This window comes from Lissotriton vulgaris, chromosome 12 (assembly GCF_964263255.1).
Source record: "Lissotriton vulgaris chromosome 12, aLisVul1.2, whole genome shotgun sequence".
NCBI classification, from domain to species: domain Eukaryota; kingdom Metazoa; phylum Chordata; class Amphibia; order Caudata; family Salamandridae; genus Lissotriton; species Lissotriton vulgaris.
Genome location: NC_141700.1, coordinates 509149719 through 509221807, shown reverse-complemented (window position 1 = coordinate 509221807; position 72089 = coordinate 509149719).

Below are 72089 nucleotides of genomic sequence, written 5' to 3'. Positions count from 1 at the left end.
ATTTGTACGATTTGAGGGCCTGGCGGGGATATCCATTAACTGGTCGAAGTCAGTGGCCTTCCCCCTGACGGAGAGCACTGAACGCCCTGCCCCTGACTACCCCCTCAGATGGGAGACGGAAGCTGTCAAGTATTTGGGCATCTGGATCAGCCGGGACGTGCAGGAGTTGTGGTCGTTGAATTTCGGTAGGGCGGTAGACTGGTTGGAAGGGAAGGTCGAGGTCTGGAATAGACTACCGCTGTCCCTGGTCGCGAGAATTGCACTAGCTAAAATGGTGGTCCTCCCCAAATTCTTGTACTTGTTCGTCAACGTACCGCTGCCTATGACAGCGCACTTCCACGCCCGTGTCCGCTCACTGCTGCTTAAACTGGTGTGGGCTGGAGGTCAAGCCAGAGTCTCCTGGGACCTACTTACGCTTCCGCTCCGTCAGGGGGGCCTGGGTGCCCCAGATTTGAAGCTCTATTCACTCTGTGCGCAAGCTCAGTTCCTGCATTTCTGGGCATACCCTACCCCTTACCAGCCACATGTGGCGGTGGAACTAGCCGTGGTCGCCCCCTTGCCATTACGAGTGGCGCTGTATGGAAAAGTTACATGCCTGTCGCGTGAGGTAGACACAGTGGAAATGGTCCGCTGGTCCTGGCGCGAACTTCAGAGGCGAGCTGGTCTCTCCCTGCTTTATGCGCCAGCTATCCCCCTGAGGGGCAACCCGATGCTGCCTTGTCTGACAGCAAGAGGAGACGTCCCCACTATTCTTGGAAATCGGCTTCTCACCTTCGCTGACTTATATCCAGATGGCACTTTTTTCGAGATGCCTGCTGATGAGGTCGTCCAGCCCTGCACATTTACTGACAATTTGCTATATCATTCCCTTAGGGAGTCTTGCAAGAAGATAGGGCCGTGCTTCCCGGAGGAACCCTGCACACTTGCCGCCCTCCAAAACTTGCTTTCACGGCCTTCCCCCAAAAAGCTGGTGTCCAGATTATATAATTGCATGCAGGAACAGGCCCCGGTGACAGTAGCCACGGCCAAAACCGCTTGGGCTACGGACCTGGGGGACGAGCTGCCGGACGACGCATGGGAGTATTGCTGTACGCAACTCACAGCCCTATCCCCAAATTATCGTCTGCGGCTCATCCACTTCAAATTCTTACACAGATATTACCGCACTCCGACATTACTACACCGAATGGGCATCCGTGAGGATGCCTCTTGCTGGAGATGTGGAGGCGACGATGCGTCCTTTATCCATATGGCCTGGAACTGCCCCAAGTTGAGTACATACTGGTCAGAGGTCTTCACGGCCATTAATCAAATCACACGAAGGAATGACTCGCCGTCCCCACTGCTGGGTCTGCTGGGGTATGTTAAGGACACTGAGCCCTGCGACAGGAAACTGCATGCATTACTCCTTTTATATGCCAAGCGACAGATCGCACTTCACTGGGGCAGACCGACCCCCCCCTCTCTTGAGAGCTGGATCAGAGACGTGACTTACGGCCACACGCAACTGACACACTATTGGGAGACCATGCCCACCGCTTCCAGACCCACTGACATATGGGGCCCGTTTATACAGTGGACCACAGAACGCACGAGCTCAGACACCCCAGGTACCTCACGGGCTACGAGTATTTCAGACGACATGGGCTGAAGGTGCGCGATGCGTAAGTTAATTATTGTGGTCCCGCAGTCCCGCGCTAACACTGTCAAGCCCTGCCCGGACGCACGCTATGCGATTGCTGCCCACACTGACCCGGATTGTGTTCCTGGCCCCCCACGCCCCACTGGCACTCCTGTGCCCTATTCTTTAACCCTCCCCCCCTCCCCCCCCCCCACCCACCCGCCCTTCGCCTATACGTGAACAGACCAGATGACTTTACACTCCCGCCCTGATTATGACTGGCCCTTTATCTGAATGACCTGTGGCAGACCCATGGGCCCTTTTTGTGGACTGAAATGTTGTGTGGATGCTTTTTACATGTACTTGCACCTCTGTTTGATGTTTTTGGTTTGGCTAGTTGGGGGGGTCTGTTGGGAGAAAAATGGTGCTGACAGACACATCCTTTTCATAGACCGCTATAGCAAGTGGTTGACCGCTGCTTACTTAGGGGCGGCTTCATTGATTTTCAATATCTTTCAATTGTCAGCGGCACTGTGCGAAAAGTAAGACCGTTTACTTGCTGAAGTTGAACTGCACACGCTCAAGATCTTATTGTATTTCATGTTTACCTCTGTATGTTTCACCCGGCTGGGTGATGGCCTCTAGTCTGTTTCTCAGAAATCTCTGTATGACCTTCCTGATAGCGGCCTGCCTCCGGGTTGTTGGCGTGACGCAGTGTGCATCTTCTTTCATTTGTACACAATAAATGTCTTACAAAAAAAAAAAAAAAAAAAAAAAAAAGAACCTTCTACCTGAGGCTGACCAAAACCAACCAAGCGGTCGAAGTCATCAGTATTTGCATTGTCTTCTTGCAATACTGGAGAAATAGCAACATAACTAGTTTCATCCTCAATTTGTAAAAGGAGAAAGTGCTGGAACTGCAGTGGCTATAAGCAGCGTTTCTTGTGCTGATCGACATCGGGGCGGCATCTTATCAACGTGCACCATGAATGGGGTCTACGTCGTCGACCGGCGTCGTGGTGGCATCAAGACCACCTCATCCAACACCATTGACGTCACAAGGAGAAGCCGCACAGGGCTGGGTCCTGCCGTCATAATGACTCCAGGTACAGAGCCGAAGTCCTTGACTGGCGCTGAGGGAGAACCCGCCGGCATGCTCCCGAAGAAAGTCCTGTCAACCGCCTTGGGGCATATCAAATTCTGCACTCAAGTCTAGAAGGATCAATGCTGCTTAACCTCCTTTATCTGCAATTTGATATGAATGTTTAAACTAGGAGAGCATTTGTGATACAAACACCGAGACTCTGGGTCATCAACCCCTCTTCGCATTTTTCTGCCATCAGGGATAAAAGCATCTTTGAGAAATTAACCTTTACTTTTTCAGAGACAAACTAACTAGTACCGCTGTGAAATGCTGGAGGCAGCACGATGTCGGATCCACTGTGAGCCATGTTAAGTGGGCTTGCTTTAAACTGCATTTTCTGGTAAGGGGTAGTTGGAACTATAGCAAAGAGAGTGGGATTCCCAAAATGGATGATCCTAAACTGGTGATCACCGGATTCATTGGCTGCATAGGATGAGATGGCATTTTGAATAGCATCAACCAGCTTTTACATTTAGTGAGGCTGGTTATCACCAGATCCTGGACAAAGGCTGCTGGTCCATCACTGGAAATACAGTAGCTGAAACCTTGGGGTGGAGCGGTAATAGTGACACAGTGACTCTTGGCCAGCCTTATAGATCACAAGGGCACATTTCTACAGCCTGATTCTCGTTTATTTTTTAGGGTGCCTGAAAAGAGCAAATAAACTTGTCCTTCAAGATTGAAGGCCCTGAAATTCTTTCATTAACTGCTTGATCATTTCCTCTTCCTCATTTGAAATAATAGCAGCCGGAGGCTTTGGCCGTTTCTTGGACAATGTTTCTGCTATAATCTCTCACTGATTGGAGGCTTCTTCTGCCTTTTGTTAGAAGGGGGTGTGAAGGTAGTCAGAAAAGAGAATTGTGTTATGGCAGGATGCCATTCATGCTGTCTTTTTCTGCTGTGGACCCACAATTACCACAGTAGAAATATGCAAAATAGATAAATATGCAATTTTACGTTCATCTCTTTACCCAGTTATTTTGAATCTCAAATGAGATTTATCCTGCCCAACTTGAAATCACTTACTTGCATGTCTTTTTATCTATATAGTGTAATGTTGAAAAGTTATGGCTCAGTGCTGTAAAACCATTCTTTTTTGGGCCTGTTTTCTCGTCTTTAACTAGAAACAGTTATTACCCTTAATAGCAATTTAAAAACTATGTTTATAGTAAATGTCTAATTTCATTAGAAAGCAATTTCTTGAGTGTGCCTACCTAAAAAAAGTAATACTTTGACATAGTTATGGATATTAGAGAATAAACCATTGTAGATATTTTACTGTTTTAAAATGTACAAGCCAATACCCGATCTGAAATTGAAAATACAATTTTGTATTGACTTCATAAACATCGGTGTCGCCTTGTTGCCAGTGTTTAATTGCGTGTGATAGTTTGTATGACATCTGTATGTATGTAGGGTGAGCCGGACTGGGTCGGAAGTCTGAATATGGGTAATTAATCATGGGTGCTAGTATGTCGAGCTCTGCTAAGTTTTAGTGGTTTGAAAGTGGGTGCACAAGTCCTCTGAGGACTGCCACATACAATTAGCTCTTGAACTGTATTCGGTGCTTCCTGTGTTAACACTGGATATTAGATAGTCAAGTTAACCAGTCAATGGAACTTTGAGACTAGTTTGTCACTATAAACATTTGGGGTAGGATATCCTTGAGTTAGGAGTTTTGTAGTGGGATGGTGATGTTGCATGCTTATATTGCCATTGATAATCTAAAACTAAGGGCAGACATGTTATAGAACCCAGGATTGTTCACCAATCACTGACAAGCACCAGACATCTAAAAAATTAGAAATCTGTGAGTTCCTGAGAGTTTGATAACTTAACTCCCCATAGACCCCAATGGTATTTGCATTATAATACCATACCACAGAGGCGCCATAAATTGATTTGCGGTTATATCTCATTCCCAGGGAGCGATAAGGTCTTCTGTGTTTTCTAGAGCTTTCTACTTCTAACTGTTCTTCCTGTTGCCGTTATAAATAAAGATCTACACTCTTTAAAGGTGCAGTTCCAACAGGACAGTGACCTTTACGAGGGTTGTTAACTTGTGCCACACTAGAACAGAGATTAAAATCCTCACTTTTTTGAGGAAGTCTTCACAGCTTTACCATTCTACTATTAGAGAGCCAAAATCAAACAATGCAGGAGTACTCTGAGGCATCAGCAGCTACTCAAAAGAGCTGCCCAGCAACGAATATTGGGCTGAGCACCTACAGAAAAGGCCAAACACATGGTTACTGGCCTTGCATTGTTTTTTCCTAAATTTTCTCCATCATATTAGCTAGCGAGATTCAATAGGTACTTGGGCCCTTAACCCTTTCGCGGCTGCGTGAATTTCACCGCAGTGCGGGCGGAGCTAGGGGCGAGCGCAGTGCTGCGGTGCTCATGACAGAACCACGCAGCCATGAGTCATGGGCGGCGTCCGCTCATGACAGCGTGGTTCCGTCATGACCCCGCCCGCTCATTAATTTGCCGGCACAGGCGGGTAATTAATGCCACGTGGGCGGAGTAGCAGCCGCATGACGGAACCACGCCGTAATGAGCACACGCCGCCCGTGATTCATGACGGCGTGGTTCAGTCATAAGCACGCAACGGGTTAATAATTATTTTTTTCTTGCAAAAATAAGTAAAGAACTTGGGAATCATCCGTTGAGCGTAGCGTTGGGGCACTTTATCAATTTATACAAAAAAAATTCTGAATGTCATTCTTTCTCAAAAACCTCTAATAATTTTTTTTTGTATCCTAATTTAAAAATGGATCTTTAGTGTCATAGAAAATGTTATATACATTGTATATTAAATTATGTTGTTTGTTAACAAATCCATACAATCTAATAGTAACCTAAAGGAAAGACTTGTCATTCCCTAGAATTTTATTAGCCGCATATAAAATGAAAATGGACCAAAGGTTTTTAAACTGCGTTAAAGGATTAGCTATCAGAAAAGGGACATACACATTTTGTCTAGGCCAGATGTCTCCAACAAGTAGCGCATGAGCTACTAGTAGCTCTCCAGCTACCCGGGAGTAGCTCTGCTGGTTGCAGACCAGCATTCTAACATAAAAAGGTTTTGTGTGATTTAATTATATGTATAGCAAATTTGAAACGCATGTATTCAAGACAAAAAACATGTGTATTTTCAAAACTCATAAGCTGATGTTTGGGAAAAATTATTGCATTTTCAAAACAAATTTAGAGTTATTATATGAGTTGGAGAGATGTATCACTCCTATTATTACCTTGGTGTTAAGGGGATTGCATATTTGGCTTTTAAGCATTAACCACGTACAGTAATTTCAAATAGCCAAAATCTGTTTTTACATTCCTGCTGGAAACCCTGCCTGATGCATTCATGTGATCACTGCTGACAATTTTGGATTTGGTGGTCACAATCACATCACTAAATTAGTAGATCAGGTTGATTTTCAATGAGCATAAGTAGCTCTTATTACAGAAAAGGTTGGAGACCTACACCAACTAAAACAAGGATTGGCATAGCCATTAGGTCTCGCTTTTGGGACCTTATAAGTATTTAGTTATGCAGCACAATATACTTGGTGCAACAACATCAACTGTTGCATGGCTAAACACTTATAAGGTCCCAAAGGCGAGACACCTATTGGCTATACCAATGCTCCTTTACATAGTGTTGCTGGGAGGCATAGTGCGGACAACACAAAACCTTAAATATGGGAAATGTCCCAATTAGGTGGCATGACAGAGGTTATGAAACTGTAGTTTGAAATGCAGACTAGTGTATTATTTTATGATCCATTGGATTGAATAAGTTCTGTCCTTAAAATTGGCGAAATTATGAAATAGGGCAACCAAGAATTATAATCAGTTGTAAGTGGGAGTTTGTTTGTGGCAGTTAGTAAGTGAGTGCTTCTCGCCCTGCCTACCTGACCCCCCTCTCTTCTTCATTAAGCATGACATCACTTGCGCGGCCGCATCACTTTCACAGCCGCGCGGCCAATGCTTGTTCTTTGTAGCCACCGTATGTCTTTGTGTTGTGTGTGTTTGCACCTTTGTTGTGCATATATATATATATATATATAAAGTAGGCATGTGCCTGTGTCTGTCTGTATGCTCCCAAGTCTCTGTTGTACGTACTTCTAACTTGTGTTCACTGTGTCTCATACTGCTGCCCTTGTGTGTAGTGTGAGTGTGATACATAATACATGGTAATGTGCCTGCAGTGTGAGCCCCTGTGAATTGTGCTGCATGAGCATCTGTACTGCTTGTACTTTGCGTGTCTGTGGTGGGTGCGTGCTTGTGTTTGTCTCATGTTCAGATGTCTGGAGTATATGTAATGTGTGTTCTGAGCCAAAGTTGAGTGTGTGCTTTTCTCTTCTCTTGTGGCCGTCCACGACATGGGTCACTGCTCAAGATAGAGCTGCACGTCAGGATTTTTCTGTATAAAGAACCATGGCCAGAGGTTCTATTGCAGAGCAGCTTATTGCCAGCCATCTTAGCTCCACTGCGTCAGTGTTGCAGAAGGACTGTGAAGGCCATTCAGGGAATGAGTTCCTCCTCTGCAGCTACACTCAGTACAGAACAGAGGCATGCGTGTTCACTCCTCGAGTTACTGCATTCTGCTGGCAATTTATCTAGCAAACGCTTCATCTTTTTTTTTTATTTATCATGCTGCATTATATATCTGTATGTGAAATATGAGATTAGACACACTTGCTAAAACCACTGCTGTGCTAAATTATCACTGTGTCTTTCAAATCCCCACTGAGCCCTATCCACCGTGAGCCTGGGCTGAGATTAATGCGCAATGAGAAGAGTACAAGGTGCTGTTTTATTATGCACAGCATTGTGTAACACTCAACTGCTGACTAGTGTCTGTGTACATTGTGCCATTCACACACAGAGAAGTCGCAGGTATGTTTCCATTTATTTTTTCACCAGCGGTCTGCAGATTATATCAGAAGAAAGGTGTGTTTATATTAACAAATACACATGCCTCAAAGTATTCACATTCTAAATATTTGTTTTCGATGACTATGTTCATAAAAAAAGACAATTCTTATTCATTTCTTTATTCATATATTAGCTGCAGATTACTTGAGTTGTACATGTGGGTGTCCTTTACATCTTGGACATGTTAGGCTGCCCAGGATTCCCACTAGCTTTACAATGAGTCTATAGATGTGGTATTACTGGTGGTTTAACTGTGAGCTTTCGTTCAGACACCTCAATACTTTTTCTAATTGGTTGTCTGATTTTTAGTTGCAGTATATTAATGTGATCCATGTTTTAGACTTTTGGACTGGATATTTTCATCTAATGTATTCCGTAGGAAAAGTACAAATCTGCCTGATAGAAAATTGAGATATATTTTATGCACACACATTTTCTGAACTACCGTCAGATTTTGGGATTTTACAAATTCTGTGCAGATTTTTTCACCACATACGAATGTCAAACTCTGCTTGCTCTTTCCTAGTGAAAGATAGCATGCCAAAACACCAGAAAGGAAAAGGCAATGGTTGGAGTCAAGAAAGAGTTTTAGCAGAAGTCTATATCAAGATAGGTAGGTTAGTCGCCTCCGAATACATGCAGTTGCACAGTGGCTGCCAAGACTGGTTATCTCTGGTGCATGCTGGTAAATGTAGTAATCTTTCCTATCCCTCTGGGTAAATGTTGCATTGTAAAAATATTCATTCATTCACCATCCACACAGTACGAACTTCACTCTCAGGCAGAGCACATATATTACGATCACAGAACAGCCACTGAGCGAACGGCAGCAGTGCCAACTTAACAGCACCAAGATCACACAGCAATGGGAGTGATAAAAGGCAGACGGAAGGGGAAAAGATAAACACGATCAAGGGCAGGGGTCGGGGTGGCAGATTAGAGAAGAAACAGGCGGGGCAGAGGGGTTAAAGGGAAGAGAAGCAACACAGATAGGGGAGATGGCCTGAAAACACTATTAGTAATAATGTGAGTGCCTAATTTAATGTGTTGGGGGAGAGCTGTATGTCTCCGTGAGGGACAACAAAATAAATTGTAGAAAAAAAGAATCCAAGTTTTCAGGGCCTTAAGTAAATGCTTAAACTAATAAGAACAGGGATACAAGATAAAAATAAAACTGACGAAAACAGAGGGGGAGAAGGGAGCGGGGAGTGCGAGCAGAGGAGCCTCATTACAGCAATAAAAACACAGATGGCAGCTGAGCTTGTGAACGCAAGCTGGAGGCCAGCAAAAGCCTCTGGTGGCCCTTTTAAAAGCCACTTAGTAAATGTCTCGAAGAGACAGCGCAGCATGCGCTGTCTCAGGCGAGACCTATAAATAGGTAAATGAATGGCTCCACGTGTGGTGAAAAATGATTTATTCCTCTAACAAGAGAGATTTGGGAACCAACCAGTGCCTTCGGTTGAAATCCTTATTTTCTATTGAAAAATACATCAAGGACGCTTACTTGCCTTGAATGTCCAGAAAGGACCACTGGGTTACGCATGTAAGGGGCCAAGCTATCTATGAGTGTGTATGGACACATTTTTAAAAGAGGTAAAGATATTTAAAAAAAAAAAAATTTGAGAGATTTATTTTATTTTCACCTGGTATAAAGTTACAAAAACATTCAAATATTATTTCAAATTAAGCAAGTTCATCATGTACATACATAATCACGTTTCATATTATAAATTAACAATACTAAACAAACGATAGAGAAAAAATTCAGAAGAAAAAAAATCAGATATAAATGTCAATTCAATTCGATTCTAATTTCCCCCAGATTCTCTCATATTTCTGCAGCGATTTGACACCTCTAAGTTCTGCTAACGTGCATTCCATAGTTTTAACTTCATTAACCAAATACCACCATTCCAAGGCGTTGGGTGGGTTAGGGTTGATCCAGGCCCTAGCTAAAGTTAGTTTAGCACAGGAAAATAAAATGGATAACAATACGGAGTGTGGTTGATTTGTAGTATGTAGACCTAGTATTACCATAGGGGCTGTTATTGGTGTACTGGAAACATTTTTTATAGCTAAAATTTTCCCCACTTCTTCCCAGAACTTCCCAAGTTTTGGGCATGTAAACAGCATATGTACAAGATCTGCTGCGTATTCATCACATTTTGGGCATATGGTTTTCTCTCCCAAGGTGTTATTTGGAGTCCATTTAGAAATCTTTTCTGGGGTATAGTATAACATATATATAGTTCTGTATTGCTGTAGTCGTAGGCTAGAAGATCTAACATGATAATGAATATTAGTGTACGATTTGCTTATTTGTTTTCCTGTTATGTTAGTTCCCAGTTTTAAGTTCCATTTATTAGCTAATACTTCGTTATCGTCCGTTCTTAAGTCTATAAAGAACTTATATGCCAAACTGATTATTGATTTCTCCTTTTTAGAGTTTAAGATATCCCAAATACCCCCGCTCGACAAGATTTTAATTCTATTCTTCCGCACTAGAAAGCCGTATATTTGCCTATATTTAAACTCATGTGTGTCAAACAGTCCGTATATTTGTTTTAAGGTGCGAAAATCCATTATGCCTTGAGAAGTATATAAGTCCCCTAGTACCGCAATTCCTTTCGATTGCCACCTTCGAGATTCCCCATCACTGAATATGCTAGGTAGGCCAGGATTATCCCATAGGATTAATTGGGTGTGAAATATGGTGCTTTTACAGTGGGTAAGTATATCTTTCCATATTTTTACTATATCCCGTGCGGTCTTAAATTTAACCCTTTTGTAGAAGTTGGGGTCTGTAATGCGAAGTAAAAATTGTTTGGAATCTCCTTTTAGTAATAAATGGTGGTAGAAAAGCAAATCCTCTGTATCTAATAAGGATCTAATACGCCTTATAAATGAGGCCCAGAAGTAGAGTTTCAGATCGGGAAAATTAAGGCCGCCGGATCCGATTTGATTTTTTAACATCTTTAGCGATCTCCTAGCCTTCTTATATCCCCAGATAAAGTTACAGAAGACGCTATCTAGTTGTTTGAAAAAAAGCCTATTTTGTGCCAAAGGGATTGATCTAAATAAATGTAAGTATCTGGGTATAATTTTCATTTTTATTAGATTTATTCTACCGATTAAATTTAATGGAAGTCGGTGCCATTTTTTTAAATTCGAAGTGGTAGTTTTCATTAGTTTATTATAATTAATCTTATTTAACTCTTTAATATTTGAGGTGATTTGTACTCCAAGATAGGTCGCGGTCTTACAAACTTCAAGCATTGGTTGGGGGGAACAAAATTAGCTATTTGAGTTTTATGAGTGTTTAGTTTATAGCCAGATACATTGCCAAATTTGGATGCTTCCAGATTGATTGCTCTCAGAGAGTCAGTGACTTCAGTCGAATAAATAGCGATGTCATCCGCATATGCAGTTATTTTTAAGCTCTGCCTGCTGGTTTTAAAGGATATTATTTTTGGTTGATTATCCAATGCCTTTAAAAACGGTTCTAGTGATAAGGCAAATAATAAAGGTGATAAGGGGCACCCTTGACGTGTGCCTCTCCTGATTGAAAAATAATTTGACGTAAGACCACCATAACTAGTGTATGCGGATGGATTGTCATAAAGTGCCCAAATCCCATTTAAAAAGTTTCCGCCGAACCCCATATGTCCCATAGATAGTCCCACCCCACCCGATCAAATGCTTTTTCAGCATCAAGCATTATCAGTGCTAAGGGAGTAGACTCTACCTCTGCTATGTCGAAAGCTGTTATTGCAGTGTTTACATGGGCGGATGTGTCCCTCCCCGTTACAAACCCGTGTTGTTGCGTGCTTACTATTTTAGGCATTAGTGGTGCAAGTCTTCTTGCTAAGCATTTTGCGAAAATCTTAGCGTCAGCATTAATTAAGGAGATAGGTCTGTATGAGCCCATCTCCTCTTTAGGTTTACCCTTTTTGTGAAAAAAAACAATTTTCGCTTTATTCCAAGAGTGTGGAGCGGACCCTGTTCTGCTTATATGAGTGACTACTTCTAGAAGAAGGGGTGTTAGCTCTTCCAGGCATGATTTATACAATTCCAAAGGAATAGTATCCTCCCCAGCGGCTTTACCTAATGGTAGTGCTTTTATGGCTTCTTTTAGTTCTTCTCTAGTTATTTCTAAAGCCAGATTTTCTGCTTCATATGTTGTTATTTTATTCGTTGGATTTTCTTTTAGATAATTATCAATTGTATTGCCATTAGGCGTATTCTCCGGTGTATACAAAATTTCATAATATTTGGCGAATTGTTGTATTATATTATCTGTCTGATTATATCTCTTATTATCGACCCCTATAATTTGTGAAATCGTTAAATGCTAAAATTTTCCCAATTTTGTCACCCCCCTCATATTGTGTAAATTTGTATTTGTGAATCTGTGCACTCCTTTTTTTTAATAAAAGGGGAAAAAAAAATATTTTCAACCTGGTAGAAAGACTCGAGGAGAGATTTATGTTTGCAAAGTACTTTTTTTTATATTTGGGAGAACACAACATTATGCTGATAATAGGTATCATTGATTATACTTACTATTTTAAAGATGCAAAGTATTAGATGTTTGGCATGGAACGTCTCAAGGTTAAACAATAAGCGTAAGAGACATTTAGTCGCTGAAGAACTAAGTTTATATAATCCCCATCTAGTATTTCTATCAGAAACTCATATCATAGATAGTGATAAGAAGCTGCTGAATCAACTGGGCTTCGAGATGATTATCAACTCAGCAGCTGCCTCTCATATTAGAGGGGTGGCTATATTAAAAGACAAAAGATTCAAGGTAGAAATAACTAGGACGCAATCTGATAAATGGGGGAGGTGGGCAATCACTCAAGTCTGTCATAACAAGGTGAAGCTTGTAGCATGTGTTGTATATGGACCAAACAGAGAAGATCCTAGAGTATTTGACAATTAAATATAGCCCTATTAGACTGGGAAGGAGAAGTTATAATTATGGGTGATTTTAATTGCATCATGAATTGTCAGACGGATACAACACGCCCAGGTAATTATATTCGAATGCCTAAAACCAGAACATCTATCTTAAATTTATGTAAGCTACATAATGTTAGAGATGTTTGGAGTTCACTATATCCAAACACCCCAGGCTATACATACTACTCTGCTCCTCACAAACTATGTTCACGTTTAGACATGACTTTAATATCAGACTCGCTGATGAGATCCACAACAACAATGGTCACATACCCACGTATTACATCTGATCACAACCCTATTATGGTTGAACTAACTACCTCTCAAAAACGCAATCCTCCTAGAGCTTTTACGTTTCCAAGGAATTTAATATCAAATATGATTTTCATCACACAACTGAAACAACATATTATAGAATTTCTGATCTTTAATAGAAACACTGCCTCATGCCTAACAGTATGGGACACATGTAAAGCCAGTATCAGAGGGTTTACACAGACTTTTGTCCTAAAACAAAATCAAGAAAGACGCAAATGTAATTTAACCCTGATTTCGGATATTGCCGCAGAAGAGACAAAACTAGTAGAGGCTTTAAGAGGAAATCTGTCAACTCTGGCTATTAATACAAACCTTAGTCAGCTAAAATGTAAGACCAAAGCAACTTTATTGGTAAAGATATTTAAATTAACAAATGCTGCTTTGCAATGTGCTATTTTACTTTTACTTTGTGTTTACTACACTGAATTTCATTGTAACTTTTATACAGTTAAAAAAATTAACAATTACGAGTGTTCTGTTTAAACTAATGATGCCCAAACTGGCACAGATAAATCTAAACACATACAAAGAGAAAGCATACCTATAAGTAATTTTACAGGCCTCACAGCATAAAGGCTAAGCTGGGAACTAAAATGCACTCACTTTCAGTAACGATCTTACTGGTGGATACTCTATACACCTGCAGACTCCTCACCTTTTCAGTATCTCCAGGTGGACTGGATTTAGAAACTTTTCAATAGCTTTCCTGCGCCAGTAGGTGACACTCCCTCATCTCGGCATTGGTTGCAGAACAGATGTTATGTCACTAGAGCCATATAGTGGCACAACTGTGCCCTTAGGTCAGTTCCTTCTCCATTTTTTACCGAGCCCTAAGAGACAGAGGTGAATAAAGCTTAGATCAATCAAGATAATGAAATGTTAAATTACTAAAGTGAAACCTTATTTATTACCAGATGCATATGAACATCCTTGAGAACTGGGAGAAGTGCGGGATTAGTGAGGTGGATAGTGTATCCACCTCAAAGATCCTCACCAAAGGCAAGTAACATTTTCTGCTGAAAGGTTTCTTTCATCTGCAGATTCCTCAGCGTTTGAATAGATGCCACAGCTATATCCCCCCACAGGTTTTGGGCCTGAAGGATTGGTGGGACCAAACAATCCAGCAGCTCAGAATGCACGAATGGCTATCCCTTTCTGCTTCAAATCTAAGCAGTAATGCTGCTGGGACAGAAAAGGTAAGACGTTTATCCCTGCCCGGATTGCCCAACTGCACTGTTTTCTGGATCCCTAATGATGAACACAGATTCTTTTTTAACACAATCTTTATTGCATTTAAGGAATTCACATCTCTGATATCCCTTTCAGAATAGCACAATAGGCAATGCATTACAGAAAAGTCATTGCAGATGAGAAAAGTCACATACGCATTTAGCAAGCTTCTGTTCAGGAAAACCACTGCCACAGGATTATCCTGCACTAGCTCTACCCTCTCGCCCCCAAACCAACTAGTCAAAGTCACCCATCTGAGAGTCCTAGTGCAATAGATCAAAATCAAGAATCCTGTGTGGAAGCGCTGGTAAGCGGCTGCAATGTCTGCATAGTAATAGAGGAGTACCAGGCTATAACTGGGGCTCCGCAGGTAGGGGTCGATAAGCATGTCAGCCGGTGGTGTGTAAAAGATAGGTGCCCTACGCAGATAGACCAATAATGTGAGAGGACGTAAGAAGGGAATTAGATTGGGCAAGATACTATTGCATGTATAGCTACAGCAACATGCATATTACTCCTCTTCAGAGGCCTTGTCTTGTACCTTGAACCTTTCTAGAAGGGCGTCCCATTCGTATGGGATTGGTCTTCTAAGAAACCCTCATTGTTCCTCCAGCCGTATTGCTCCACTCTCTGCCTGTCCCCAGTGTATGACCTCCTCCCACCAGAGAATCAGTTGTGGAGCACTCTGGAATTTCCAGCATTTGGTTATTAGCCACTTTACCAGTGAGTTTGTCAGATCAATAAAGCGTAATGCCACTTGGAGCTCCTTGGTTTAGGATATAGTCCTAATGGACAGCGTGCTGGGGTATCCCATGATGAGTTGCCAGTCAGAGCTGTTAATGCTGTGGAGGTCTCTGCCCAACAAGCAGACAGTGATGGGCATGACCATAGCATGTGCAAGAGATTGGCATCTACGGTAAGGCAGCAAGGACAAGTGGAAGAGGCAGACAGAAAAATATGGCTAACTATGTGGAGTTAGGTACGTTCTGTGTAGAATGGAGAATTAGATGAATTTAAATCTCAAGTTATGAGAGATGTTTGCGGGATACGCTCAGAGTAGCCCAATCCTCCTCTGAAAGCTCACAGGGTAGATTTTTTCCCCATTTAGCTCTTATGGAAGAGAGTGATATTAGGAGATGGGATCGAAACATGTGGTATAGCCAGCGTTCTAGGTGTATGCCATGTGTAACGCCTGAATTGGTACATGCATCTCTAATCCTCTCCCTGAGGGAGCCCAATATCGTCACATATACTGAGTAATACTTGTGTGTGCAAGAAAGAGGTCTTCAATCAGCCCATGTGTGTGCACAAAATCCCAGCGTGGCAGTAATACGCCATCTTGGAACAAGGATCCTTCTGTCACTACCCCTCCTGCTCCAAAGGGCCCAGCATGTGTGTTGTTAGTGGACGTGGGAGGCCACATAGGGATATATTTGATGTGTATGGAAACATGGAGCCTGTGTATTTCTTTGGCATCTTCCAATATGCCAGGGCTATGCAAAATAGGAGGGAGCCCGTTGGCATCACCATTGCGCCCAGGGAAATTTGTCGATAGAGATAACCCTGTCCGATCCTTTCAGCCATACATCCGATATCCATCAGATTCTGACCAGCCAGCCAGTAAGAGAGCCACTGTAACTGCCCAACCAGGCAGTATGCTTTAAAATCAGGGTCTCCCAGCCCACCCCCATTAATCGGTAACAGTAAGATCACAAGGCTTACTCTACAACGCCCCTTTTCCCCAAGCGAGTTCAACAGTCTGAACACCCATGCCAGCACCACCATCTGTAGATTAACAAAATGATACAGCAGACACGGTAGCATGACCATCTTTGCCAGCACCAGGCGCCCGGCCACTGATAGAGATAATGTAACCCAGAACGCAATCTGGGAGTGCAACGAGTGACCGTGTGGAAAAGGGTGTCCTCAAGCAGTTCCTTCATCTCTCTATGCCTTTGGATACCTAAATACCGGAACGTATGTGTAGCCACCAGTATAGAGGTGGAAACAAGTGGCAGAGTGGGTTCTGTGTATGTATCAGTGAAGGAAAACACAACGACTTATCTGCGTTTACCTGCAACCCTGACGATGCCCCAAATTCGGTCAGTAGCTGGGCTGTCCAAGCCAGGCTCCCTTGGAGGATTTTAAGGTATAGGATCATGTCGTTAGCTAATAGCGACACAGAATGGATCGTGCGGCTGATGAGGAACTCCCAGTCAACAGCCTCCTGTCATAGTGCGAGCACAAACAGGAACGTTGAAAAGGGGCAGCCCTGTCGTGTCCCTTGCAAAATTTGGCATGTATCAGAAATACAAGGCCCTATATAAGCACTGGCCATGGGTGCTGAATATAATCATTTCACTCATCTAATATATGCCTAGGGGATTGCGAATTTGGTCAATGCTCCTATCACGTAGTTCCAACCTAGGGGTCGATTAGGATCGCGGACGGACTTGCGTCCGTCCGCGACCCCAGAGCAGGAGGGAACCTCCGCATGGCATGCGGAGTTCCCTCCTGTGCAATTAGGATGTGACCGCCACCCTGGCGGTCACATCCTCTATTTTTAACATTGCCGCGGGTGCAGCTTCAAGCTGCACCCGCGGCAATGTTAAAAATGCACGCATTGCATTTGCATGCAGAAAGAGGCAGGCACCGCGCGGTGCCTGCCGCTTTCTGCATGCAAATGCAGGGGGGTACCATAGGTACCCCCCATGTGCACCCCCCACCCCCCCTTCACCTAGGGGGCCCGCAACGGGCCCCCGCAGTGAAGTTCCGTATGCTTTTCCACGGCGGAAAACCCGCTGCGGAAAAGCATAACTCACTGGCCATCCTAATATGGTGGACGGTGTCTGTAAGACACCGTCACCATATTAGAGCTTTTCCGCCGCGGTTGTAATCCGACCGCGGCGGAAAAGCTGCGGACGGAAACCAGGACCCACCAGCCATCCTAATTTGGCGGTGGGTCTTTGGTCAGTCCGCTGCGGTTTTTCCGCATCCTCGGGGCCGGCGGTGGCTTCCGCCGGCCCCGAGGATGCGGAAAAACCGCAATCGTAATGACCCCCCTAGTGTGCCAAAAGCCTGGCGAATATCCAGGGACACAAAGTTCCCAAACTAGTACTGCCCTAAAGCAGCATCCATTTGTCGGAACAAACAACGGACATTGAGGGAGGGAGGTACTACGTCGGGGAATGAAGCCACATTGATCCGTGTGTAATAACCCCTGAAGCAGCAGGAATATTTTGCTTAAAATGTTATACTCGGTATTTAATAAAGATAGGGCTCTCTATGAAGTAAGATCTGTGCGTGACTTGCCAGGCTTCAGCAGTGAGGTCACCAACGCCTCCCTATTGGTAGGCGGGAGGGATTCGTTCTCAAGCGAGGCATTACATAATTCTTTTTCTAATTGAGGCACTAATCATGTAACATACCTACAGTAAAATTTGACTGGGATGCAACCGGACCCCGGTGTTTTATTGCGGGCTAGCTCTTTTACCCGTTGCTGCCGTCGGCCAACGGCCGACGTGGCCCCGCCCACCTTTTAGAACGTCCGCACTGTGCTGAAATAACGGGCGCAGTTAAGGCGGTAATCACTCCTCGTATCTCGCCTGCTGAAATAGAGGCACCGAGGGGCTCCTGATCAGCAGCTGGTACTCTTGGCAGTGCCGTGTGTCACAAAAAGGCGGCGAATTTCCATAGAACCAGAGGCGCCAGAGTAGTGTACAGTAGTGTGTAAGAGTCATGGCAATCCGCGTTAATGTCTAGTTGTGCTGGGGCAATCGCGTGGGTCAGCGTATTTATTGAGAGAATGGGTGTGGATGAGGGATCCAATTGGATTAGATGGGCCAGAGGTGCGCCTGATGTATCTGCATCAGTATGTATCTTTTTGATGTAGGCCTTTTAGTCTACGACACGGTGCGTTCAAGGAGTTCAGCATGGGTTACTCTAGCATCTTGTAGCCTATCACATGGCTCTGTGTCATTAGCTGCAGCCCCCTCCAGTGACCCCTGCTTGTTCTCCAATTGCATTAGTTCCCACACCACCTTGCTACTATTACTCCAACAGCTGTGCCCCTGATCACCACCTCAAAGGCTTCCCAATCTACTGGTGGAGAGGCGTGTTTGGATTTTCTGAGAAATGAGTTCCAATGCAAGTAGCTAGTGTGTCCCTGAATAACGCATCCTCGAGCACAGCAGGCTGTAGGTGCCAGGTGGGGATTGGGGCTGGAACTCAGCCCCATGACAGTGCCATTTCCAATGGGCTGTGGTCGCACATCGTCTTTCCCAAATAAGTGGCATGTGTGACGTCCGCTGGGGGTGCGAAGAGCAAAGAAACCTGTCATGGGCGGAATGTAACTGATGGGGGTAAGAACAGAATGAATATTCTCTCATAACCCAATTGTGGCTACGCCATACATCGGAAAGATCCCATCCATCTAAGCACTGTCACAATGCTTTTGCCTGCCAAATGAGGGCAGTTCCAGGCAAATGGGGGTGAGAACGATCTAGTGTCATGTCTAAAACTGCCTTAAAATCCCCTCGGAGCACCCACAGGTACAATGACCAATCCGCTAATACTGTCGACAAGCGCGCCAGAAATACATCCTGATCCACGTTGGGCACATAGATACATCCAAACACAATGGGAGCCCCATCCAGCTTGCCCCTCGCTATGACATATCAACCCTGGGTGTCAATTCTAGTATCCAAAACTGTAAACAGGACCCTGGGCCTGAGCCATATAGCAGCCCACCTCGCATATGCAGATTAGGGTGTGTGTAATTGTCCCCTCCATTTTTTGAAAAGTTTCATAGCCTACTGTGCTGTGAGATTGGTTTCCTGAAGAAATTCGATATATGTGTGGCACCTGTGTAATTGTGCGAATACCCTGTGACTCTTGTGCACAGACCCTAGGCCTCTCACATTCCATGTGATGATGTTATAAGCATTAGGTACAGTAAGTATCGTAATCCTTAATGCATTTCCCCCTCTGTGAGAGCACCAGCTTCAATGAATCAATCAATCAATACATTTATAGAGCGCGCTACTCACCCACGAGGGTCTCAAGGCCCTGAGGGAGGGGGGTGGGCGCTACTGCTCGAATAGCAAGGTCTTGAGGTGTTTTCTGAAGGTGAGATGGTCCTGGGTCAGTCGTAGGTGAGCAGGGAGGGAGTTCCATGTCTTGGCGGCTAGGTAGGAGAATGATCGTCCTCCGGCAGTGGCTCTGCGGATCCGCGGGATGGTTGCGAGGGTGAGGCTGTCGGAGCGGAGTTGGCGGGTGGGAGAGTAGAACGAGAGGCGGTTGTTGAGGTATTCGGGCCCATGTCGTGGAGTGCTTTGTGTGCGTGGGTGAGGAGCCTGAACGTGATCCTTTTGCTAACGGGGAGCCAGTGCAGGTGTTTCAGGTGGGCCGATATATGGCTGTGGCGAGGGACGTCGAGGATGAGTCGTGCTGAGGCGTTCTGTGTTCGCTGTAGTCGTTTCTGAAGTTTGGCTGTGATTCCTGCGTAAAGGGCGTTCCCGTAGTCCAGTCGGCTGGTGATGAGGGCCTGCGTGACCATCTTTCTGGTTTCTGTGGGGATCCACCGGAAGATCTTTCGGAGCATGCATAGGCAGTTGAAGCAGGAGGATGAGATGGCGTTGACTTGTTTGGTCATCGTTAGCGAGGAGTCCAGGATGAATCCCAGGTTGCCTGCGTGGTCCGTGGGTGACGGTGCGGTGCCCAGCGCAGTGGGCCACCAGGAGTCGTCCCAGGCGGGTGGGGATTGTCCGAGGATGAGGACCTCCGTTTTGTCTGAGTTCAGTTTCAACCGGCTGAGCTTCATCCATTCCACGACTTCCTTCATTCCTTCCTGGAGGTTGGTTTTGGCGGTGGTTGGGTCTTTGGTGAGGGAGAGTATCAGCTGGGTGTCGTCGGCGTAGGAGATGATGTTGAGGTTGTGATTGCGTGCAATGGTGGCGAGGGGGCTCATGTAGATATTGAAGAGGGATGGGCTGAGCGAGGAGCCTTGGGGAACGCCGCAGATCTTGGTGGCCGGGGATCGGAACGGCGGGAGGCGGACACTCTGGGTTCTGTTGGAGAGGGACGAGGTAATCCAGTCCAGTGCTTTTCCTTGGATCCCAGTGTTGTAGAGGCGGGTTGTTAGGGTGCGGTGGCAGACGGTATCAAAGGCGGCTGAGAGGTCTAGGAGGATGAGGGCAGTTTTCTCCCCGTTGTTCATCTGGGTCCTGATGTCGTCGGTGGCTGCGATGAGGGCTGTCTTGGTGCTGTGGTCGGCTCGAAATCCGGACTGGGATGGGTCGAGCGAGTTGTTTGCCTCAAGGAATGCAGTCAGATGTTTGTTGACTGTCTTCTCGATGACTTTAGCTGGGAAGGGAAGAAGAGAGATGGGGCGGAAGTTCTTGAGGTCCTTAGGGTCCGCTGTGGGTTTTTTCAGAAGGGCGTTGATCTCTGCGTGCTTCCAACTCTCTGGGAAGGTGGCTGATGCGAAGGAGTTGTTTATGACGTTCCGGAGGTGGGGTGCGATGATGGCGTCTGCTTTGTTGTAGATGTGGTGGGGGCATGGGTCGGAGGGAGAGCTGGAGTGGATGGTGTTCATGACGTGGGTGGTGTCTTCTGTATTGATGGGGGTCCAGTCTCTTAGGGTGGTGGTGGGGGTCGTTGGTTTGGATACTGGAGGCGGAGTCTGGGTGTCAAATATGTTGTGTATGTCTGCGATCTTGCGCTAGAAAAACCTGGCAAGGGAGTTGCAGAGGTCTTGTGATGGTGTGATGTCGTTGTTGCTGGCGTTGGGGTTGGAGAGCTCTTTTACGATGCTGAAGAGTTCCTTGCTGTTGTGAGTGTTGTTGTCCAGCCGCTCTTTGAATGATGTTCTTTCTGTGGTGTGGATCAGCTGGTGGTGTTCGAGAGTGGCGTTCTTGAGGGCTGCCATGTTTTCTGTCGTCCGTTCGTGGCGCCAGGTTTTTTCGAGCGTGCGGCATGATTTCTTTGTGTCTTTCAGGGCGTTGGTGAACCATGTAGTTTTTCTGTTGGTGGTCTTGCCTGGGGGGTTCTTCAGCGGCGCGAGGATGTCGGCGCAGTTGGTGATCCACTGTGTGAGACCGTGAGCTGCGTCGTTGGTGTCGGGGGTGTTGGCTGGTGGGTTCTGGCTCAGTGATGTGGTGAGCTGGTCTGTTGTGACTTTGCTCCGGCATCTGCGGGGCATCTGAAGAGTGCGGTGGTGTGTTGTGGTCTTGTAGGTGTTTTTGCCGTTCCAAGTTGAGCAGGTGCCTGAGGTGCGGAAATGGATTATCAACATCCAGCAAGCTTTGAGGGATGCGCAGAAAGAGCTAGGGGTGGCGAAGCTTAGATACAAGACATACGCGGATATAAGTAGACGCTCAGGTCCGGTATATAAAAAACGGGATTATGTCTGGTTGTCAACCAAGAATATCAGATTTAAACGATACAGCATTTTCAATCCCAAATACAATGGTCCTTACCGGGCGGTGAAGCTGGTGAACCCTGTGGTGGTCAAGTTAGCGTTACCTTCCTCCCTGCGCATACACTCTGCTTTTCATGTGTCACTAGTAAAACCCTTGCAAGCCTCTGCCACAAAGGGTCCTGTCCCCATTCTGGTAAATAACGAGTTGGAACATGAAGTGCGTGGGATCATGGACTTCAAGATTCACAGGGGTAGACTATGGTACCTGGTTGCCTGGAAGGGGTATGGCAATGAGGAGAATTCCTGGGAGCAAGCTTCTGGAGTACATGCTCGCCGTTGTACGACCCTATTTCATAAGAGGTTCCCCTTGAAACCTTGTCTCTTTCAGTGTTCTTCGGGAGAGGGATGTACTGTCACGGCACACTCCGGAGGTCGCAATAGAACACTGCTGAGACCCACAGCTCCGTGTAGACGGAAGCGGTAAAGACGGAACTACACCTCCCATGATGCAAAGGGGACGTTCCGTTAGTGATGTCACACGCCACGCTGAAGCCGGGTTAAGGCTTCAGGAAGATTTCGCCTGGTGCCGATAATTCTTGGACTTCCCTGTGTGAGAGGCGGCTCAAGATCCCGGTAAGGGTGCAGTTTGCACCAAAATACTTTTCCTGTACTTTCTTGGATATCGCTCCGTTCCCGTTCTGGAGCGGTTACTTTCAGCTCCGTTGGACGAGTCAGTTCCGACTCTTGGGGAGGCTGTTGTTTGTGTCCTGGTTATCCTTCAAAACGTGCCTTGTCTTAGCGCTTTAACCCTCGTCTGATTCAAGCTCGCAGTCCCGATGGTTGAGCCTGGTCCGGCTCTTGCGAGACTATTGTAGTCTTCTTTTGTGATTGTTTGTCCTTGATATGGTGAAAGGGAAACTTATGGCAAAGCAGCTGCGCAGTCGCGCCGCTGCAAGATTAACTCCTCTTGAATACTAAACGTACTTATGTACTCCTTGCCTTAGCTGTATGAGAGTAATACAGCAGGTAGTTTGAGTCTATGGAACTTTGAACCGAACGTTCGTGTATTTATCGATGGAAGTATATGCCTTCATATGTGATTCTGCATATTCAGTATTATTTGGTTCTGGACCCTGCATAATTAAGTCTGTGTTTACTTGTTCTCTTTCATAGCAGGGGCAGGTTGAGCTCAGTGAAAGATACCTCATTCCGCCCTGTTAATTACATCACTTATAGTCTCTAGGTATGCACTGTTAACCCGATTGCCTTGCTTATTCTGACTTAGCACTGTGGGTATATATCTAGTAAAATCATTCTTCTATCACCTTTAGATCAAGTAGAGGCAGTAGTTCTGATACAATCCCTTCGAATAAAGCACAGTTATTTTCCTTTACAGGTATTTCAAGGGGGAAAAGAAAAGTGTGGCCTGTGAGATATATATATATATATATTTATATGTTTTCTACCACGTTAGAAGCAGCAAGAAGGTCTGATCACTGTGTGCTTTCTCGTTACAGATCTCCTTTCCTGCTGATCCCTTTCTTTCCTTCCCTTGCCTGATCTCTCGAATGAGTCTGTAGTTAGAATCAGACCTTTGAGCTATCAGGAGGTGGACCCCATATAGCATTGTACGTCTCCGAGGATTACTGGACCTGACACCTCATCACCATCACCTGTAACATGTTGTGAACCTTGGACTACATCTGAATTGGTGCCAAACAGAGCTTCTAGCCTCTAGTGATAATGAAGGGGTGAAAGAGGGTGCGAGTCAAAAGGAATCCCGGCCGGTTTTGCCTTTTTATTTCAATTTGTGGCACCGGCTGGTTTGGGCTCATGTCGGTTCATGGTTGGAGACCAGCTTTACCACTGAGTCAGGTATAGAACCTGCTAGAGTTGCTATGGCACCAGTATGGCTAAAATGCCAGAAACCGGTCCCCGGTAGCTTGTTTCCTTCCCAGTGAAATAATTGGCTTGGTAGTTTGGTTTGCCCTGTTCCCATGATACACTGGGCCAGGGACAGACTAATTTGCATATAGCCAGGTTCTGAGCTGGGGTGGTGCAGTGAGCTAAAAAACGGTGTTGGATTAAGCCCTGATCTCTTGACTGGGTGGGAGTATTCTGCTTAATTCAGAAACTCTGTCCATCACCACCCCCTGTTGTTTAATTATTTTGTCCACCATAAGCGTGGAAGGGTATACTCAGACGTGAGTCCCTTGCTCATTGCACCATCAGGATTCAAGCAAGCCGGGCCGAAGACGGCTGAAATGCCAGAAACCGGTCCCCGGTAGCTTGTTTCCTTCCCAGTGAAAGAATTGGCTTGGTAGTTTGGTTTGCCCTGTTCCCATGATACACTGGGCCAGGGACAGACTAATTTGCATATAGCCAGGTTCTGAGCTGGGGTGGTGCAGTGAGCTAAAAAACGGTGTTGGATTAAGCCCCGATCTCTTGACTGGGTGAGAGTATTCTGCTTAATTCAGAAACTCTGTCCATCACCACCCCCTGTTGTTTAATTATTTTGTCCACCATAAGCGTGGAAGGGTATACTCAGACGTGAGTCCCTTGCTCATTGCACCATCAGGATTCAAGCAAGCCGGGTCGAAGACGGCTGAAATGCCAGAAACCGGTCCCCAGTAGCTTGTTTCCTTCCCAGTGAAAGAATTGGCTTGGTAGTTTGGTTTCCCCTGTTCCCATGATACACTGGGCCAGGACAGACTAATTTGCATATAGCCAGGTTCTGAGCTGGGATGGTGCAGTGAGCTAAAAAACGGTGTTGGATTAAGCCCTGATCTCTTGACTGGGTGAGAGTATTCTGCTTAATTCAGAAACTCTGTCCATCACCACCCCCTGTTGTTTAATTATTTTGTCCACCATAGGCGTGGAAGGGTATACTCAGACGTGAGTCCCTTGCTCATTGCACCATCAGGATTCAAGCAAGCCGGGCCGAAGACGGCTGAAATGCCAGAAACCGGTCCCCGGTAGCTTGTTTCCTTCCAAGTGAAAGAATTGGCTTGGTAGTTTGGTTTGCCCTGTTCCCATGATACACTGGGCCAGGGACAGACTAATTTGCATATAGCCAGGTTCTGAGCTGGGATGGTGCAGTGAGCTAAAAAACGGTGTTGGATTAAGCCCTGATCTCTTGACTGGGTGAGAGTATTCTGCTTAATTCAGAAACTCAGTCCATCACCACCCCCTGTTGTTCAATTATTTTGTCCACCATAAGCGTGGAAGGGTATACTCAGACGTGAGTCCCTTTCTCATTGCACCATCAGGATTCAAGCAAGCCGGGCCGAAGACGGCTGAAATGCCAGAAACCGGTCCCCGGTAGCTTGTTTCCTTCCCAGGGAAAGAATTGGCTTGGTAGTTTGGTTTGCCCTGGTCCCATGATACACTGGGCCAGGGACAGACTAATTTGCATATAGCCAGGTTCTGAGCTGGGATGGTGCAGTGAGCTAAAAAACGGTGTTGGATTAAGCCCTGATCTCTTGACTGGGTGAGAGTATTCTGCTTAATTCAGAAACTCTGTCCATCACCAGCCCCTGTTTAATTATTTTGTCCACCATAAGCGTGGAAGGGTATACTCAGACGTGAGTCCCTTGCTCATTGCACAATCAGGATTCAAGCAAGCCGGGCCGAAGACGGCTGAAATGCCAGAAACCGGTCCCCGGTAGCTTGTTTCCTTCCCAGGGAAAGAATTGGCTTGGTAGTTTGGTTTGCCCTGTTCCCATGATACACTGGGCCAGGGACAGACTAGTTTGCATATAGCCAGGTTCTGAGCTGGGGTGGTGCAGTGAGCTAAAAAACGGTGTTGGATTAAGCCCTGATCTCTTGACTGGGTGAGAGTATTCTGCTTAATTCAGAAACTCTGTCCATCACCACCCCCTGTTGTTTAATTATTTTGTCCACCATAAGCGTGGAAGGGTATACTCAGACGTGAGTCCCTTGCTCATTGCACCATCAGGATTCAAGCAAGCTGGGCCGAAGACGGCTGAAATGCCAGAAACCGGTCCCCGGTAGCTTGTTTCCTTCCCAGTGAAAGAATTGGCTTGGTAGTTTGGTTTGCCCTGTTCCCATGATACACTGGGCCAGGGACAGACTAATTTGCATATAGCCAGGTTCTGAGCTGGGATGGTGCAGTGAGCTAAAAAACGGTGTTGGATTAAGCCCTGATCTCTTGACTGGGTGAGAGTATTCTGCTTAATTCAGAAACTCTGTCCATCACCACCCCCTGTTGTTTGTCCACCATAAGCGTGGAAGGGTATACTCAGACGTGAGTACTTGCTCATTGCACCATCAGGATTCAAGCAAGCCGGGCCGAAGACGGCTGAAATGCCAGAAACCGGTCCCCGGTAGCTTGTTTCCTTCCCAGTGAAAGAATTGGCTTGGTAGTTTGGTTTGCCCTGTTCCCATGATACACTGGGCCAGGGACAGACTAGTTTGCATATAGCCAGGTTCTGAGCTGGGATGGTGCAGTGAGCTAAAAAACGGTGTTGGATTAAGCCCTGATCTCTTGACTGGGTGAGAGTATTCTGCTTAATTCAGAAACTCTGTCCATCACCAGCCCCTGTTGTTTAATTATTTTGTCCACCATAAGCGTGGAAGGGTATACTCAGACGTGAGTCCCTTGCTCATTGCACCATCAGGATTCAAGCAAGCCGGGCCGAAGACGGCTGAAATGCCAGAAACCGGTCCCCAGTAGCTTGTTTCCTTCCCAGTGAAAGAATTGGCTTGGTAGTTTGGTTTGCCCTGTTCCCATGATACACTGGGCCAGGGACAGACTAATTTGCATATAGCCAGGTTCTGAGCTGGGATGGTGCAGTGAGCTAAAAAACGGTGTTGGATTAAGCCCTGATCTCTTGACTGGGTGAGAGTATTCTGCTTAATTCAGAAACTCTGTCCATCACCACCCCTTGTTGACCAGTATGGAAGGGACCCTGCGGCTGAATTGGATGTGTGGACCGGTCTTGTCACAAGACATTCAGTCCTAGGGAGTGGTGCTACACCAGGACCAACAGTGGAAAATGCTTTGAATAGGTAGATGCTGGAGGTGAGCCATTTAAGTGCTGGCTGTGCAGCTTCTCACCTGACTACGCGCGACGAGAGAGGGTTAAATCCTGCCTGGCTCCCTGTGCTTGTGACACGGAATTTTTTTGATGAACAGTTTTATTTAATTTTGGCCATTAAAAATGGTAGAAATACACATGGCACACACAGCACAGTATATGATAAAGTATCATGGCCAGACAAGGCAGTAACACTCAAGCAGTACATCACATAGAGCGAAAGCAATGACCAGTAATACATGGCAATAGCAGTCTCAAACAAATTTTCTGGGGCAACCCCTGGCTTCTGAGACTACATGCTCCTGTTGTGTACACCATTCTACACCCCTTTTCCATCTCAAGCTAGTTGAGGGGAAAGGAGACAGCCATCTTGTAGCAATATCATGTTTCGCGACTAAAGGACTGTGCCTATGAACATTCTTTCAGACCTCAGGCCTTCGGAGCCTTCAGTCACTCCAATGTGGAAATAAAATTGACAATTGTGCCCCATCATTTCCCTGTTTCTGCCTGACAGCCATTTTTTCATTCAGACAAGCACCCATTTTGTGTGACATCCATTTTGTCTTCAGACCCACAAGCAAGACACCCTGCCTCTGGCACCCCCGTTCATTGACCACACATTTCTGTGGTTCTGCCAATTCTGGGAACCAGCAGCAGATAGTTCCTGTTTTCTTAACTGTAAGACACCCTGCACCTGGCATCTTAGTTCATTGACCACCCCTTCCTGTGCTTCAGCCAATTCCCAGAAGCAGCAGACAGTTCCTGTCTTAAGAAATAGTTCCTGTCCTTGACTGCAAGCCAGAGAGCAGATGGTCTCTGTTTTACACAAGATAGTTCCTCTTTTTGACTCTTGTGGTTCAGCCAATTCCCAGAACCAGCAAGATAGTTCCTGTTTTACACAAGATGGTTCCTGTTCTTGACTCTAAGCCAGAGATAAACCCCCGAATGAGTAAGGGCCTTCAACTGAAAGAGAACACATTTCCACACATCACATGCCCTCTCACAAGACACGCCCCTACCTTGACACATCTGTTGGAAATTACTGCTTGTCACTTCCCTTTTTCTTGTCACTTCTCTTTTCTTCTTTTGCCTATTGACTGAAAACTGTGTAAATATTCTGATGTGTGAATAAAGCTGCAGACCACTCCTGTACCCGCTTGGTGCTGAAGTTCTCCCCTTAAATCGAGTTACTGGACCCTTTTTTTACTCGAGCACCACGGACTCCTCTCCTTGCTTTGACTGAAATTATGATTATTAAGTGTAGAAATTCTGAGATGAGGTAATATTGAATTAATTTACCACATTAATTGGCGCCCGAACAGGAACGTTCCCTTTTCCCCACGCGCCGGCGATATGGGACCCGGTACTGTCCCCTCCTGACCTTTGACGGACTTCAAAGTGCACAACGCGGGGAATTCCCGCTAACTCCCTCGAGGCAAAGAGGGGGACCAACTGCGGCCCAGCATCCACACAAGGCGGTGAGGAAAATTGTGGAACATCCTGAACCAGAGCCCAACCTGTGAAGAGACGAGTCCGAGGTTCTGCGAGTCCCACCTTAGAAGCTGCGAGCATGTCAAGATCTTCAAGAGGCCTTCCAGTTATTTTTTCGGTGAGTACTGCTGAAAAGTATAAAGACTAACCCACAGCTTTTGTGGGTGCGGTAAAGATACATGTTTTTGTTGGATTCTCACCTATCTTTGGTGAGGACTGCTAAACTAGTATAAAAGACGGACTCACCACTTTGTGGGTGCAGGAAAGATACAGGTTTTTGTTGGTTTCTCACTTATTTTGTGAGGACTGCTAAACTAGTATAAAAGACGGACTCACCACTTTCGTGGGTATGGTAAAGATATATGTTCTGTTTGTTTTTCTTTTTTCTCACAATTCTAAATCTTTGAAAAGTCTTGCCATCATGCCTATTTTCTCGAAAATATGTAAGATAGCAACCAAAAGGAGTATTCTTGAGAAGGAAATTCCCCTTCCTCCTCGGGATACTCCAGGACACTTCATGTATGCAAAACATGGTGTTGGTGCAATTATTTATTGTGATTTATGGGTGGAATATACTAAAGACCTAGAACACAGATATAGATGGCCTGAAAATTGTACTTTTGACATGGAATGTATTATAAAATTAGAGGAACAATTGTGGAAGAAAAAGGGAGTCCGCCAGTCACAAAGTGACTCGGTGGAATTATGGAGAAAAGTAGCCCATAGGAGGCAACAGAAGGAATTGCATAAAGTTGAAAAGGGTAAGAGAATGTCAGAGCAGGCCAAGAAAGAACAGTTACAAGAAGTAGGGAAAGAAGTAGTTAGTGAAAGGAATAAAAGGGAACAATCAGCCATTTCTACTGGTTTTTATCCTGTATTGCCATCTGCACCTGAAAACCTTAACATTGCACCACCTAAGACACAACCTACCGCCCCATCACCAGAGGATACTTTCACCAATTTCCTCTTAGATACTCCACCTCCATATGAGGTTCCAGTAATTCAACACCCTCTGCCTCCGCCACCCCTTTTACAACATAACACACCACCTCTCACTCCAGAAGGGGGTGCCGTAGGTCCAGACCCAGGTAAAACAATTCCCGACTGCCCCTATGACCCGACTCCGAGCAACACAGGGGAGGCGGGCCGAATAAGTAAAATACTTCATGACTCCTGGGAAGAAATAAGACATCTACCAGCAATTGACACGTTTCTTCAAGCGGCCTCTGAGTTTCTTCGTACTGGAGAGAACTCACGAGCCATTAACGCTATGACTACAAGATCACACCCTGTAAAAATGCACAAATATAGGTTCCTCCTTTGCTGTTTCATAAAACACATACAAGCAGAGGAAAGAAATGTACCAGTTTCACTTTTTGACTTATTAGATTCCGCATCCGACCACACTAGTCTAGAACTTATAAATGATGCACTAGACAGGTTCACCCGTAAGGTGACCCGTATTCTGCAAAACTTGCAAACAAATGAAGAGAATAAGAAACTTGAGGAGGAAATTACTGAACCTACTGAAAAAGTCCTACCCGTTCGTTCTTCCGCCCCTAATTCACGAACACCCCCGCCTACATTCCTCCAAGGTCACTCTGAACGGTCATCTCCAGATGAGTTATTTGAAAAAACATCCAATGCATTAGACTACTGGTTAGACCAGGAACCTCCGCTTACACCGGAGGAGGAGGAAATAGCCAGAACTGCGACCCTATGGGTCTCTCAATATAAGATATATGACAATGATCTCATAGCCCAACTTTTTCTAGCATTACCACACTCACATCAAAGATTAGCAAGTCTCTACATGGTACAACATCTCATCACACTCAATGACACTCATTTTAAGCATGATCCAAGACTCGAAGATTTTCTGTCTGACTGCGCTGATAACATGTTCCTCCACAATAGTTCAGTTTTTCTCAACACATTTATAGATTTTAGACAGAAATACCAGAAAATGACTGAATATAAATCTTTCAATAATACTTGTGGACCAATTAATTGACTTCCTCAAACACGCCAGTTCCCCTTGAGAGAGGTCCACCCCAGAGCTGACATGAATGGCGCGCTACAACGCGTTTTTATTTATGTACCCTTGACAAAACTTGAGTTACTAAGGATAAAAGAGATGGTTCCCTCCCACTCAAATGATCCTGCTGGATTCTTTAAAGAATTAGGAGATGTATTAATGATGGAAACATATACTCTTTCTGATATCACAGCAATTCTGAAATTATTGTGGCCATCGGGTATATATGACAAACTAAGAGAAAAAGATTGGGAAGTAGCAGGTGAACACAATAGATGGACCGAACTTCAGAATGATGAAAATACTAGAGTAGCAGGTCAAGGTATAGGAGACAGACTAAAAGCACTTGCTGGCACTATTTTAAAGGTGCTACCACAGTTACTGACAGTTAAAAAAGAGGACTGGGATACCATTTCCTCCTGCAAACAGAAACATGGTGAAGACATAGGAGATTATTACACCAGACTTGAAAAATGTTTTGCGGTAAATAGCGGCCTTACGCCGACAAGCGAAGCTTACCCGCATCTGTTTGTTTCCAAATTAGTAGACAACGCCTTGCCAGCTATTAAGGAAAGAGTACTAAAAGTAGAAAGTACCTGGCAAGCACATACAGCACCACAGGTGTTACAAATGCTACAATATCACCAAAATCGCATTAGGGATGAAGAAGAAAATGATAAGAAATGCATGAAAGATACCAAGATGAAAGCATTAGTAGCCTAAACTGCACCCCAGCGCCAACAGACACCAGGTAGCCAGACAAACGCGAAGAGCACTTGTAATGATTGCAAAAAGATGGGACACTTCGTTAAAGACTGCCCTGTCTTAAAGCACAATTTGGCTACTGGTAAGACACAGCCTCGTCCATATCAGCCAAAACAGAATGTTTCCCAAGGCAGTTCAACACCTTCAGTTCCACCGACAACACAAATGGCCCAAATGAACATTATAGACAGCGACTACACTGAATACTACCCAGATTTTTCATGATGTTGCCCAGGGAGAGAAGATGACAAACTGCCCCTAATACCCATCCCAGTAGATCAGAAAGGCCCATTTATAGAGGTCCGACTTTTTGGGGAGGATAGAAAGTTTCTACTAGACACTGTGGCCAGTAAAACAACAATAAGCCATCAAGAGGTCCCAGAGGCTCCACTCTCGGGTTCAAAAAGTATTTCTCTGGGTTTCTCTGGACAACCTGTGACAAACGCCACGTCAAAACCACTGCCCTTGCAGGTTGGTCCCCTCACGACAACTACAGATCTTATATTGACAAAATCATGTCCAGAAAATTTGCTTGGTATAAAAACTTTGAAAGAATTAGGAGCTGTTAATGTTTTTTCACCTAAAGATGTCAGATTATTTCTACGAGATTTTAAGGGCCACTACACAAGTAGAGAATTAGACGAGCGTTTGAAAGATTTGCCACACACCCTTTGGGCCACTGATTCCACCACAGTAGGATGTATGGAAATAACACCTCACAAGGTTAGTCTGAAAGGGGGAGCCCAACTACCATGTATAAGACAATACAAAATTCTTCCTCAAGCTGAACAAGCATTAATGTTAATTATTCAGGACCTAATACAGTCAGGTGTGATTAAAGAAACAACTTCGAACATTTGCAATTCCCCTGTTTTACCAGTTCATAAAAAAGTGGAACCAGGAACACCACCTGTCTACAGACAAGTGGTGGATTTGAGAGAGCTCAATAAATAAGTCATTCCACAACACCCTGTAGTTCCAGACATCTCCACTTTACTCACAGCCATAGATGCAGAAGCAACACATTTTTCTGTCATTGACTTAAAAAACACATTCTTCAGTATACCCAGACAGCCAATACCTTTTCGGCTTCTCCTTACAAGGACGAAGTTTCAAATTGACAAGAGCTCCTCAAGGTTTCACCGAAAGTCCAAGTGTATATAGCCAAGCGCTGAAAAGACAATTGGATACTATTCAAATGCCCACAGATACAGCCATACTACAATATGTTGATGATATCCTCATTACGGCCAGATCTGACGCAGCATGTGCTGAAGCATCATTACTAGTACTAGAATTCCTAGCTGCAAATGGCCATGAAGTTTCCCCTGGTAAGCTCCAATTTTGTTTACAGCAAGTGGCATACTTAGGGCACTTGCTGTCAAAGGAGGGTAATTATAAACAAACAGTGGTCCTGAACCTATAAATTACAAATTTGATCAAATCAAGGATGAATCAATATTTAAATAGGGAGCAACAATGATCAGTCTGCTATCTGTAACTCGAAGACTATATTATCTTTGAAGGAAACCTTACACCACGGTTAAAGAAAATATATTCCGGTTTAATTTTTCTGTATTCATTTTTTACATTATTTTTTATCAATAAAAACACATAGGTTGCCCCAGGACAGGAGCGTGCAAAGGAAAGATGTGATCCAGAAAATGAAAGCAAGTGAAGGGGAAAAGGAAATACACAGTAGTGATTAAGAGATAGTTTGCATTATTTTACAATCAATACTGGACATCAAATTCGCCGTATTGAACACCTGGCCAACAAACGTAATTTACATTATTGTGATCAACAACATTGTGGTACATAAACCTAATTGTCCTCAGTTTTGCACTGTATACAATGTTGGCAAGCAATTGGTCCAAGGTATATGTATTGAAGGTGTTGACGTTTCGACTCGACTTATTCCCACCCGGTGAGTTGGACCTGGGGATTGCGAGTCTTCATCAGGACTAAGAACAAACGAGGCAACCAGGGGATATTGAATAACCCTAAAAAAGAGGAATGGAGGAAATTACTATCCGTGGTGAAGGTTAGAGCCTGTCCCCCACATGGGGTATGGCAGTTCCTCTTACCCTTCGTGATAGAGAAAACGATGTAGGGAGATCCGAGTTTACCACATCTCAACAGGTGTCCTGTAGAGACAAAATGGAATCCAGATTGTATCTAGATCAACTAGTATGTAATCCGCCAATGATTACTACTATGACAGAGGTATCATATTACCTTAAATTCATATCTTTATCCATGTCAGAGGGACGCTACGTCTTATATGACATGGTGAGGGGTACCTAAAATTAATTAAAAATACATCAGTACACCCTGTGCAAACTAACTGATAGATACCAATGTGTTTCCATACAGGGCGGTGTCAATTACCTTGTGGCTGGGAAATCAATCAATGCACCCAAGTCGGTAATTTGCGAACTTCCACTCCGGGATTCAAAAACACTATAAAAATGACAATGGATCTTCATTTATTATGTGCCACTGGTCCCCTTAGGTAGGATTTTGCAAATTCCATTAAAGTAAACTTAAAAAGCTTGAAAGGCTTACCTGAATAAAATTGTACTGTTTTTCAGGTAAGTAATGGCAATGGTACTCCTACTCAATTTGGAAAGGTGCTGTGTTGAAGGAGACACAAAAATCATTGATTCAGGTCTCACTCGTGGCACTGGCGTAGTGGTGTGAAAAGTAACCAAATTGTTTTCATGAGGGTCCACACCTACCCGCTACATAGGAGATATCCGCGTATCCATCCGAGCCTCACAGTGCTTCCGGATGTCCAGGCAACGTAATGTCGGGGATGCTCCTACTTGATTTGGGAAGCTGTGTAAATAGACACACAGAGCTTAGATTAGATATCACTCGGGATCAAGGCGTCGTGGAGGATGAGTCGAGTAATAGTTTCAATAGTTTCAAAAGTGGTCTCCACCTACCCGCTCTTCCTTACGAAAAAATCGTCTACATCCACGGCTCACAGCGCTGCAGGATGCCGTCAGGAAACATGATTGTCCTTCCGCGTTTGTAAATACCCAGACTGCAATGCGCTGTCCAGGTGGACCACTTTTGAAACTATTGAAACTATTACTCGACTCATCCTCCACGACGCCTTGATCCCGAGTGATATCTAATCTAAGCTCTGTGTGTCTATTTACACAGCTTCCCAAATCAAGTAGGAGCATCCCCGACATTACGTTGCCTGGACATCCGGAAGCACTGTGAGGCTCGGATGGATACGCGGATATCTCCTATGTAGCGGGTAGGTGTGGACCCTCATGAAAACAATTTGGTTACTTTTCACACCACTACGCCAGTGCCCCGAGTGAGATCTGAATCAATGTTTTATGTGTCTCCTTCAACACAGCACCTTTCCAAATTGAGTAGGAGTACCATTGCCATTACTTACCTTAAAAACAGTACAATTTTATTCAGGTAAGCCTTTCAAGCATTTTAAGTTTACTTTAATGGAATTTGCAAAATCCTACCTAAGGGGACCAGTGGCACATAATAAATGAAGATCAATTGTCATTTTTATAGTGTTTTTGAATCCCGGAGTGGAAGTTCGCAAATTACCGACTTGGGTGCATTGATTGATTTCCCAGCCACAAGGTAATTGACACCGCCCTGTATGGAAACACATTGGTATCTATCAGTTAGTTTGCACAGGGTGTACTGATGTCTTTTTAATTAATTTTAGGTACCCCTCACCATGTCATAAGTAGTAGCGTCCCTCTGACATGGATAAAGATATGAATTTAAGGTAATATGATACCTCTGTCATAGTAGTAATCATTGGCGGATTACATACTAGTTGATCTAGATACAATCTGGATTCCATTTTGTCTCTACAGGACACCTGTTGAGATGTGGTAAACTCGGATCTCCCTACATCGTTTTCTCTATCACGAAGGGTAAGAGGAACTGCCATACCCCATGTGGGGGACAGGCTCCAACCTTCACCACGGATAGTAATTTTCTCCATTCCTCTTTTTTAGGGTTATTCAATATCCCCTGTTTGCCTCGTTTGTTCTTAGTCCTGATGAAGACTCGCAATCCCCAGGTCCAACTCACCGGGTGGGAATAAGTCGAGTCGAAACGTCAACACCTTCAATACATATACCTTGGACCAATTGCTTGCCAACATTGTATACAGTGCAAAACTGAGGACAATTAGGTTTATGTACCACAATGTTGTTGATCACAATAATGTAAATTACGTTTGTTGGCCAGGTGTTCAATACAGCGAATTTGATGTCCAGTATTGATTGTAAAATAATGCAAACTATCTCTTAATCACTACTGTGTATTTCCTTTTCCCCTTCACTTGCTTTCATTTTCTGGATCACATCTTTCCTTTGCACGCTCCTGTCCTGGGGCAACCTATGTGTTTTTATTGATAAAAAATAATGTAAAAAATGAATACAGAAAAATTAAACAGGAATATATTTTCTTTAACCGTGGTGTAAGGTTTCCTTCAAAGATAATATAGTCTTTGAGTTACAGATAGCAGACTGATCATTGTTGCTCCCTATTTAAATATTGATTCATCCTTGATTTGATCAAATTTGTAATTTATAGATTCAGGACCACTGTTTGTTTATAATTATATTCACCCAGGTCCATACCTTATGGGTTACCCCATTCTCGTAATGGTCAAAGGAGGGTAGGCAGCTTACACAGGAACGCATCCAGCTCATACAACAAATACCACAACCAACAACACAGAAACAAGTTCGAGCTTTTGTTGGTCTCACCTCATATTGTAGACAGTGGATCCCGCAATTTGCACTCATTTCTAAACCATTAGTGCAGCTGACAACACTCGAAGCAGGCGCTACTCCACAATTACCCTGGACAGATGAACACACACAAGCTTTTCAGTCTCTTAAAAAGGCTATGTGTCAAGCCCCAGTGTTAGCAACACCTGATTACACCAAAGATTGTACCTTGTTTGTAACAGAAAACTGAGGTACAGCACTATCAGTCCTGACCCAACTTCAAGCAGACAGACATAGATCATGTGGTTATTTTTCAAGTACATTAGATCCAGTAGCACAAGCATTACCTGCATGTCTAAAATCAGTAGCAGCTACTGCACAAGCTATTAGACAAAGCGATGATATTGTATTGGGACATCATCTGATAGTCCAGGTCCCACACGCTGTAGAACTTCTGCTAAACAGAACGCAAACACAGCATCTGACAATAGCCAGACTCACCGGATATGAGGTGACGCTTTTTCAGCCACATATTGAGATTAGACGATGCAGCATTTTAAACCCAGCAACACTGTTGCCACTGACCTCTCCTACTGAACAACTTCACGATTGTATTGACATAATTGATTTAGTGACCAAACCCAGACCAGATTTACAAGATACTCCGCTTTCTAAGGCAGAAATGACCCTTTTTGTTGATGGTTCTCGCATGAGACTCCCCACTGGAGAACTAGCAGCAGCCTATGCCGTCACAAATGGTACAAACACCTTGGAAGCACACAAGATAGAGATACTGTCGGCACAAGCAGCCGAACTCATAGCACTAACACAAGCATGTCACTTAGCAAAAGGAAAATCAGTTAACATTTACACTGATTCACAGTACGCTTTCGGGGTTGTACACAACTTCGGCACATTGTGGAAAGAGAGAGGATTCCTCACATCACATGGGTCTAAAATACAGCATGCTACACTCATCACTGCCCTCCTAGAGGCCAGTCAGTTACCAGCGAAAGTTGCAGTATTAAAGTGTAAAGCACACACAAAAGGAACCAATGAAATATCAAAAGGAAATGATTCTGCAGACAGTGCAGCCAAATTAGCAGCAAACACAGAATTGAATATACTACACCGCCAATACGAGACCCCTTTTCTGACATCCAGGATGTCCAAAGTCACACCACACCACAGGAACTGCTAGAATCGAAGGGAAAAGGAGGGGTCCTTACAGATCAGGGTTGGATGACACCTGAAAGAGCAGTATGGTTTCTGCCGGATGCTATGGTACAGGTTATAATAAACACCATACATGGACCAGCGCATCTGGGAGAAAAAGCAATGTTAGACAGCATACAGAACATATGGCACAACAAACATTTGAGAGCTGCAGCCAAACAAAAAGTTAAAACGTGCATGATTTGTAATCAGTTCAACCCAGGTAAAGGCACAAAGGTGGAGCAGGGTGGATTCCAACCCCCTGACCATCCATTTGAAGTTCTCCAAATGGACTATATCCAGATGGAGAGATGTAGAGGTCACAAGTATGTGCTAGTTGTAGTATGTGCTCTGACCAGATGGACAGAAGCCTATCCCGTCCCAGATTACACTGCAACGACAACTGCTAAGCAACTAGTAAGAGAATATTTCCCGAGATATGGGCTGCCCCGCGTCATCTACTCCGACAATGGCCAGCCCTTCTCATCTGAACTCATGAAGCAAGTGTCTCTTCTGTTATGGTACACTTGGAAATTTCACTGTGTAAGACATCCTCAAGCAGCAGGTCTAGTAGAGAGACACAACCAGACTTTGAAGACAAAATTGGCCAAGATATGTACAGACAAAGGCGTGGACTGGATGGTAGCCTTACCGGTTGCCCTTTTCTACATGCGTATGGTAGCACATTCCAGAACTGGTCTATCTCCGTATGAGGTGGTCTTTGGCAGACAATCAAATATGTGGGGTACGCCAATGCCTAAAAGAATTACTGATGTAGACAGCAGAATATTGACTGATTACCTGGCTTCCTTGATGTCTGCACTCCAATCTTGTTGTTCACAGGTCGCTGCAGCCTTCCCTGACAAAACCGCTCCTGGAGAACACACCATCCGACCTGGCGACTGGGTGATAAGAAACTTTGACAGGACCAGTCCTCTTCAGCCCAGGTGGAAGACTCCGAAGCTTGCGCTCCTAACCACGCGGACGGCGGTGAAGGTCGAAGGCAGGAAGGGCTGGCTACACGCGAGCCACTGCCGGAAATATTTTGGACAAAGAGACACTGTTGCCGGCGACGCTGCCAACACTAGTGACATTGTAACAGAACAATATTTTGTGCCCTTGGAACTGACCCCACAACAGGAATATAAATCAAAGTTGAGGTCTGCCATCCGGACTCTGGCTAATTAAGTTCACTGGGCGCAGGTCCAGTGGTGAAGCGGTTGGAGCATGAGGATGGATTTAAACACCTTGACTATGTGGGAAAAAGATAGAATCAAACGCAGAAACAAGAACTTTAAGAACTTGCGTAGTGGTTCTATCATATGTTTAATGATATTGGTTTTCTTCATAACCATTATGACGTGTCTTGGTTGGATCCTCCACACTGTTTTTTCTCCAACACCACACACCTCTCATGCACCCAACAGCACTCAGGAACACACATCATGAACTACCCCCTCATGAACAAGCCCATAGACTAGCCTTGCAAAACAATACCTTTATACAGATGTTACACTACACTCATCAGGCCAGCAATAGCACAAATTGCTGGATATGTGGCTGCGTCCCACCTCATCAGAAAAAGGGAGGGATGCCTCTTTTCTCCTTTCCATTTTCCTATAATGGGACTTGTGAAGCCACCTTCGCCCTAATAACAGCTGACGATACTACCCCCACCTCCTGCCCTGACGGAAATAAGTCATGCAAGAATGGGTGGCCTTGGGGGGACTTAAACAAGGTACTTAATGCTGCCTGTTACCCAAATAAGGATGGAAATCCTCAGGCGACAGGTACAGTCCTAGAAAGTGAAGAATACAAGCAAGGGAACATGACCATGTCCTACAAGATGTTAAATACCAAACCTAAAAAGAATGCTGGTCCCCCTTCCATCTCGGTCTCACCAGTAAAAGGACACCTGTGCATCCAGAAAAATGGCTCTGTTCCATTAGGACACAGTGACTGTCATACCACTATAAGTTTTGAAGACAGAGGAAAGTCCTAATTTCTAGCATCTCGCCATACTTATTTTATCTGTGGCCAAACGGCCTATGTGCAGCTGCCCTTGAACTTGGGGGGGGGGGACTTGCTATATAGCATTCCTGTTACCCCCTGTCTTTGTGGCCCCATCCACTTACTACCGGGACCTCCTGGTGCCCCATGTCAGACATAAAAGAACGATCGATACCTCCTTGGTTGACCAAACAGAAACCTCATGGGAACAGTATACAGATTTTAACAAAGGGTTCTTCTTCTTTGTTGGCCCTGTACAGAACAGCAAGCTTATACGCAGGTTGACAAGGACCCTAGAGGCTGTTGTAAACCAGACGGCGTCTGCACTGGGGAGCTTAACAAAGGAGCAGTCCGGCATACGATTAGTTACTCTCCAAAATCTTCTTGTCCTCGTCATCATCCTGGCTGACAGAGGCGGAGCCTGTAAAATTATAGGCTCTAGCTGCTGTATATTTATTCCTAATAATTCCCCATCTGTATACACGGCCATAACAAAATACACAAGATAGCCGTAAGTTTACATCAAGAACCTGGCACTTGGACGTGGTCTGATTGGTTCTGGAAGATAATATCGTCCTGGGGATGGCAACTGCTGTCAGCAGCAGGTATAATATTCCTGATAATAACTGGATGCTGCCTTTGCATCCAATATGGTCCTGCCCTGTGCGGTCTATGCGCTGCAAACTGCATTCCTAAACCACTTGTCCAGCAGAGAGAAAGGGAAAGAATTATTCTACAAGAATGTATAGATGATCTCATGCAAATTGAGATATAATGTAGGTACACTCTGGGGCAAGGAGGGAATGTGGAAATAGAATTGACAATTGTGCCCCATCATTTCCCTGTTTCTGCCTGACAGCCATTTTTTCATTCAGACAAGCACCCAATTTGTGTGACATCCATTTTGTCTTCAGACACACAAGCAAGACACCCTGCCTCTGGCACCCCCGTTCATTGACCACACATTTCTGTGGTTCTGCCAATTCTGTGAACCAGCAGCAGATCGTTCCTGTTTTCTTAACTGTAAGACACCCTGCACCTGGCAGTTTAGTTCATTAACCACCCCTTCCTGTGCTTCAGCCAATTTCCAGAACCAGCAGACAGTTCCTGTCTTAAGAAATAGTTCCTGTCCTTGACTGCAAGCCAGAGAGCAGATGGTCTCTGTTTTACACAAGATAGTTCCTCTTTTTGACTCTTGTGGTTCAGCCAATTCCCAGAACCAGCAAGATAGTTCCTGTTTTACACAAGATGGTTCCTGTTCTTGACTCTAAGCCAGAGATAAACCCCCGAATGAGTAAGGGCCTTCAACTGAAAGAGAACACATTTCCACACATCACATGCCCTCTCACGAGACACAAGACACGCCCCTACCTTGACACATCTGTTGGAAATTACTGCTTGTCACTTCCCTTTTTCTGGTCACTTCTCTTTTCTTCTTTTGCCTATTGACTGAAAACTGTATAAATATTCTGATGTGTGAATAAAGCTGCAGACCACTCCTGTACCCGCTTGGTGCTGGAGTTCTCCCCTTAACTCGAGTTACTGGACCCTTTTTTTACTCGAGCACCACGGACTCTTCTCCTTGCTTTGACTGAAATTATGATTATTAAGTATAGAAATTTTGAGATGAGGTAATATTGAATTAATTTACCACACCAAGAAGAAGAATTATCGGTGGGAAGTGGAGGTCTTCACACCCAAGGTCAGCCGACAAATCTCTGGTTACCCTGGTCCAATAATGATGCATCACTTGGCAAGACCACATCATATGATAAAATTCTGCTGAGCCAATTTCACAACGAGGAAAGGTGGTGCAGTGTAAAGACCTGCGCAACACAAGCAGGCTGGAGAGAGATAAGGAAAATAGAGATAGTATGTCTGCACCTGCCGAAGCAGCGAGGAGGTAGTAAGTTCACGAAGGGCCATTAGGGCATTGCGCCAATCCTCATCCTTCATAGGTCCCACTCAGTCTTCCCAATGGGTTCTAAGGCGGTCTAGTGAACCGAACCGATGGAGTTAATTACAAGGGTACGATAAATCTGAGCAATTCCCCCACGGCCCAAATTACCCATGATTAGCTTAACTTCCAGGGGGTCAAATTCTGTGAGGGCATCAGGCGACTGGAAATGAGCTTGGACAGAATGTCTGATTTAGAGATAATTGTAGAATTGGGTATTGCCAGAGAATACGTCTGTTGAAGGTCCATAAAAGAGCATATATGTGATCCAGACCACACATTTCCCAGCTGTGTGATACCAATAAGATCCCAAGATCAAAGCCACAGAGCACTGCCACTTTTCCCAGCCAGGTGCAGTGCCAAAGAGGGGTTTGGTGTGTAAGTCTAGCCTCCCATTGTACATGTCAGAGGGGAGCTCACCAAACAAGGAACACCACTCTTGTTACCAAAGGTATGGAATTAGAAACCCGGGATCCATAGAGCATGGCCTGCAAATGATGGAAGCCCAAACAACGAGAGCTCTAGGCGGTAGGTGGGATCCGACCATCTCCCATTAAAGTAATCATGGATAACAAGGAGGTGGGAGGACAAATAATAAAGGTAAAGGCTATATATCTCCAGGCCACCATCAAAGGAACCTCATTGACTGTGCGTAAAGGGCAGACGTGACCTTGCTCCCCACTACAGGAATGTTCTTGCAGTTCCATCTAATGTGCAAATCCACACCAGGGACAACTGAAGTGGTAAATTCTGAGAAATATAAAGAAAGCACGGAAGGATCATCATGTTATATAACATGATACATGCCATGAAGTTAAGAGGAAGAGTTTGTTATCAAGTGAGGTTTGTTTTAGATTTCTGAACTAAAGGTTGAAGATTAAGGGACCTGATACATTCTGGATGTAAAGCAACACATATGCCCAAGTATTTAAAACTAAGCTGGTGGAGAGTATAAGTCTGCCAGTCATAGCAGACTTTGGCCGGTGCCAGAGGGACCAGCACAAATTTAGAGGGGTTCATCCTCAAGCCTGAGTCTGGTTCAAAGTGTTTAAGTAATTGAAGACATCTAGGGCCACTTACAGCCAAGTTTGTGAGGTATAAGAGAATGTCATCTGCGTATAACGCAATATGGTTCTCAAGATCCACACCCAAATTCCATCCAGGGTACCGAAGATCTGTACGGATAAGGTGGGCCTAAGGCTCTATTGCCAAGGCAAAGAGGAGAGGGTCCAGGGGCAACCCTGCCTGGTCCCTCGTTCTATGGGGAAGATGGCAGAAAGGACCCCATTGACTCTCACTCGAGCAGTGGGATTAGAGTACAGGACACAGACCATACTCCGAAATCACGATCCAAAGCTAGCACGGGCCAACACCAACTGAAGATAGTTCCAATCCACTGTATCGAAAGCCTTCTCAAAGTTGATTAGGAATAAGGCCAGATCCTATGGCAATCGAGGACAGTGGGCCAGAGCCACATGAAGCTGACAGATACAACATCTTGTGCTCCTGGATAGCATAAAGCTGCATTGGTCTGGCTGCACCAACTTACTCAAGAACTGTTTGCCAATACAGTGGAAAACATTTTGACCTTGCAGTTGAGGAGTGAAATTGGACAATAGTTGGCACAGGATGTGGAGGGAGGCTGCGACTATAGTGGTAGAGTTCGGCTGTAAAGGAAAGGAGCCCATGCGGAAGACCTCTGTATAAAAGGACAAGAGATAGGGGAGAAGAGTGTCTCAAAATGTGACTTAGTATTGGATAGGAAATCTGTTGGGCCAGCGGTTTTCCCAGACACCATAACAGACAATGCGTCACTGATCTCGTCCATTGTGATGGGTTCATCAAGTAAATGAGATTCCGTGTGAGATAGACTAGGAAGGGGAACTGAATACAAAAGGGAACAGGATTCCGCCGGGTCCCTCTATACTGGCATAGATTAGAACTTTCTATAGTGTTGAACGTAAGCCTGGGCTATCTCACAAAGAGACTGTCATGAACAACAAGCATCATCTATGACCTCAGGGATAACCCTATTTGCGTGTTGGCAAGAGGCCAGCCAGTAGAGCAGCTTCCTATTCTTGTCACCACAACCATAAATGGAGAAGGTAAATAAATTCATCGTAAACTGGAATGAGAAACCATTCACATGCAAAAAAACACCCACCAACACCCATACCTTGCCAAAGTTCTATCCTAGAAGCATCTGTCGCCCTGAAAGAAAGAAGGTACATTAGAAATAGCAATGCACACAACACTGTGTAGACGGGAAACCCCATCATAGAGAAAAGCATTGTAAATACAGTAGCTGCTATTCTGTAACCAAGCAAAGACCTTTGGAGCAATTGAATAGTTGGTCAAATCAATATGGTTGAAAAAGGGAACAGGATGGTTCAAAACAAGAGGTCACGTAGCCGTTAAAATTGCATATTACAGTACTGCGGGAGATCAGAGTCCAGGTGGGGCTCACCGATCGGCAGACAGCGAAGATGAATGCCCTTCAGCCCCCAGTTCCGCATTCTCCATCCCAGAGTGTGCACTGGAAGCAGGTCTAGACAGGGGCAATAGTTGCATCTGTGGGGAGCGCAACTGTGAAATCGATCGAGCAGTTCTGTGCCCCCTTTGGGATCGAGTGCACTCTACGGGGTTTGGGCAGTGGCCGTGTGCCCGAGGCATCAGCAGGCTCCAGCCAGTGTGAGGAGGCGACGGACCAATGTAGTAAGCAATCTTCCGTAAGCTACAGCCTTGCATATTATCGAATGGGCAAGTTGAGACTTGTCGAGATGAATGACACGGAGTCTGGCTGGAAACAACAGGTGTTACTGAAGCCCCATAGCCCTCAGCTTCTCTTTGACTTCTGTACCTCACAAGTATAATCTGGAAAAATGAGACCCTTAGTGTCCCCACATTGGAGGTCTGAATGCAGTCGGGCTTCACCAAGGATTGCATCACAGTCTCTATAATTCAGAATGCGAGCAATAAGCCGGGGTGGGGCTCCGAGTGGAGGTCTATGAGCCAGGGCACAGTGAGCTTGTTCGACAGCAAACCATGATGACAGACGAGCGCTGGGCATTGAGGATCTAATCCAGCATTCCGTGAAGTCCACCATCTGTTGGGGCTCAGCACACTCAGTGTTCTTGGTAACTCCAATCATGCAAATGTTATTACACCGTGGGTGGTTTTCTGTGTCTTTTGCGCATCTATAAAGTTCTGACGCGCGGGTAAGTAGGGTACAGACCTTAGACTCTGTCTCTGTTATTTGAGCACCCCAATTTCAGAGACCCTGACAAAGCAGTTCCATTTCCAACCTCACCTCACCGACTTTCACCTCCACCGCAGCCTGTGATGGCTGGATGGCCCGTAATATAACAAGTTCACTGGACAGAGAAGTGGGGTATTCACCGTCTGAGGGGCGCGGAGGGCCCAGAGAGGAGCCCATGGTGTATTGGCCAAACACAATTGTGTAGGGGCAGAGCGTGATATTTTGTCCTTGCCCACAATAGTAGGTTGGTGGGGGCACTGTCTTCAGTACAGGCTCCTACATCAGGCGCCGCCTTCAGAGCCACACACCGGTAAGGGCCCAGTCAAGCATGCAGAGTCCCAGCGGTACCAGAGGGAGAAGGTAGTAAGGTAGCAATAGAAGTATTGTGATACAATTCTAGAAAGCCCCAAAATGTTCACAGAGTAAGTACAGTGGGGTCTTGCACGTAGCAGTTCAGCATACCAGGCCTCCCAGGGAAGGAAAGTGCAGTCCTTACAGACAAGCAGGGCAGGGGGCCCAGTACACAGTGCAGAAAGAAGCAGGCGAGGGTGACCTCAACTCATTTCATGTACTCACCCGCCTCATGTTTGAGCTTCCAGAGCAGATGCAGCAGAGAACTAGACATAGGGCTCCCATCTAAACCACACTGGCAGCACCACCGCAGGAGGAGGCCACAACCCAGCAAGACTCCTTTCTCCGGCTAAGGGAGCCGAAGGGTCATGCGACAATTCAAGTCTGCGCCCAGCCCTCGGCATCCACAGGGCGGCGGTCCCACTGTCGGCCCAGAAGCCCCAGACAGGAATGGCGGTAGGCCAGAAGGAGGCACCACAGCACCGCAGGTTCCCAAAGGGGACCCCACTGCAGATATGAGCGTCGGCAGCGCAGCCTGTTTCAGCAGCTGACCGAATGAGCTCTACGGTGAAAGGCCCAAAGGAAGTAGTGGCGGAGTATCAAGCTTTCAGTGGGGGGGCCTCAACTCAGGTAGGTGTGCCGGCCATGCAGCGCACGCCACTCCAGCAGCAGTACAGGGAGGCCCTCTCCGCCGGTCAGTCCCAGCGAGCATTGGCTCCACCCATACAGTCGATGAGGATAGTCACTCCACAGCTGGACCAAGTTGCATCCCCAATGGAGTGCCCCACCAGCAATTAGGGACACAAGGGGGACCCAGACCCTCTTCGGCACCACCAGAGCATCCAAAGTGGGCGAGGACCACAACTCAGGCGGCAATTTCACATTCTTCGTCGCCAGGTCATAGCACAGGCCTCACAGCTCGGTCGTGCCCCCCGCTCACTGTGGAGAGTTTATTTAGTTTATTATTATTATCCATGATTAATTAAAACTGTTGCAAACACATAACAATTTCATATACATAGTTCAATGGATAAAAACAATGTGAAAAACCATCATTATGTCATGTTAAAAATTCACATTTGGGACTTATGCGCTTCAACAGATCTAAAGTGCATGAGTGTTAGAGAAAACTAATCTAGTGAGAGCTTTAACAAGTTGACCAGCCATCATTACGTCATATAAAGAGCAATAGCGGAGGCTTGCCTGGTCAAGCAGCAATAACAGCCCAGAGGTTTTTTTTTAACCATTGTCCACTTGCAATGCATGTTTGAGTCTCTCGGTCACTGTGTCAAAACAATGTGTAAGCCGGCAGTTTGACTGTGTTTCAGCCAGATTGAAGCACATTTTAACTGCCTGCCTGAAGGTCCTGGTGACTTTCTGCTTGAATATTGGTCGAAGTAGGGTGCTTCCTGTATCCTTTAGGTTAGAGCATATGATGTGCACAAGGTCCTCATTTCCTCTTCCACCTAAACGGCAGGCCTGGAGTCCTTATCTCCTTTTCCATGGTGGGAGAATTGGTAGGATACCCAACTGCAGCTTTAAGAATTGTTCTTTTATCCTCGTTTTAAATCCCATGTTCAGGTAAGATTATGGTTGAGGGCATTGTAGTCACCGAGTACTGTCCAACCATGAGCCCTTTTAGCCAGTGTTTCCTCGTCTTCTAAGACAGATACCATTTTTGTTACCTTTGTCACAGTCTTTTTGAAGTACTGGTGGTCTGTGGAGGTCCCCCAAAGGTTGGACAGTCCCAGTAGCTTTAGGGAGTCAAGCAAGTACTCCCAGGCGGGTGACTTTTCATGGCATGACAACTCGTTCGAAAGATAGGTGTTTAAGGATCCTGATTCGGAGCTTCGGATCTTGTGCCAACTTTTTATGTATACGCCCCTCATTTCCACTGATTGTTTTGAAGCCCAAATTCTAGGCGTATCTGGGCGGGTTACACATAGTTAGGGAGGTGAAAAATTGCTCTGTAAGTATTGGCTATTACTTTGTCCAAGGCAGCAGCATCTCTCCCTTTTAGCGAATCACTCCTATACGTTAGCGCTGGTTGTAATTTTGCACGTATCGCCTGTAATAAAGGGTCAAAAGTTAGATCAGGCAGCATTTTTTCAGGGGCTTCATTGCTAGGTAGCTCATGGTGCCCTTCATATGTAGGGACTCTAGCTGGAGTTTGAATGAGTCTTTATGGTCCAGCAGGATTCCTAGGTATTTATAGTTTGTTATCTGGTCCAGGCATTGCCCATCTAAATACCAGTTGATTTTTATCCTTTTGTGATAGTTTATTGCCATGAGTTTTGTTTTCTAAGGTTTATTTTTAAGGCGTTGCATTGGGAGAAACTGTTGGTAGTGTTCAAAAGATTTTGCAGGCTGATAGGAGTCCGACTTATCAATACTAGGTCATCCGTGTATAACAAGTTAGACAGCAAGGTTTTTCCCAAGTTCGGGGCATGTGATGTGTTCCCCAGGAGGATCAGCTAGAAAGAGGTTAACAAGTAAGGGTGCTAGCCCTTTGGAGGTGGTGATTCACCTTGAGAGGTGCGTCCCTGCTCCTAGTTTAATCTTAACCCAGGTATCGGTGTGTAGTAGTATCAGCTGATCTAAAAGGGGTCTCGGTAACCCCAGCTATCCAGTTTTTGCCATAGTTTGGCGCAATCTACATGGTCAAAGGCTGCGATGTAATCTATAAAGCATAGAAATAAGGGATACTTTGCTACTTTAGCCGCATCCATCAGCAGGGCTAGCGCCATGTGAGTGGTGGTTCCTTGTCCATGGCAAAACCCAGTTTGGTTTATTGGGATAATAGAGTTTTCTGATGCCCAGGTTGTTAGTTCTTCCAGGATTATACCTGCATAGTACTTTGCCTCAATATCTATTAGGGCAATTAATCTATAGTTGTCTGGAGTGTTCCTATCACCCTGTTTAAAGATGGAGCTAATTATTGATCCTTTCCAGGACTACGAGATTGTGAGTGCGCCTTTTATGTCCTTAAAAACTGGGGCTAATCCTTTGCGCCAGTATTCCGCGTCTTGCTTGTACAGCATTGAAGGAATTCCGTTTTTTGGGGCCTGGGGCTCCGAGTCTACCCCTAGTTATCTGGCTCTTGATTTGCGTTGCAGTTATTTCATGGCACTCTTCGTTATTGAACGGTGTTGATTCGGGGCCTGCTCCCGCTTCTACTCCCGGATATTATTGTCTATTCCGGGGGGAGTTGTTATGCATTGCTTGTAAGGTGTTTTGCATGGTTTTTCCCCTGTGCATGGTGCCTCTGGCTTTTTTTACCATATAGGGTTCTTTGTCTGCCTCGTCCTCTTTTTGCGCATTATTGTTGAAGTGGCTAGAAAGGTATTCTGCCCAAACAGCGTCTTCTATGTAGGAGTTTATTCCTGGGTGGTTTGGTTGTTGAATTCTGTTGATAGTTTGCCAGAACTCGGCGCTGTTCTTTTGTTTGGCATTGTGGAGTATCCTGGCCCATAGTGTTTCGTTCTTTAATCTGTTTTTATCCCATTTCTTTCTTTTTATTAGTGACTTCGGTTTCCGCAGATCGCTTTGCACATCTAGGTTTTGAGGAGTTTTGCGAAGCCGCCTTAGCGTTTGGTTTATTGTGCGTTTGAGATTCTTTAAATCTGGACTAAATTGCCAACCTAGAGGTGGTGTGTCCTCAGATTTTCTCAGTTTCTTTCTTATCCCGGTGGCAAATTTCTGCCCAAGAGTTGTTAAGAAATTCTCCCATACTTTCCCAGGTTGGATTAGCGTGTCTTTTCCTTGGCAATGAAGTATTTTTGAGGCGGCTGATATATCCTCGATGGTGTTAGGTGTGTAACGTATTTGTTTGAAATCCGAGGTGAATTCTGTGCCAAATGTTTTGTGTGCCTCCAGTAGATGTGCTGTGTTTGGTTTCAATGTCACTTCCTGGGGTACGTGATCACTATGTTCATTGTTGTCTATCCTGTAAGAATCGATTTCGTTGAACATAGGTAAGGTTATGAAGGTGAAGTCTAAGTAAGAGGAGGCATTTGTTGAGTGAAATGTAGCAACTGGCGGGTTGTCCTCCTTAAAGCGGCCATTCAGTGCTCTCATATTTAGGTGTTCAATTGCTCGGAGCAGGTACGTCAAGCATCTTGTTGGTTCCCAAAAGTTTGCTGGGTCCTGATTCGGTATTCCCCATGCAATGGTTAGGTCTTGCACAAGTTCATCATCTGGCCCAGACCCGATAAGGTGTAGATTAAAGTCACCTGCCAGAATGATATGGTGGGCGTCCCACTCTTCCATAACCCTTTTCAGCTCTTTTGCATTTTTTGACTTTTGTTTGAGGTGCACGTAGGTGGTAATTATGATTTGCTGGCATTTCATGTTAAACTTGAGTGATATCATCACTGTCTGGATGGTGCATGGATTTGTGCTTTTATTGATGAAATATCTCCTATTGTGATTATTGTGACGTATACACCCCTGGAGTTAAAATACCATGTCCTCCCAGGTTTCCTGGAGTAGTAGGACATTGAATGTCTTTAGGTAATTTAATAACTCGAGGTCCTCCGTCTATCTCGCTAGGCCATTAATATTCCAAATGCACATACAGATTTTGATTCACCTAGCTGAGGCTGTTGGTAAGCAGGGCATCCCTTGTCATTAGGACCGCTCGATTGTTATTGTTTGCTGTATTTGCATCCAGCTCAAGTCTGTTGATGGTGGAGTTAAGCCTTTATGCTCGATGGTTGTGTTCAGGTTAGAGGCCTTTGAGCGGGTGGAGTGGGCAACTGGGGTGCTACAGCGGGCTCCTTTCACTGTGGAGAATGGCAATTGATGGAAAGACAACGGCTCCGCAGGTAGATCTTTAAAATTTAACAAATGGATGGTTGATGGTGATTATGAGTCTGGATTTACGCCGGATTGCAGGGGTTAGCGCGGAGCTTCCCTAAAGTGCGACTGCCATGTTGGCTATCTTGGCCACGCCCACCACAAATAGAATTTTAACTTAGCTAGCATTTCAAGAGGTACTGAAATTTAGTATGGGACCTTTGGTGTGTTCTGGAGTCGGGGCAGCACCTCAATTTTGAACAGACAGTTGTTTTCAACATGACCTCTACTGATGCTCTGAAAAATATAGCTGTGCTTCCCAATCCCTGGTGCTCTTTGGGTACATCAGGGTCCATTTTACACATGACTGAGTTGTGACTGGAGCTCATGCACCAAAGACAAGCGTCAAATACCAGCGTCATGGGGTTTTGCCACTGAAGTCTGCTTCATACATTTACAGGATAGCTTGAATCCCGTTGCTTTCACGGTAGACGTATTTCCTCGCAAACTGTTGAAAAACCTTTGGAGGAATCAGAAGACCAACAAGTTGGGAGTGGAGCTCCAGGTCTTCATCGATGGGCACAGAAATAAACTAACTTCAGTGCATTGGCAGCATCTGTGTGTGGCTCTGTTCCATCTCTTCTGGGGCAAGGCAGTGCAAGGAAGTTATTGCTTGTAAATCTACAGATCCAGTCTAGCACCTGGCAACACTTTAAAGGTGATGAATAAGCAGTACAAGTATCCATTCGAAAAAGGGATCTGCGTATTACAATTGCCATCTTGCCGTCAATGAAATATTAGACGTCCACTGCTAAAGCTAGGAAAATCCCCAATACTAGAGCAAAGTTTGACTGGAGTGTCTCTAGCAACTCCAGGTGAAAAGAGACAGTCTTCAGTATAACAGAAACCTAAGGTGCCATAGAGAGCTGAATTTGAAAGAGCTGAACCAGAATGCAAGTAGAAAGTAAATTACAAAGGATCCTCACTGTTCAAATACCAAATCAATAGACCTAAAAATGTTGCAATAGAAGAGCAAAACATATTCTAAATACTTTGATGTCTTCCTACAACCGTTTGCACATAATTTACCATCTTACATACAGGATACTAAGGAACTGTTTAACAAACTTGAGGACATAGTGCAGAGCTTTCCAAACTGTGTGTCCCGACACAGTACTGTGTTGCCTGCAAATGGTGGGTGTGTTGCAGTCACTTAGCACATAAATGCTGCTAATTAAGAGGCATTCCTAGACACTCTGCTCTATGGTCTTTTAAAGACCTGTGAAGTGCTCGGGTGCTGCAGCTGTGTGTGTGCCCGGGAAGCTGGGGTGACACAGAGGGAGGGAGACAGAGGGAGGGAGGCAGAGTGAGGGAGGCAGAGTGAGGGAGGCAGAGAGAGGGAGGCAGAGGGAGGGAGACAGAGGGAGACAGACAGAGGGAGGTGGAAGATAGACAGAGGGAGGGAAATAAAGGGAGGGAGACAGAGGGAAGGAAACAAGAGGGAGACAGGGAGGAAGACAGAGAGGGAGGCAGAGAACGACTGAAAGAGGGAGGAGGGCAACAGAGGGAGGGAGACAGACAGAGGGAGACAGAGATAGGGAGAGGGAGACAGAGAGAGAGGGGGACAGAGAGAGAGGGGGACAGAGAGAGAGGGGGACAGAGAGAGAGGGGGACAGAGGGACGGCGACAGATGGAGGGAGACAGATGGAGGGAGACAGATGGAGGGAGACAGATGGAGGGAGACAGATGGAGGGAGACAGATGGAGGGAGACAGAGGGAGGGAGACAGAGGGAGGGAGACAGAGGGAGGGAGACAGAGGGAGGGAGACAGAGGGAGGGAGAGAGGGAGGGAGACAGAGGGAAGAAGACAGAGGGAGGAAGACAGAGGGAGGGAGACAGAGGGAGGGAGACAGAGGGAGGGAGACAGAGGGAGGGAGACAGAGGGAGGGAGACAGAGGGAGGGAGACAGAGGGAGGGAGACAGAGGGAGGGAGACAGAGGGAGGGAGACAGAGGGAGGGAGACAGAGGGGAGAGACAGAGGGAGGGAGACAGAGGGAGGGAGACAGAGGGAGGGAGACAGAGGGAGGGAGAGGGAGGTAGACAGAGGGTGACAGAGGGTGACAGAGGGAGGGAGCGGACAGAGAGAGATAGAGACAGAGACAGGGACAAACAGAGACAGATGGAGGCAGGGACAGTGGCAGGCAGAGACAGACAGAGACCGAGAGACGGAGAGGGAGACAGAGTGAGGGAGACCGGGACAGACAGAGACAGGGACAGATAGACAGACAGAGACAGAGACAGAGGCAGATAGAGGGAGAGAGAGGGAGACAGAGGGAGGGAGACAGAGGGAGGGAGACAGAGGGAGGAGGGCGATAGACAGAGGGAGGGAAATAAAGGGAGGGAGACAGAGGGAGGGAAACGAGAGGGAGACAGAGGGAGGGAAACGAGAGGGAGACAGAGGGAGGGAAACGAGAGTGAGACAGGGAGGGAGACAGAGAGGGAGGAAGAGAGCGACAGAAAGAGGGAGGAGGGCAACAGAGGGAGAGAGACAGACAGAGGGAGACAGAGGTAGGGAGTCCAGGATAGACAGCGGGAGAGAGAGGGAGACAGATAGAGGGAGACAGAGAGAGAGGGAGACAGAGATAGGGAGAGGGAGACAGAGAGAGAGGGAGAGGGAGACAGAGAGAGAGGGAGACAGACAGAGGGAGACAGAGGGACGGCGACAGATGGAGGGAGACAGATGGAGGGCGACAGATGGAGGGCGACAGATGGAGGGCGACAGATGGAGGGCGACAGATGGAGGGCGACAGATGGAGGGAGACAGATGGAGGGAGACAGATGGAGGGAGACAGAGGGAGGGAGACAGAGGGAGGGAGACAGAGGGAGGGAGACAGAGGGAGGGAGACAGAGGGGGAGAGACAGAGGGAGCGAGACAGAGGGAGCGAGACAGAGGGAGCGAGACAGAGGGAGCGAGACAGAGGGAGCGAGACAGAGGGAGCGAGACAGAGGGAGCGAGACAGAGGGAGCGAGACAGAGGGAGGGAGAGGGAGGGAGGGAGAGGGAGGGAGCGAACAGAGAGAGATAGAGACAGGGACAAACAGAGACAGATGGAGGCAGGGACAGGGGCAGGCAGAGAGAGGCAGAGACAGACAGAGACAGAGAGACAGAGAGGGAGACAGAGTGAGGGAGACCGGGACAGACAGAGACAGGGACAGACAGACAGATAGAGACAGAGACTGAGATAGAGACAGAGAGGCAGATAGCGGGAGAGAGAGGGAGACAGAGGAAGAGAGAGGGAGACAGAGGGAGATCGACAGGGACAGACAGACAGGTAGAGGTGGAGGTAGAAACAGGCACAGACAGATAGAGGCAGAGTCAGAGAGGCAGAGAGAGAGAGAGGCAGAGAGGGAGAATGAGGTATGGAGAGAGGGAGACAGGGTGACAGAGGGAGGGAGGGAGCGGGAGGAGACAGAGAGAGGGAGAGGGAGGGAGGCAGACAGAGGGAAGGAGAGGGAGACAAACAGAGGGAGGGAGACAGAGGGAGGGTGACAGAGGGAGGGGTAGACAGAGAGAGAGGGAGACAGAGAGAGGGAGACAGAGAGAGGTAGACAGAGAGGGAGGGGACAGACAGGGAGGGAGATAGAGGAACAGAGACAGAGGGAGGGAGACAGAGAGAGGGAGACAGAGAGAGAAAGACAGAGGGCGACAGACAGTCAGAGGGAGGGAGACAGACAGAGGGCAACAGAGGGATGGAGACAGAGGGAGGGAGGAAGACAGAGGGAGACCATTTGCCCACTTGTATTTCAAAATGTTCTTCCGGGGGTGGTTCGGGCTGGCTCGCTCACTACACTGCCTTACTGTGTCACAAAATGATGCATCTCCAAAAAGTGTGTCACCAACATGAAAAGTATGGAAAGCTGTGACAGTGTGTGCAGATGAGTTTGTTACCCTTCACGTTAAATCACTTTACATGTGCATTCCTTTGGAAAAGTGCCTCCAAGATCTCGCCTCACCCTCTCTGCTAAAGATGCTACATTATTCAAGAATCACAAAATGTTCCTCGACCCTAGTAGACTGGTCTTGGAGAGTAATGTATTTTTGCATGATGAGCGTTGGTTCCAACAAGCCCAAGGAATTGCTATGGGTTCTAAATTTTCTCCATTTTATGCAAACCTCTACATGGGTGCCTTTGAGATACATCATCTGTGGTTATTATGCGCATCAGAGAGATCTAATCTACTGTGGCACTGTGGGCTTTGGGTATGGGCGGACCGGAATAACAGGCGTGGAGGCCGTATGTAGTGAGCTATGTCTTTAGCTGTTTTTATTAACACACACAGATATAGAGTTTGCAGAGGTAGAGGCACCAAAGGATTGGAGAGGGAAGGTCCTGGAAGGCAGTCGTCAGGGAGGAGCGATCCGCGATGAGCTGGCGTGGTACGTCTTCTTCTCTCCGACTTGAGGATCCGGTGGCCCTCGGAGTTAAAGAGAGACAAAATAGGGCAGTTTAGTGCTCTACGTTGAGTACTGACCGATGACACCAACACCCGGTTTGTGATGGGACAGAGGAGAGCGTGAGGAGGGTTCGGGAGGGTCGAAGACGGAAGGGGATACAAGCGGGAAAGGAAAAGGGTGAAAGTAGTGAGGGGTCCGGTGGCGGTATTCTCTATATACAGTGGCTCGGGAAGTGCGCGTATATACAGTGCTCCTAGGAGTGCTATACAGTGAGGGGATTTCTTATATACACTATGATACAAGTCGACCTGCAGTTCAGGAGACAGGGTACTCACATGCCCCGCCGCAACTCTTCTCCGAGTTGCGGCCGCTCTCCAGCCACCTCCTGGGGACTCCACCAGTCCTCGCTCCAGATCTCTTCCTCCTCGCCTCCGGTCTTCCCTTCTCCTTGGCTTCCGCTATCTCCGTCCACCGCCTCCAGTTCTTGGGTTGCTGTCTCCTGCCACGAGTCCGCCGTCAAGAACCCTGGTCCTTCTCTGAGGCGTCCTTTTCCGTGTTCCGGTCCGGGATCGTAGGCGGGACTTCCGGGGTCAGCGATAGTTGCTTCCGGGTTGTTGTCACTCGTACTCGATTCCTGCATGGAAAGAGAAAGGGGAGTATGCCGGGTTGCTAGGGACGCGGTGGGAACATCAACGGAGCCCAAAGAATCGGTACTGAGCCACCGCCCAATAGAGGTAGGGGCACGGTCCGTTCCACATCCCTTTCCCCTAACCATCTTTCTACTAGAGTTTGTTGGGGGTGGGTAACGAGACAAGTAGTCGGCATTTCCCTGCCCCACCCCTTTTCTGTGTAGCGTTTTAAATCTGTAGGGCTGAAGAGTAAGGAACCATCGCAGAACACGGTCATTGTGTCCTTTGTTTCTGGCCATCCATTCTAATGGCGCATGGTCCGTATATAAGATGAATTCGCGACCATCCAGGTAATAACGAAGGCTTTCTACGGCCCATTTGATAGCCAAGGCCTCCTTTTCAATTACTGCATAATTCCGCTCCCGGGGAAAGAGTTTTCGACTTAGGTAGAGGATTGGTCTCTCATTACCGTCCCGGTCTTTCTGGGATAGTACGGCCCCTATACCTTGGTCTGAAGCATCCGTTTGAAGGATAAACGCCTTGGTGTAGTCGGGACTGATTAGAACGGGTTCGGAAACCAGAGACTGCTTCAGTTGGCTGAAGGCATGTAGCAACTCCGGGGTTGGATGGGAGAGGGCCTCCTCGGCTTTTGTGGACTTCTTGAGGAGATCGGTTAAGGGAGCAGCTGTTTGGGAGAAACGGGGAATGAACCTCCTGTAGTAACCCAGGAGGCCCAGAAAAGCCCTTAATTCTTTCCGTGTTTGTGGGAAGGGGATGGACTGTATGGCATCTATTTTTTTGTTTTGGGGTCTGATGACACCCTCGCCCAGGAGGAAACCCAGATATTTTACGGTTTGTGCTGCCAGTGTGGTCTTGGAAGGATTGATGGTAAAGCCATGGCTTCCCAGCGAGGAGATGACTTTCTGTAAGTGTTGTAGATGTTGGGTCCAGGTGTCGCTATAGATGATAATGTCATCCAGATACGCCCCGGCGTATTGGGAATGAGGTTGGAGGACCTGATTCATGGCCCTCTGAAAGGTGGCGGGGGCACCGTGAAGGCCAAAGGGCATCACTTTGAATTGAAACAGGCCATCTGGGGTTGAAAAGGCTGTTTTCTTTTTGTCCTCTGCACGGAGGGGGATTTGCCAATAGCCTTTACAGAGGTCAAGGGTACTGATGAACTTAGCCTTGCCTATGCGTTCTACCATTTCATCTACCCGGGGTAACGGGTATGTATCAAAACAGGAGACTTTGTTGACCTCCCGGAAGTCTATGCAAAATCGTACCGAGCCATCCGGCTTCGGTACCAAGACAATAGGGGAATTCCAGTGACTGATGGACGGCTCAATGATGCCCATTTTTAGCATCATGTCGGTCTCCTCCTTGATCACCGTCCTTCGAGCCTCTGGAACTCGATAGGGCCGTTGTCTCACGGTTTTCCCAGGTTCAGTTCGGATACAGTGTTCTATAACCGAGGTATGGCCTGGTAAGGAGGAAAACACCTGTTGAAGGGAGGTCAAGGCAGCACGTAGATCTTCTTTTTGGGGCTCCCGTAAGTCGGGATCAAAACAGACCTCATAAGGAAGGACTGTTGGCGTAGCACGACCGGACAGCACAGGACGGGGTCCTTCCCATCGTTTTAGAAGATTTATGTGGTAAATCTGGGTAACCCCGCGTTGAGGATCCAACTCAATTTCATAGGTCACAGGGGTTACCTGACGTAGGACTTCAAAAGGGCCCTGCCACTGACCCAGCAGTTTATGGTCTGAGGAGGGCAGAAGGAGAAGTACCAGATCACCTGGGTTGAATGAACGTGACCTAGTTCCCTTGTCATATTGACGTTTTTGAGAGGCCTGTGCTGTTAACAGGTTCTGACGCACAATCTCTCGTATTTGTCCTAAGTGGGTTTTTAGGTTAGCAACATATTCTGGGAGGGGTTTGGTGCGATCAGGTTCGGCCTCCCAGGCTTCTTTTGCCATGTCCAACAGGGTTCGGGGAGCCCTCCCATATAAAAGTTCATAGGGGGAGAAACCTGTACTACTTTGGACCTTGCATCGGATTGCAAACAAGGCTAGGGGCAGCATCTCTTCCCATCTTTTGCTTTCGAGGGCCAGCAGTTTCTTAAGCGTAGTCTTGAGGGTGGCATTATATCGTTCGACTAGGCCATCGGTCTGGGGGTGATAAGCCGAGGTCCTTATCTGTTTTACACCAAGCTGTGAACAGACCTGTTTCATAAGGGAGGAGACAAAGGGGGTCCCTTGATCCGTTAGGATCTCTCGGGGAAAACCTACTCGGGAAAATATTGAAATAAGTGCTTTTGCAATGTTCTGGGTGGTAGGCTGTTTTAAGGCCACTGCTTCTGGAAAACGAGTGGCATAGTCTACCAAAACCAGGGCGTATCGACACCCACTTCTGGAAGGAAGCAGAGGTCCTATAAGATCCATGCCAACCCGACTAAAAGGAATGTCTATGAGGGGCATAGGCTGGAGGGGTACCCGGGGAGGGCGATATCGGCTATTTTTCTGGCACACAGGACATTCTTGACAGTATTGTTTTATCTGCTGATAGACCCCCGGCCAATAGAACCGGTCTAGGATGGATTGTCCCGTTTTTACGTCACCAAAATGTCCCCCTAGTAGGTGGCTGTGGGCTAGGAATAACACTTTCTCCTGAAAGGGACCAGGGATTAACAACTGCGAAGCTTGCTGAGGGCTGCCCTTCCTGTATAATAGTCCATTCTGCTTATAGAAGTAGGGACCTACTTGAAGAGGGTCTTCATTGTCCAGAGCCCGGTTCCAGGCATTCTGTAACATGGGATCTTCTTGTTGAGCCGCCCGGAACTCCCTATCAGATTCCCAAGGATGGTCGTTCACTTGAACGGGATACGCGGTGGTGTGATTTCTTTTCTCCTTTTTTTGGCTCTTAGTTTTGTACGGTTTGATTGGTAGGTTTGCTTCATTATTGGTTTGGGGAAATGGTGCTTCTGCCCACCATTTCTCAAGGGAATCGGTTGTTTTCTGGAGGAGATGAGGAAGCCCGCTATAGTCACTGCCCAGTATTATTTGTTCTGGTAAATTGGGTACTAAGCCTACGTTCAGAAGGCTTCCTTGGTCTGCATGATGTTGTACCCGCACCCTAGCAGTGGGATAAGTCTTGGTGTCGCCGTGTACGCACTGGATGGCAACTGTACCGGTCACTGGTCCTATGCGAGTGGGTAGTTCCTGAGGGCGCAACACGCTTTGCCGGCAACCGGAATCAGCCAGAGCGCGTAATGGTTGTCCGTCTATTCTCACCGGACAGTGAAAACGAGGGGGTTCCATCTCCGGGGTGTCACATACCAGATTCCTAACCAGCCCCACCTCCATGGGTTCCTCTCTCTGGGGGCAAACTCTGGCGATGTGCCCATAACCCCCACAATGGTAGCATTGGGGTCCGGGGTTCGGTGGTCGTGGTAGGACGGGGTAAGGAAATAGGGGAGTTGGTTCTGGTTTTCTAGGTAGTGGAGGTCTTTGGCTCGGAGGTGATTGGGGTGATGACCTCGAGTTGGGTGCTCTTCCTTTATCCTCTGAGTCTCCTGGGCACGATTGAAAGCGCTGGCGATTTCCACAGCCGTATCTAGCGTTAGGCGGGCGTGCTGGCGTACCCACTTCTGCGTGGAGGGATGCAAGGAAGCCAAAAATTGCTCCAGATATATTTTAGCCAAAATATCGTCCTTGGAGGAGGTGGCGGGTTTCAGCCAGCGATTAGCCAAATCCTGGATACGGAAGGAAAGAGCTCTGGGGTTTTCTTGTGGCCCTTCCTTCACTTGTCTGAGGCATATCCTATAAGTTTCATCGTCGATTCCTAGCCGCTCCAGAATGCATGTCTTTATATCAGCATACGGGGTCTGCCCCTGGACGTTGGCCTGCTGGTAGGCCGCCTGTAACTCCCCAGTAAGCAAAGGACCCAAATAGTGACCCCAGCGGTCGGCTGGCCAAGCAGCAGCGTGGGCCAGGCGTTCAAAGTTTGTAAAGAAAAAGTCCGGGTCTTCGCCTGGAACATACTTTTGAAGCACCACCGACGGAAGGGAAGTAACGGGCCTCTGTTGTCCCAACACGTCAGTGAGTTTTCCTAGGGCCTGGTCTTGGGCCGTACCTTGACCCTTCAGGACATCGTGTAATTGTCCACGATCCTCTTCGGCAGTCTTTAGGAATTGCTCCATGAGCTTTCCCATCTGCTCCTGGGATTCGGCCAGCTTCTTTACTGCAGCCTCCATGCTTCCGGTGTATCCCACTTCTGACACCACCTGTGGGCTTTGGGTATGGGCGGACCGGAATAACAGGCGTGGAGGCCGTATGTAGTGAGCTATGTCTTTAGCTGTTTTTATTAACACACACAGATATAGAGTTTGCAGAGGTAGAGGCACCAAAGGATTGGAGAGGGAAGGTCCTGGAAGGTAGTCGTCAGGGAGGAGCTATCCGCGATGAGCTGGCGTGGTACGTCTTCTTCTCTCCGACTTGAGGATCCGGTGGCCCTCGGAGTTAAAGAGAGACAAAATAGGGCAGTTTAGTGCTCTACGTTGAGTACTGACCGATGACACCAACACTCGGTTTGTGATGGGACAGAGGAGAGCGTGAGGAGGGTTCGGGAGGGTCGAAGACGGAAGGGGATACAAGCGGGAAAGGAAAAGGGTGAAAGTAGTGAGGGGTCCGGTGGCGGTATTCTCTATATACAGTGGCTCGGGAAGTGCGCGTATATACAGTGCTCCTAGGAGTGCTATACAGTGAGGGGATTTCTTATATACACTATGATACAAGTCGACCTGCAGTTCAGGAGACAGGGTACTCACATGCCCCGCCGCAACTCTTCTCCGAGTTGCGGCCGCTCTCCAGCCACCTCCTGGGGACTCCACCAGTCCTCGCTCCAGATCTCTTCCTCCTCGCCTCCGGTCTTCCCTTCTCCTTGGCTTCCGCTATCTCCGTCCACCGCCTCCAGTTCTTGGGTTGCTGTCTCCTGCCACGAGTCCGCCGTCAAGAACCCTGGTCCTTCTCTGAGGCGTCCTTTTCCGTGTTCCGGTCCGGGATCGTAGGCGGGACTTCCGGGGTCAGCGATAGTTGCTTCCGGGTTGTTGTCACTCGTACTCGATTCCTGCATGGAAAGAGAAAGGGGAGTATGCCGGGTTGCCAGGGACGCGGTGGGAACATCAACGGAGCCCAAAGAATCGGTACTGAGCCACCGCCCAATAGAGGTAGGGGCACGGTCCGTTCCACAGGCACATATATTGACAACATATTTGTCATTTGGACTGGCAGCTCATCTAAATTGACTGCCATTGAACATCTCAATAACAATACTTATATAACCTCACCTTTATACAACATGTGAACTCTAGACAAATAGAATCCATGGACGTCCTTTTATAAACTGATGGTACCAAGATCGCCTCTAGGTTATACAGGAAAGCCTGCAACTCTTTTTTGTCAAACAGATTTTATTGTTTTCCACATCAAAAGACTAAAGGCACAGTCCGCCAGTAAGCCCACGCAGGGGCCCTTCGAAAGACAGAGCTCATCATTCACAACATAGGCAAGTGGGGGGGTCAGTGCTTCCCATGGTCTTAATGTACCTCAGGACCATCCACCTTAAGTTCGTAGAGTTCAGCCTCTGGGCGGACGAGGTAGAGTCCTAGCGTGACCCATAAGGGAAATTTGCCGAGAGCAGTGGTGCCTCATGAGTGTCTGTGTATTGAGTGTGCTCTCCAAGCTCCCCAGCCCCACCGGTTGCCAACAAGCCCGCTTAACTAGTATTGCTTTTCCAGAGCTCAATGAGACCTAAAAATGGACATTATACCTCAACCCAAATATTAACCAACCCGAATCCCTCGACTTCCCCCTCCCCCCCACCCCCCAAACTCCCTCTCCCCAGTGGTGGAGTTGCAATACATTAGAGTGTCAACCGTATGAGATCCTTAAATCTGGAACAGATGCATGGCCCTGAGAGTGGAGGGGCACACCGCCGATGGCAAGCCTTTCGAGAGGAATGAAACCAGTGGTCCCCATCGGTACTCAAAGTTCCTAAAGTCCTCTTGGGATATGTCAGACATGCGCTCTAAGCTGAGCAGCTGCCATAGGTGGGAGTCCCATAGGGACATCGCTGGCGCTTCCTTCTTTTTCCATGCATTCGCCACCACCAGTTTGGCGGCTCCCAGACAAAGCCACATAATTCTTTTGTCGGCCCTGGTTTGGTGCTCTAGCAAGGGGTCCCTAATGCCAAGCAGGGCTTCTGCCATCGTGGTCGGGACCAGGTATCCCAGGATGGATTTTATCTGAGCCAGGATCTCCTCCCAGAATGGCCTAATGGAGGGGCAATCCCACCAAATGTGTTGGAAGTCTCCCAATAGGCCACACACCCTCCAACACCTGTCTGATGTACCTGGAAAGATTTTAGCGAGCTTAGATGGGTATAGGTACCAGTCCGCCATTACTTTCAAATGTGCCTCTCTCAGCACCGTGGACTGATTGAACCAAAAGATATCTGTCCACAGGCGAGTCCACTCTCCCTCCGTGAAGTCTCGCAAGGCCATCCCCTCCCACTAAGACATATAGCGCGGCCGCGGGGCGGTCTCCGTGGAGAGTAGGAACTTATACAGCGCCGAGATAGCCCCTTTCATGGATTTAGCTCCTAGGAGGAACAGTTCGAACCCGGTGAGGGGTCTGGTGGCACCTTCCCTAATCCGTGGATCAAGAGCCCAGTGTAGCAGCTGCGCGTGATGGTATCACTCCTGATCTCCCACCCCATAGTCCCTTTTGCAATTTTCAAATGTAAGGGGGTCATAGTTGTGGAACAAGTGTGTCAGAGTGAGACATCCACCCTTCCTCCAGGCATCAAACGGCCCCTCCCGGAGTGCTGGGGGGAATGAAGAGGTGAAGTGAATCGGAGTGAGTGGTGACGGGAAGGATGTCCAGCCCTCTCTTCCCGTCACAAAGTCCCACACTTTGAGGGTGGTGCGTGTTGGAGTGCTGATGTAAGCATTTTGGGGTCTGTCCTTTGTGTCGCGCCAGATCAAGTCCCAGATTGTCCTGCCCGCTATGCTGCGGTTCATGTGGAGCCAGTGTTTCTCCGATACCATTTGCGCCCACTCGACCAGAATGCGCAGTTGGGCAGCTTTATAATAGAGGCGAAGATCGGGAAGTCCTGCTCCCCCTTCCCTCTGCGGTCGTCGGAGCAGAAAAAAGGAGAAGCGTGCCCGCCCTCCCTGCCACACAAACTGCAGGATCATCGACTTTAGTCTTTTAAAGAAGCCTTCCTCCAATTCTATTGGGTGCGCCTGAAATAAATAAAGCAGTTTGGGTAGGAGGGTCATCTTTATAGCATGGATGCGTCCCAGCCAGATGAGAAAAAGCGGCTTCCATCGTACCAGTTCCTTTTGGATGCGGGAGAGGATCTCGGGAAAATTGGCTGCATACAGTTGCTCAACCTTGGGTGTCAGTTGAACCCCCAGATATTGTATGGAAGAAGACGCCCACTCCAAAGGCGTGAGCGATCGGAGTTGTGAGGTTTCCGCATGTGAGAGGGTTAGATTAAGGATGTAGGATTTGTCCAGGTTGACCCTGAAGCCTGCCGCTTTTGCAAAGGAGCTAAGCACCTCCTGCAAGCACAGGAGCGAACCCAAGGGATTAGATAATGAGAGGAGGATATCATCCGCAAAAAGTGAGATTTTATGGGCTTCTCCGGAGAAAGGGAGGCCCTATATCCCCTGATGTTCCCTCACCGCTATAGCTAGGGGTTCTATACTAAGGGCGAAGAGTAGGGGGGACAGGGGGCAACCCTGCCTAGTCCCCCTGGAGTGGCTAAAGGAGAAGGATTGCATGCCATTGACTGAGACTTTAGAGTGCGGGTGTCTATAGTTGGCCTGAAGCATTGTAATGAATTGGGGAGAGAAGCCAAATCTCGATAGGGTGGACCACAGGAAGCTCCAATCTACGCGGTCGAGCGCTTTTTCGGCATCAAGGCCGACTAACACTGCAGGAATTTTAAACTTGTTGGCCTTCTCTATTAGATGGACTATGCGCCGGGTGTTCTCATGTGTCTGCCGTCCCTTAATGAAGCCTGACTGATCGGGATGTATGAGAAGTGGCATGGGGTCATACATTCTTTTGGCCAGTATGGAGGAATACAGCTTTGCATCTACGTTTAGGAGAGCAATGGGCCTGTAAGAGGCACAGCGGGTAGGGTCCTTGCCCGGTTTGGGGATCACAGAGATCACCGCCTCGGCCATGGAGTCCGCGGTGATGCCATCCGTGGCCATACGGTTGAAAAGCCGGACCAGGTGTAGCCCGACCTCAGACGCAAAAGTCTTGTAAAAGACTGCGGTATAACCATCTGTTCCAGGCGCCTTGTGGGGTTTCAGTGACTTGATAGCCGATTGGACCTCTTCTAGGGTGATGGGAGCAGTGAGAGTTTCATTCCATTCTGGAGGGACCTGTGGGACAGGCAAGTCCTTCAGGAATGTGCGTTGGTGTTCAGTGTCAAGAGAATCAGCCGTATATAAAGATTCATAGAATGACCTGAAAAGACCCGCCTTGTCCTCATCCCAATGGAGTAGAGTCCCCGTCCCGTCTTGCATACCCCCTATATATTCTCTTTCTCTTTTTTCCTTCAATTGTCTGGCCAGATGCTTCCCCACTTTGTTACCCTGTGTATAAGATAGGTTGTGCAGCTTGAGGAGGGTGAACTCTGCCCTATTATTATAGATGGTCCGCAGCTTGCCTCTGAGTGCTGTGAGTGTGCGAAGCATCTGCCTAGTAGGTGTCCGCTTGTGGGCCTGCTCAGCATTCGTTAGTTCCTTTTCCAGATTTTCCCTTTCTTTCGCGCGCTGTCTATTCAGGGCTGAGTTAAGCGCTATGCATTTACCTCTCAGAACCGCTTTGAACGTGTCCCAGGTGTTGTATTCCGAGGTCTCATCTGGGTCGTTAATGGAGAAGAATTCTCTAATAGTCTCCCTCAACTGCCCATTCGATTCCTTGTCCCTCGTCAAGGCTTCTGGGAAGTACCAACGGGCAGGTTTCGGGGCGCTACCAAGCCAGGTTAGACAAATTGTATACATCCCATGGTCGGATACAGAGATGGGGAGTATCTTCGCATCTTGCAAATTGCCCTGCAGGGACTGACTAAAAAAGATGTAATCTAGTCGTGAGTAGGTCTGGTGCACGTGCGAATAAAAAGAGTAGTCACGGGTGAGTGGGTGCACTAACCCCCAGGTGTCCAAAAGCCCCATGTCCCCAATGAGCGTCTGAATAGTATCTGGGAAATTGCCCATGTCCGAGCGTCTCGTGTGCGTACTATCCAGTGTAGGGTGCCAGACCAGGTTGAAATCCCCCAAGAGGAATAAAGGGCCCTCTGCAAAATCAATCACTTTCCCCAATAGTGTAAGCAAGAAATTCTTTTGGCCAGTATTGGGGGCATAAACCGACACAAAAGTGCATACCTTGCCCCTCATCCGTCCCTTGACCTTCAGCCACCTCCTATCTTTATCGCCCTGAGTGCACATAGGTTGGAACTGGGCGGTCGAGCTGAAGAGAAGAGCTACCCCTTTTTGTTTAGTGGTTGCCGAGGCTTTATAGGTAAGGGGGTATTTCTTATGTTTAAGTCGGTGGTTTTCGGCTTTCAATAGATGTGTTTCCTGCAGTGCTGCTATATCTAAGTGCTGATCTAATATATACTTCCAGACCTTCTGGCGCTTCTGCGGGGAGTTGAGCCCCTTAACGTTCCAGGTTCCTATAGTAAGAGGCATTCTAAGTCAATCCTGTCGCTCCCTCTACAAAAGCCATCCACCGCCCTACCCTCACCTCTCGGAACATTCCCTCCTCCATCTTGTCCAGCCCGTATTGACGAAATCTCTCTTCTACGTTGTCAAGGTCTCTCCAACCCCCCTCCACATCATAGCTCCCCCGCCGGTGCCCCCCTTCATCCACCCGCGACACATCTTGCAGAGGACTTACGGTGCGCAGTTGCACAGTATCAACACCACTAGCCCCCTCCCACCCCAACCCTTCCCAACTGGATAATGTAACAACATTTCCCAACATGAAACTCAGTTTTTGGACTGTGACCCAGGTCCCAGTAATACCAGTTTGGACCTGCAGTCTATGAATACTTGCAAGGGACAAGTGGCAGTGGCGGCTCGACGGCTCGAGACCCCCCGCCCCGTCCCCCTACCCTGTTGCCATACTTATCTAATCATGACCTCCCCGTCAGTTCTCAGGAGCCAGCTCCAGTGTTCTTGGAAACCTCCTGAATTGCTGCTGCCTTTTCTTGTTCCATTGTCTTTAGATCCGGCTTGAGGTTTTTCTTTGAAGATCAACCGCGTCGAACCCTCTGCCAGCGTCGCTTGTGAAGATTTGAGCGGGGTTCCCGAAGAGCAGCCCCCTTCATCGTCTCCCGGTCGGTCCTCTTCGTACGGGATACCCAGTAGGGAGCAAGTGTCTCTCAAGGAACGCAATTGGTGGAGGGCCCCATCCCACCGGAAGATCAGTCGAAAGGGGTGCCCCCAGGAGTACTGGACCCCCTCATTGCGGAGGAAGGTGGTAGCTATTTTGAAGGATCTCCTCTTTTGTAGGGTGATTGCTGAAAGATCCTGGAACAGTTCCAGAGCCTGGCCTTGATACTGAACAGGCTGTTTGAGACGTGCCGACTTCAGTATGCGCTCTTTGAGAGGGTAGTCTGGCAGAAAGGCCAGGATGTCAGGGGGAGGGGGGGGGGGGGGAACCTTGAGATCTACGGGCTGGACCCACCCGATGTGCTCTATCAATACGGATCTCAAAGTCATCACTTTCGTCAAGTATTGTCCGGAAAAGGCCTTGTAGGTAGTTTGTGATATCTTCCCCCTCTGCTCCAGAAGGCACATTTCGAACCCGAATGTTGTTTCGCCTTGAGCGATTTTTGAGGTCCTCTGTGTGGGACTGAAGATCAGTCTGCTGCTCATTAAGCCGAACGATTTCCTGTCTTAAGAACTCCACTTCTTCGCTCCTGGCTTGTCCTGAAAGTTCATTTGCAGCCACTCGCTCCCCAAGGTCGTCAACATCTCGGCGAAGCTCTTTATAATCCCCCGCCATTTCCTGTCGGAGGGATTGGATGTCCTCCGTAAGGGAGGTGAAGAGGGCTTCCATGAAAGCCTTGGTCGCCGGGGCTTCTCCTCCTTCGCGGTCTGTCCCTTTAGGGGGGGGTCCTTGAGCCGGTTTGTCCGGGCTTTTTTCAGTTTTGGAGGTCCCTTTCGACAGCATGTCAGTGATGGTGCGATTTCCCCTGCGGTTGGAGGATGCCATCTTCTCCATACTAGTCAGCCCCTCTGTTACCCGGCCTCCTCGCCCGCCCATCGAGGTCTCAGTCAGTCGGCTTGGGTCAGCAGGGGGGCGAGGAACATGGAGCGCCTGGAACGCGTAGCCTGTCAGCAATGGCGCACGTCACCTGCTTTCCGTGATCTGATGGTGTCACCGTGGTCCCCCGGAGCCACCAGTCTTGTTACAGCATCAGGAGCTTGGTTCTTTCGCCCATTTTCTCCAGGACAGTTCCCCCGTCCGGTGGTTCTTCGGGGGGGCCCCTCGGGGATTCGGCCCCTGTCACCTTCACCGACTACCGCGGCCTCAGCGACGTCAGCCCTATTCCTTGCCTTAGGGTCGGGTCGCGGACAGCAGCGATAAGACGTGGACTGTAGTCACGGCCGGGGGCCCGATTCGTGCCCCCCGATCTCCCGTGTCCGTTCTGGGCCTGCTCACCCCGGCCCCCGGCACCAATGTCTCCATGTTCGGCGGTTGTAGAACCCCCGGCGCTGGCAACGCCAACCCTACTCCAGGTATCGGGCCTTCACTTCCCAATGGCAGGCTTCCCTGGTGGTGCCGGCCCGAGCGCTCTCTTCCCGGGGGCAGTGCGCTCCCAGACCGCCGCCGATGCACTCACTGTGATTGCGGGTCGAGGTTGAGTCGCCCCCATCAGCTAGGACCCATCCGGGGCCTCGCTTGCTTCTCCTCGCCGGACCTCTGGCCCCTCCTCCATAAATACCGGGGCCCCCGTGTTGCAGTACCCGGCCACCCGGTCGATGCAAGCTTGAGTCCGTTCTCCCTTTGGGGTAGGTGTGCTCCCAAGCCGCCGGCGCTGCCCTCACTTGTGCTTGCCAGCTGAAGCCGATTTGCCTCCTCCGGCTAGGCCGCAGCCGGGGCCTTTCCTGCTTCCTCTAGCCGGGCCACCTGGTGCCTCCTTCTGCGGGCCGCTCGCCCGGGACCCCGGGACAGATCCTGGAACTCGTCTCCCCCGAGCCTCCGCAGTCGTCGTGGGCAGCTCCGGTGACGCCTCCCGGTCCGGCAGCAGTGCCGCGGGCTCCACGCACCTCTCCTCAAAGCGGGAGCCGGGTTGCCGCTTTTTCGCCCTAGTTCGGCCCAGCCTACTCTCCCGCCTCACTGTTCGATTTTCCACCTCTGGACGCGCCGGGCGTCTCCAAACGCTCCATGGGTGTTCCTCCCACCTCCGGCCACCGACACCGTGGCTTGGCAGCGGGTAGGTCAGCTAATTAGGCACGGCACGGAGGACGGGGAGCCTCCGAAGAACACGTCTGCCTAAGCCGCCATCTTAGCCACGCCCCTGCAACTCTTTTTTACGTACACATAGTGTACACCCAAGTAGACAGATAAAAGCCATTCCCCTGGGTGAGATTACTTGTTTCAGATGTAACTTTAGCAATCAACCGATTTTTAAGCAAGAATTGAACTCGCTAGAGGACTGTTTCTGAAAGAGGCTACTCGGAAGACACTTTCGAAAGTCAGAAAAAGAATTACAAAAACACAACACAATTCTCTGCTTACACATAAAACGGAGGAGCAAAGACAAATGATTGACAGTAATCACCAGGTATAGCTCTCAGAGCAACAGCATATACAGGATCCTTAGCAAACATTGGCACTTACTCAAATTGGACACTACTCTGGCCAAACACTTATTAGATAAACTTCGTTTCACACAGTAAAGGAGTAGCTATGAGAAATTTCTTATTTCCAAGTTATATCCCACCTAGCCCACAAATAGAGATTAGTTCTTGGCTAACTGAAAAACCAAAAGGTTTATTCAAGTGCACACACAGCAACATCTGTTAGAATGCTGCAGACAAGACAACTTGTTTTCAATATAACACGAAGATAAGAAATACAATTTTAACAGCAAATTTGGAATTTACTATAGCATCTGCCAATGCCAACCAAATTAGCTAAGAAGCTCCATACGCCCCCTAAAAGAAAGGATACAAGAGCGAGTTAGAGTGATAAATATAACAATACACAATACCCACTGACTGTACACTACAATACATAGCCCTGGCTGACTCCAACAACAGAGGCCACAATAGGACAATGGCCCTAAGGAAAATGGAGACAAAGTGGATAATTAAGTTATGAGCTGTGGATGAAGGACTCAATGTTGACAGGGAACTTCATGTTTTTTCTCACGGATCAATAAGAAATAGGTTTTCTCCACTTTTGTTGTTAATATGTGGGTTGATGGGGCCGTGGCTAGCCGAGCCAAGATGGTGGATGCACTCTAAGAGTGCTCCGGGACCCCTCCCCCATCCGCCCATAATCCTAGCCCACAATGAACCATCAGAACCTGCATCTCCCTTCTTACCTGGCATGGTGATCCGGTGGAGTGTTTGGGAGTGTTTATCTCCGCAACGGGACCCCTGAAGCTATGGACCGGCCTGCCAAATATCCTGGACAAAATGGCGTTCCCCGGCCCGGGACCTTGTTCTCCCCCAATGGAGGCGGCATCCGGCCCCGGGAGCTGAGGGGTTCCTTGACGCTGATCCCCCCTAGTAGCAAAGTAAAGCACAAAGTTCCCCAGTAGGACTAGAAAGGAAGAGTGTGTGTGTGTATAGAGAAAATCAAGAGGGAAAGAAGAAAGGGAAATTTCCCTCTTGGGAACTAGAACCCTCACACACCCAGCAAGCTAGGTGTCATGCTTCATCATATGGGTCCTGCTCCTCGTCAGACTGGCGCTGCAATGTCTGACGGGCACCCGCGAAGGGGCTCTTTAGCGGAGATCTTTTGTTTCAGCCATATGGTGCATGCGTGTGAGAGGGCAGAAAAAGTGTGTAGTTGTGAAAAGGTGGCGGTGATTAAAAAAGGTAAGTTAGTCCACAAGGATTTTTAATAGCGTGGCTGACTCCCTTGGTTAAAATAGTGGGAGGGGAGATAGACGCTACGAAAGTAAGTGGCAAAGGTATCTGCAACCCTCTGTTTAGGTCGACATGTTTCTTGCTAATCTAGCAATTCCTCAGGACCTTGGTGTCTAGTACTACACAGTGAATTAAAAACTTATATAAAACCTTTATTTGATTGGTCTGTGATGGGCAGGCCAACTGGTCCTGCCTCAAGTGGTGCAACCCTAAGAGTGTCCCTAAGGTGCCCCGCAGTCTGCTCCTGTGGGACCTGCACAGAGGAGTCAGGGACCCAAACTGCGTGCGGTCTCCGCCTGCAACACCTACCCCCACGTGGAATCTGTGCGGGATCCGGGGCTGACCCCCCCTCCCCAGGTCCGCTGTGGCCGACGGCCCGGCCTGCTGCATGACACTGCTTCTCGTCCCCCCCGCAGGCTTGCACACGGTCGCTGGCGCCTGGCCTTCCGGGGCGCGGCCTCTTCCCTGCATGTGGTGACGGGCGGCCCGGGAGAAGAAGTCGGACACTGTTGCCTTCCAGGGCGTATCAGCACGATGATTGGGGGCCCGGAGCCGAGCTGTGACAAGCGGCGCTGGGAGTGACGCACGAGCCTGGTGCGTCTGCCCACGCTTTAGCCCCACTGGCGGAGTGATCATCGGAGCAGCCGCCATATCGGGCGGTGGGAGCTGCGGGAGTGGCTGCGAGCCCACTGCTGGACTTAGCCCCTTGTCTTCCTCGCCGGCTCGCGCCTGGCCGCTTGCAGTGCTGGGTGGCCTGGGCCCCACTTGAGAAGTGTTCGGGGGAGCGGCTGCCATATCGGGGGGTTGCTGCGAGCCTGCTGCTGGACTTCGCCTCCTGTCTCCCTCACTGACTTCACTGCATGCGGTGCTGGGCGGCCCGTCTTCTTCCAGTGAGCACCAACATGTTCCATGGGGCCTGGAGCCGCGCTGTGATGGGCAGTGCCAGGAGTGACGCCCGAGGCCATCGAGCCTGCCCGTGTCTTGCCTCCACATGCAGACTGACCAGAGGAGCGGTCGACACATCGGGCGGCAGGAGCTGCGGGGAATAGCTGGAGATCTGGGGTGAGATGTGCGCTGAAGTGGGTGAGTCCTGGGGTCCAGGGACAGTTGATTGGGGGACCTCCGCATGCGCAGGCAGTCACTGTTGGGGGAGGGACCGGCCCCGAGTGGTCCCCCTTGTTGCCTGGCGCAACGGACTCGCCCTCTCGGAGGGCACGCTGGTTGAAATCGAGCTAAGAGGGCCAGTCACCGCACCCCTGGGTGCAGGCTGGCCCAAGACTACTTATCAGCCGCGGAACCGAGCGGCGGAGAATACGCCGCGGATCTTCTACCGCCTTGGTAGACACGGAAAGACTGTTTTCGCCCTTGAGATTGCGTTGGTGTGGGCGTGACGGAGGGCCCTCCCTGCCCTATTGCTACACCCTGATTTCTTTCCCCTCCCCCAACACCCCACCCCCCCTCCCCAGGCCACATCAATAATCGAGGACCTCCTGTTGGGGCTTTTGGCCAAGCGCCCCGAGCGGCAACTGTTCGGATGTTTGAGAGGGCTGGTTGGTCTACATTTGTGGCCCTGGTGGGCGGGAGCCCCCCATGCTGCCCTTCCCGGGATTCATGGCTCTGGAAGCGGGCGACTTGTTGCCTGAGTTGTAAGATCTGTGGCTACGACCTGCGGAGCCCTGCCTGCAGCCCTGGGGCCTGGCCTCTAGCCATCTCACCGTCCCCCTCCTCCCCTTGCCCCCCCTCAATGACCCACTCTGTCCGGGACAGCGGAGTCGGCCGCATAAATCGGGCGGCAGCGCTCCGGTCCTTAGTGTGCATCGGCGTTGATTGATCACCCTGCTTGACTTCGTGCCACCCACAGAGGCGCGCAGGTTTCCCACTGTGAGACCCACCTGCAGGGGGCCCGGGCGCCACGGCTCTTTGAGGTGCTACCATGGGCAGGACTGACAGGTCATCGAAGGCTCCAGCCACCCAAACCAAAATAGACCGCTTCACTACCTTGGAGGGGGCCGCGGAACAGGAGCTGTCACCCTCAGCAGAGTTATCTGCTATGCTGCAATCCATCCATGCCTCGCAAACCTCGGTGGAGGGCAAGATCGCGGAGATGAGCGTGGACATGACTCTTATCCGGCAAGATCTCTGAAACGCCAATGCCTTGATCAAGGAACCTGAATCCCGTATCTCCACTGTGGAAGACGACGACCAGCAACTCAAGGGGCAGGTGGCCCGCCTTCAATCTCACACTATCATAATGCGGGTCCTTAACTTCAAAGACCGGGATGCCATCCTGTCGGAAGTCCGCAAACAGCAGCGGCTCATGCACGAAAATCGCACTATCATGATTTTCCCGGACTATACCCGCGAGGTCCAAAGGCAGTGCCACTCTTTTCGACGATGTGAAACAAAAGCTGAGGGCGCTCAATATCCAATACCGTCTTCTCTTCCCGGCACGCATGCGGGTGGTATTCGCTAACAAGACCTCGTTCTACGACAGTCCAAATGAGGCCTGGACCTGGGCGATGGAGGAACACCCGTCGCATGCTGATGATCGAGCTCCGCAACGGGGGGGGGGGCCTGGGGCAGTCCGGCTCACCTTCCGCCTCCCGCTCTCCAGCCCCAACCTAACCGCTCCCGCAGGCGCCGTGGGCAGAGACGGACACGCTCGGACTCCCCACCCGGCCGCCCCCTTCAACCAATACTGCTCTCTGATGACACATCAATGGGGAGACGCTCCGGATCATGTAACCGTTTGGCTCACGGGGGCGCTTCGCCCCGACCATCATTGCAGGTTCTACCGGACATACACCTCTCATGCAGCCCAATGCTCCTGAAAGATCCTGCTTGAACTCACCTCTGCCTGCCGGGCCTGGCTCCGCAGTCAGAGGGTATACCTAGTCCTACCACATTACTTTCTTACCTTATGGTCTCGTTTAAGCTCATCCTGAAATGAGGAGGGGTCCTCCACGCTTTGCCATTCCCAAGTGTTTTAGTTAAGTGTAGGGTGGGGGTTTGGGACCGCTGTCCCGAGTTTTTTCCTCAGTTCTGTTTCTTTACGCTTCTTAGTTCGACCACACCAGCATTCATGAAGCACCTTGCTGTACACCCGACAAGACAGACAAACCGGATCTCCCCCCTCAGACTTGGAATCCCACTGTCAACCCAAACACCATGTTCGACACGCCATTAATAAGCGCCTCCTGGACCACTTTAAACACATGGCTTTCCCCAAATACGCGCATCGCTCAAAGGCGGACATCTTATTCTTACAAGAAACCCACCTGCTGGGTAATCACTGCCCCTTCCTAACGCGATACGGCTGTGACAGAGTGTGGCACTCGGGTTTACCAGGGGTTCCAGTGGGGCGGCAATCCTGGTACGACGCTCCCTTCCTCTGGTGACTATCCAAACGACTCTTGACATCCAGGGCACCTTCATGACCATCAGTGGCACAATAAATGGCAACCCGATTAACCTTGTGTCCCTTGATTCTCCCG